General features: G+C 41.3%; 5 protein-coding genes across 8 annotated transcripts; 3 read left to right on the top strand and 2 right to left on the bottom strand.

Moving 5' to 3' along the window:
- Positions 1-40,420: 40,420 nt before the first annotated feature.
- Positions 40,421-41,572, bottom strand: LOC108144970. Of its 2 annotated transcripts, XM_017270118.2 has the most exons (5): positions 41,276-41,529; positions 41,089-41,183; positions 40,873-41,026; positions 40,693-40,808; positions 40,421-40,637 (listed from the first exon to the last, which is right to left on the bottom strand). In XM_017270118.2, exons 1-4 carry the CDS (start codon positions 41,373-41,375, stop codon positions 40,723-40,725), a joined length of 435 nt encoding a protein of 144 aa, XP_017125607.1. In that variant the 5' UTR covers positions 41,376-41,529; the 3' UTR covers positions 40,421-40,637; positions 40,693-40,722. The 2 variants fall into 2 exon arrangements, 1 of the variants encoding a protein (XP_017125607.1); XR_001774381.2 differs by lacking the exons at positions 40,421-40,637; positions 40,693-40,808; positions 40,873-41,026 and having other exon boundaries at positions 41,095-41,183; positions 41,276-41,401; positions 41,469-41,572.
- A 246-nt stretch (positions 41,573-41,818) lies between these two features.
- Positions 41,819-43,113, bottom strand: LOC108144958. 2 transcript variants are annotated; one of them, XM_041707410.1, is made up of 4 exons: positions 42,963-43,113; positions 42,747-42,841; positions 42,535-42,691; positions 41,819-42,476 (listed from the first exon to the last, which is right to left on the bottom strand). In XM_041707410.1, the coding sequence occupies exons 1-4, from the start codon at positions 43,111-43,113 to the stop codon at positions 42,400-42,402; spliced, it is 480 nt and encodes a 159-aa protein (XP_041563344.1). In that variant the 3' UTR covers positions 41,819-42,399. The 2 variants fall into 2 exon arrangements, with proteins under 2 accessions (XP_041563344.1, XP_041563343.1); XM_041707409.1 differs by having other exon boundaries at positions 41,819-42,691.
- Positions 43,114-47,307: 4,194 nt separating this feature from the next.
- On the top strand, positions 47,308-47,928 carry LOC108144966 (dynein light chain roadblock-type 1). The gene is made up of 2 exons (XM_017270113.1): positions 47,308-47,417; positions 47,473-47,928. Exons 1-2 carry the CDS (start codon positions 47,397-47,399, stop codon positions 47,794-47,796), a joined length of 345 nt encoding a protein of 114 aa, XP_017125602.1. The 5' UTR covers positions 47,308-47,396; the 3' UTR covers positions 47,797-47,928.
- Positions 47,929-50,472: 2,544 nt separating this feature from the next.
- Positions 50,473-50,914, top strand: LOC108144965. The gene is given in 3 exon segments (XM_017270112.2): positions 50,473-50,561; positions 50,610-50,701; positions 50,753-50,914. Coding segments are annotated over 3 exon segments (339 nt in total). The 5' UTR covers positions 50,473-50,476.
- A 2,229-nt stretch (positions 50,915-53,143) lies between these two features.
- Positions 53,144-53,934, top strand: LOC108144963. 2 transcript variants are annotated; one of them, XM_017270110.2, is made up of 4 exons: positions 53,144-53,281; positions 53,347-53,432; positions 53,486-53,639; positions 53,697-53,929. In XM_017270110.2, exons 1-4 carry the CDS (start codon positions 53,176-53,178, stop codon positions 53,822-53,824), a joined length of 474 nt encoding a protein of 157 aa, XP_017125599.1. In that variant the 5' UTR covers positions 53,144-53,175; the 3' UTR covers positions 53,825-53,929. The 2 variants fall into 2 exon arrangements, with proteins under 2 accessions (XP_017125599.1, XP_017125600.1); XM_017270111.2 differs by having other exon boundaries at positions 53,159-53,221; positions 53,697-53,934.
- Positions 53,935-70,958: the final 17,024 nt, after the last annotated feature.

Here is a 70,958-nt window from a genome sequence, read left to right as displayed (position 1 = left end):
ATGCGACTATTGCATCCCAGCTGGCTGGCTGGGCGAAATATTGATTTTTATAAATGCTGCCCATATGCAAAGTTGGCAGTTTGTTAAAGCGAGCCGAGAATTTCCCGAGGCTTTCTCCTCTCGATTGGCGAATGGGGGGAAAAGCACTTCCTTTATGTTCGTGAGATTTTTTCCCATTTATGTTAAAGTATACCTGAAGCAGGTCGTTTTAAAGTACACATTTATGAATACATTTAAGGAAAAATATTTTCCTTTTTCTATAATTTGTTAAGGCATGTTTATTTTTAATTTCATCAGCTTACACATGGTAATTATAATTTCTGCCTATCATAATGTTTTCATCTGCCGATATTTGCTGAGCTCCGGGGTAAATTACTTGACAGCCGTAAATCAATTAAAAGGTCTATGCGAATTGCAAGCCATCTCATCTCGTCTCATCTCCCCACTCCAATTGACTAACAGTCTAGGCATTTTAATTGAAATTAATTAGGTGGGTTATTCGAATGGAACCCAAGGAATGACAACGAGGGGCTGCTTCCACTTCACGCCAATTGTTGACAGTCAGTCAGCGAATGGCAAGTTTGCGGTAGATATGAATTGCAGCCGATATTCCACCAGCAATTGCAGAAGTTGCTAAAGGCCGGAGGAGAAGTCGCGTACTGGCATTCAGCATTCGCATTCGCATTCGTTGTGTGTCAATCAACGGGGGCCAACATGTGAATCTTTTCCACATGGGCATTAAAGGCGCTCGGGTGAAACTGCGGAGCAAGAGGCACTGGCACTGGTACTGCATTTGCCATTTATGACAGTTGAAATGTCAAAAGAACAGCGAACAGAAGGCATTTGCAAGTGTTTAGCACTCCTTTTGTAGGCGAGTGTCGCCATCCCCGATGGGCGCAGCTGTTTTTGATCTGCCACGGACACGCCGCTCCACTGCCCCCGAAAAAGGGGTGAATGGGGCTGGGCATCCCCTCGTTTGTGCCGCCCCCATAAATCAAGTTAACGGTCGCGTCAAGAGCATGATGATTGCACTATCGAGTTGATTTTCTACCCCGAACGAAACAAGTAAACACCATGGCCGGAAAACAATAATAATAAAATAGATCAAAACAGGAACCAGTTCTCAAATATCAAATAATATCATATTTGTTTATCAAACAAAATTATTTTGATAACTTAAAATTAAGTAACAATAATAACTATTATTAAATTGGATTAAGAATTAACCGAGGCTGCCTAAGAAATTTATTATAAATACATCATCACCAAACAGAACATTTATTAAACAAAATAAGACATAAGATTTTAATACAATTTCTAAAACTCTTAGAATATTATGTAATGTAATATTATTTTTAAAATAGAACAAACTCCTCGTATAATTAAAAAAAAAAAGAATCTTTATTCATCGCAATGTTATGCCTTACACAAAAACCCTAAGATAGTTGCATATATTTCTTTGGGTCACAGGCAGAGCACTAGTAATTCGACTTTCCGCCTTATGGTTTCTTTTACACTTGCTCGTGCATATAAATTTAAATTTTGTGAAGCTTTTTAGCATTTTAATTGTGCACAGTGCGGACAGATTTGTTGAAATGCTTGTTAAGGGGCACTTTTATGTCAAAAGGAAATAGTCGCTGCTTCGCTCCGCATTATACCGAATGTGTTATTTGAGCTATGGGCAAAGGCGTAAAAATCTGCGTAATTAAATTTTATTTTCGGGCGGCGGCAGCTGTTGCCCAGGGATTTTTGGGTGACGAGTGTTGAGGGATTGCCGCTGCTGGTGGCACATGGTCCGTCGGCTAATTAGCTCTGCTCGAGACTCGAGTCTTTCGGCTCAAACATCAAAGCCTGGGGCACGCGACCCAAACCAAAGAGCACCTTTCGCAGAGTCACCAGTTTTGCCAGCCAAACCGAAGGCAAGACAAATCCATTGACGGCTGTCAAATTAGCAACGCAAATTGCAAATACGCACACGGTATATATCTGCATAATTTGTGCAAAAGTAAAAGAGTCATATTTATATGCTCCTCCGCCCCAGCCAACAGCATCCACTTATTTAGGCTTGTTCCCCGGCCCTCGAGTGCCACTTGTTTTGTTTCCCTTTTTTGCGATTCAATGGCATGGCGGCAGTGCGCTTTCATCTCAACTCATCTCCACGCTCCCATCCTCCAGATACTTATGTGGCCATATGGTGGCAGCACCACCACATCATCCTCATCCTCATCCGCATCTCGTCCACATTCAAGTTCCCAGTTCCCCAGTTCCATTCCCTTCCCCGTCAACGTCTTACACTCAATAACAACGCGCAGAGCCAGTCATGATGTGCGATATTAAAATTAAGTGTTACATTTGTCAGCGATGATGCGCGTCAAAGAGCAAACAAGATCTGATATAGAACCGATTCGATTCGACTCGACTTGTGACGAGACGATCCAGAAGTGCAGCAGTAGTGGGTGGCGAATAATCAAAGATGAACGCCATTATGAATCATTTTCCCATTTCGTCAGACTGCTACGATTGATCAACAGATGGTTCGCGAAGCTGATGTTCCAATGCAGAGAAATTGATGCAGGCGAACCTCAATGGGGTCAATAGGCTTACAAATTAAGGCACATTAGAGATACTATTTTATTGAATATTAGTTTACATATTTACGAGGTTTTTTAAGCAAATCTTAATATTTTACCACTGGACAAACAAAACATGCTTATAATCCTTTTCTAATAAATCAGAGACTATGTTAGATTGTGAAGATAATTTGACTTGGACAAATAACTAAAACAAGGATAAAAAGTAAATCTAAGGCCACAATTTGGGTCACTTTTCATGCTAATCTTAAGCTTTATAAAATTTGAAAATCTTAACATTTCGGTTAGTCCAATTGGTAAATGCAATCAATGAAAATGATCAGAAAATGATTTTAATCGCTTTCCGGTCTAAGCACTGCCTGCACTATCAAGTCTATTGTATGTGCTCCCCTTTTAATTAAAGAATAATTACAATTTTCAATTGTTCTTCGGGCAATTGTCTTGAATTTATGTTACTCAAATGACTCACGAGTGTTTTGTGGTGCGCCTTTTATCTGGCCATAAACAATCTCCGCCTGCGATGACACTTTAAAAGGGGTCAGCCGGGGGTCAGGGCACTTCAAAGTTAAGTTTAACGTTGACATGTGCGACTCGAGAGAACCAAATCCAAACCCAAAACCCAGACCCAGACCCAAAGCCAAACACTTTTTGTTGGCAAGTGAAAGTGTAACTGTAATGCCATCTAACTGTAATTATATACAGTCTGGCGTCCAAGTTTATCTAACGCCGGGCTGCAAGTGTCGCTCAAACGCCGCTGCCACTCCTCCATCTGTCTGACTACGAGTATTTCGCTCTGTTCTGGCTGGTCGGGTTGTTTGTCTGTCTGGCTGTCTGACTGTCATAAAATATAAAACTTTGGCCCAAAAATACCGCCCGTCCACGCAAATATACGTACGTATACGTCTGGGTAATCCGGAGCGAAGTCTGGTTGGGCGGCTGTCGACTTCGTGTGCCGGCCCAAAAAGTTTGCAGTTTTTGTTACCAGCGCTGCCGCTGCCGACCTCTTCTCTGATTTCAGTTAGTTGCGTGGGTGTAACTGGAAGCGCCATTGGCCCAATTACACTAAACGAGTGTTTCGCAGATCCCAGCAGGAGCATCACCCCCCAAACCCCCCCCCACCCCATCAGGCATCCATTGCCAGCAGGCAATCGCCGGCTGTTTGCCAAGATAAACGACGAAGGATTCGACTAGGATTCAACGCGAGGACTCCACACAGTGTCTCTGTTCTGTAATTTTGGGCGTTATAATGGAGCTTAATGCACAAAACTCGTTATCAGCAGGAGCGTTGAAAAGTTTCCCGTCGAAGCCAATGGAACAAATAAAACTCAAGCCAGCGAGCGTTTGATTAAATGCATGTAATTTGGCTTGAAAGGAGCTCAATGCCCCGAGAGCCATCAATCGTGATTGTCTGTCTGTCAAATTATGCGGAATGAAAATGGCATACAGAACTTAAGCCAACTCCACTCGAAAACACTCTTGGCTAGACAATGACCCCTTTTGAGAGCCCCCCAAAAAGCCAAAAGGTAAACAATTGTGGATCCGAAGTGGGGAGGGGATTTTTAGCATCCCATTGTAAAGTCCACGCCATTGGGCTGGCATTTATGACACCTCCACCAGTCCACCAGTGCACATACGTATGATGTGAGAAATGCAATTTTATTGCTTGTGAAACATGTTAAGTTCTGACGAGAATGTGCCAACAACAGAACATTGGGGGGCTGCGAGATTCACCAATTTAATGCCGCCGGATTTGGAAGAATTTATATGGCACAGGGCGTGGCACCTACCTACCAGGCACATTTTTATGTCTTCTCTGGTGTCTCTGATCTGCAGCTCGAGCTCGAGAGTCCCTGACTCGGGCATAAAAATCGTCAGCATTTTGAATTCCTCATAAACGTGATGGGACGGCCACTCACTCGTTAGGCTGCCTTAGAATCGCGCCTTTATATATAGTAGTATCTCTCATTTCTGAGTATGGTATATTTTATGGAAATTGTTAATGCTCTACGGGTGTTTACGATGCCGACATCTTTTGGCCTGTCCTGTTCAAGGGGGGCGTGGCCAACACGCATTGTTTTTTTTTTTTTTGGCTACATTTGCTTAGTCAGTAACATTTTTACGATGAGCTGGACGAGAGGAGAAACAAATAAACAAATGGGCGATTTCCTTCAGTGACACCACTTCAAGTTGCAAGTGTGGCGGGGAAAGTTCTCTGGCCAAAGGAATGCTCCACTTTCTCATAATTCTCGGCTCCTTTGTTCGCACCGTAAGCCGATTTACCTTTAATCCCCTGTCCAAAGTCAAAGTTAACGATCTGACCCAGTCGTAATTGCACTTGCTTCTCTTTCAGTCGGCCATACGGAATAAACTTTCACTTTTGAGCCGGAGTCTTTTGAAAAGAATGGTTCTGGTCCACTTTCTTTGTCATAAATTCGCAATGAACATAAGTTATAGTTTTTTTTTAAGCCCTGAGAACTGAGTGCGGGGCATTTAAATTAGTTCGCCATGGCTTTGTTTCGTGCTGCCTGCATATTGCACACATTTTATGCATGCTGCAGTTGGCCATTTTTAGTTTTGGCTCTGTTCAAGGACAATTTAATTATTCAGCCTTGTTTTCGCAGACTTTTTGCACACAGCTTGCACTTCCGCTTCCGCTTCCGTTTCCGGCTTGCTCCCGGCCATTGTTGTCCTTGTCTTTGGCACAGAGAGTGCTGCACTAGAAAAGTTTTTCCATTTCCTCGTCTCGCTTCTCTTACTGCAAGCTGGGAAAAGCTTGCCGCAAACTTCGCTGGCGCTCTAATGGAACTTTAAGCTAGATTAATTTTTTAATTAGTTCTTTTGTTGCTGCGCAGTGAAGTGCCGCCCTGCCAGCGGCATCTTCTCGGGCGGATCCTCCTTGGGGCCAGTGCCCCGCATCGACTGCAAATGGAAATGGAAATGGCAGTGGCAGTGGCAATAGCAGCCATCGCATGTAAACTAATATATATATATATATATATACTTATATTAAATGAACATGCACAGGCACAGCTGCTGGGAGAAATCGCTAAAGGATCCTGCCGCAAACCTTAAAGCTGCTGTTTTATTGAAAAAAGCCTTAATTAAATTTCCGTTTCAATGTGTCAAAGTGTGAACAACACAATAATTTGGTTCTTTATTAACTGCCGCTGCTGCAGGGGCGTGGCAACATGAGCAACCAAGGCAATAGCAACAGCAGCTGCAGCACGGAATCCTTAATAAAGTTAAGCAACGCGGATGTGTGGGGGCCTGTGTGCGAGTGTTGGCTATATCCTGCCACCGGAGGTGTCAATTTAAAGCCAATTTAATTTCGCGGCAGCAGCAACAGCGGCAGCAGCAACCACAGCAACATAAAGAACAGCCCGAGGAACTTGCCCCAGCGGCAATTTTAAAGCCGCTCGAAAAAAGCTGCAAGAAGTCGTGGTGGCAGGGAAATGGAAATTACAATTTTTAACTGGGCCTTCTGCCGCTCTGGATATGCCGCTTTCAATTAAAAGCCATTGGCCAACCGACATTGGCCACGCCAGGAACATGCACTTGGTCCCAGAAAGGGGTTCCGAATGGGATTGGGATTGCGAATGCGAATGCGAATGCGAATGTGAACGGGAATGGGGAGTCCTGCCACATATGTGCTGGCTTTGTTGCCGTCGTGTTCAGCAGTTTGCGAAAATTGCCAGCGAATTCCTACCGAATGTGACAACAATGACGGCAGCAACATCAACAACTGCAGCAACTTCAGCGACCTAATTCGCAGCTGCAGATGGTCAACAGATTGAAAAACACTAAAAGAGGGTAGAACATTTGCAACTTTACGCCATTTCGTATCGACAAAATATGCTTTTTAAATGTGAAAATAAGATTACATGGGTCGGTCGTGAAATTATTATAATCTAACGTTAAAAAGTTAAAGTTACATTAATATATCTGACAACATAAGTTGACTCAAAAGTTCTTTGTATACGTAAATATGCCACATATTTTTGTTTTACTTAAGCCAAAATAATCGGCGTCAATAATGAATTAGAGTCGTGTAATAAGATTACAGCTACGCCCTGTATATAAGCACCATGTCTTGAACACATCTTCATTAGAATCAGTACTAAGTCGCTTTAAAATGAAGTTATATTTGGGAATCGTGGCTCTTCTACTTCTATCCCTATCGGGAACACAAGCCAATCTCAAAAAGGAGGAAATTGATCCGGTTTTGGAAGCAAGAATAAAGGAAATTTTTAATTTGTAATCAACAGTCACCAGACTAGAGATGAAGCAAGCTTCTATGAGCCAAGTGTATATATACAGTCTCTCAGTTATTACACAAGTGTATTAGTAAATGCATATATTCCACCAGTTCCTGTTTAAAAATTGTATAATACTCTTTTTAATGTTTCAAAGTTTCTTTATTAAATCAGATTCGATTAGAGAGATAAATATCTACTTGTTCTTTTAATAAAAAAGGTTTTTTAATAAAAACTTATTTTTATAGCTGCTTATATAAAGTGACCAATTTTTCCCATGACAGACCAAGCAAGCTTATGATATGAAGGATTAAACACGAGAAGTTCCTTATTTTACACTTCTTTCACGATTAAAATATTCTTCATTTTATAAGGTTTTTGGTAATAAATACATATCTTATAACTAAATCACCTACGACTAACACCTGTATATAATCAAAATTTTTCGAAATGCTTAATTGGAATAAGTAGATCTATTTGGAAATCGTGGCTCTACTAATTGTGATCCTTGTGGTAACCCAAACATTACTTATTTGGGGCAAAGAATAATAATAATGTAAGGATTGTAACAGATCTAAAAAATCCCTAACGAATTCGAAGACAAAAAGCCAAATGTAACTACTTATCCGCCGTAGCAACTGCAAGACCCTTAACCCCAGACGACTTACTCGCTTGTCATGTAAAACACGAGGCTTGCAGTTGCTGGTGCTGCTGCTGCTACTGTTGCACACGCAAGTGGCGACAGGATTTGTACTTCCTTTGCTGCTCCTGATCCAGGTGCTCCCCTTGTGAACTTTTTGGGGGACAAAGCCGAAGACAAACTGCCTTGTATTACATTTTTGTCAAAGACAAAATGCCTCCTCACGGCGCGATACGCGAGTGGAGGATCTGCAGGAATTGGCTTTCTGTTCGGAAACGGTTCGTTGGGTGCCAAAGCAAAAGGCGCTGCAACAGGAGCCGGGCTTTAGCTGTAAGCCCGGTCATAATGCAGCCATCCTTAGCCAGGATGCCAGCCAAGGTGGCAGGTTCTGGAAAAGGGGATAAGGAAGTTCCTGCCTAGTGCCTAGTGACACAGTTTCCCGGCCAAAGGACAACGCAGTGGCTTATATTAAAATTTCTGGACAGTTTTATTTTTGCCCTTCTCCTTCTCTTGTTTTCTCTTGGATACATTTTAGTTTTTCTCAGGCTTTCAGGGGAATGCAAAAATCCCTGTCTTTTTCCTTGGTCATTCCTCCTCTTGAGAAGGGAAAACACGGGGGCGGGTCTGCGGCTAACAAAAGTTGTGCGCAGTCAGTTGACATAAATTTTGTTAGCCTACTTCCAGGCGAAATTGCTTACAGGCAATGCCCAGGCGCTATTATTACTATTTTTGCGGAAAAGCTGCGCAGTGTTGGCTGCCAAAAAACTTGATTAAATGCGTTAAATGGTGTCATTTCACTTTGTATGCTCTAAAAACGAATACATTTTTGGTTATATACAGCTATGGTTTTAAAAGTTTCAATGCGATATAAGAAAATTTATATATATATATATATACAGCTATGGTTTTAAAAGTTTCAATGCGATATAAGAAAATTTATTTATATATATATATACAGCTATGGTTTTAAAAGTTTCAATGCGATATAAGAAAATTTATTTATATATATATATATATATATATATATATATATGCAAATATCATAACTATAATAACTTTAAAAACACTAAGGTCTTATATTTGACTTTAAATATTTGTTTTATATTGTACTTAACTTAAATTAACTTAATTTTAAATTCTTCTTAATGCTTATCCGTATTTATTTTTCCCAAAAACATACTACGGGTAATGCCCAGTCGAGTTACTTTTCACCCAATTCAATGGCTGAAAACAAAAGTAATTTTAATTAAAATATTACGACTGCTTTATGCCGAGTACCAGTTACAGGGGATGGCATGCAACTAAAAAATAAATTTAATTATGCAAAAAGTGCGCTGCACTCGACTAAGGAGGGCGGCCACGCCCCTTATCCGCTGGGGCAGTTGCAGGGGGCACACGGAAATTATTTCAATTGTATGCACTTCAGGAGAAAGCGAACAAAAAGTTGGCAGAAACGGGGGAAGAAAGAACATTTCGAGAAGACGTTTGGTGGGGCAGGAGGGCAAGAGTTTTGTGGCAGAGTGGTGCACTTAGGACACAACCCGTGGAACCGAAGAACCGTAGAACCATAGAACCACCGCGGACTTTGAGACCACGGACAGACGTCGGGGGCCATTTGAATGAGGTGCTGACTGACGGACCGGCATTTCGGCCAGGTTAAAAAGCCCAGCGACACCGACATCAGCAGACCGAAAAGTTTGCTCCAAGCCAGCCTGAAGTGGTCGACTCGATGGAATGATGGCCCGGTGGTTAGGCTACCTGGCTACCTACCTACCAACTACCAGCTGAGTGCCTCTTTTCGGAAATTCAAATTTCCGATTCTTGATGATTTTATTTAAATTTGCGTATTCGAGTGTTTGTTGGAGCCCCTTCAAGTGCCGACTGCCGACTGCCGACTGCCGACTGCTGACTGTTTTTGTGTTTTTCTTGTTTTTGGCGAAAATTGTTTAAATTGGCAGGAATTTCTGCGTCCAAATTGGTCCTCTCTCTGTCTCTCTCTCTGATTCGGACTCTCTGGCCAGCCCTTTGGGCCAATTAACATAGTGGGGCTTTACCATGATTTATTTCGGCGGGATACTTTTGCGAGAGGATGTCCTAGCCCTCATTATCATATCAGTCTTAAGTACAGGCGGCAGCTGCTACTGCTGCTGCAGGGCATTTCGTGTGCGGATCTGTGGGAGGAGGTGTAAACATGGCAAACATGGCCGAAAAACTTGGCGAAGGTCATGCGGCCACGCCCCCTTTTTTTGGTAACTGCAGTGGCTAGATAAGAGCTGCAGGCAGACGACACGTGTGGTGGATGCTGAACACTCGCATTATGCATCCGCAGCTGCCCAAGCATTTTCGGTGGTAATTTATTGCCCTTCGGACAGAACGGCGATCTCAGATTGTCTAGGGTTTCAACCGCCCCCCCTCGACTGGTGGTCATAATTTGTAGCCACGTTTTGTTTAATCTTTTGTTTAATTCTGTTAGTTGATTTCCGATCTGAGGAAGTCACAAAGTTACCCTCTCATTGAGGTTGGAGTATTTTGTTCGCGATGCTATCGTTGCGAAGTTAAGAATGGGATGACTTTCATGGGCGTGGGAAGAGTTTATGGCCGTGCTGAAGGGGAATTAGTCAAATTCCCAGAGATTGCATTCCTAAGACCTCAGATCTACGCCGTGTGTCCATTTAAGCCGCCTGTCGAGCAGTTATCTCCCCGAAATCTTGGCAAAATCACGCATTCCCCATCATCAGCAGCAGCAACATGCTGCTGTTGCAACTGCAACTGCAATTGCATTGCCAATTGCACCCAAATGCAGTTGGAACTGTGTTACTTGGACACATTGCGGGTTAGTTATGCCACGAAATGCCCAATCAGAGCCACGGCCCACTAACTAACCCACTCATTTGACCGGCAGGCAGGCACCAGAAACTGCAGAGACACCAAACGCCTCTGGACGCCTTTACCAAGTGCCCACACGTTTAATTGCGCGGACCGCGAACTTTTGGCTCAGTGTATCTCCTGAGTGCATGTGTGTATGTGCGACATAATATAGCAGCCCAAATTATACCACTTATGGCCGAAACCCCACACTCCGCTTCGTTTCACAGTTAACAAGAACGAACCAAACCAAAGCGAAACCAAATGGACAGGCCGCCAAATGAGCGACAGGCAAACGAGTGCAGCTTAACCAGGCCGGATCGTTCTGGCCGCTTTTGTTGCAGCCTTTGCTCTGGCCTGGCTCTTTTCGGCACTTCTCGTTGTCAGCATAGTTAGCCTTGCGGATCGGGCCGGTCCAGATCCAGATCCCCAAGATAAGTTCTGTCGGGCACAGCTGCGCCGAAAATTGTTTGGCATTTCGCGCATGCGTCGCGGCAAACGCGATCTTAAGAGGCCAACAACGGATAGCGGCAAGACAGGGCCAAGATACAGTGGTTTTGGAAGACGACTGTATGGTTTTTTAGGGATTATTATTTATCCAAGTTAAATACCTCAATCTGCTGTCTAAACTCTATTTCCCTGCGAGGATTTGAATTTGACCTAAGAATAGACAGAATAATTCGTAATTGCTAATCAAAATTTGTTTCGATTGAGTTGCCATAATTAAAGTATTTGTTTATTTAAATGATACCTTGACTAAATAACAAAATGACCTAAAAACTGCTTAAACTTTATTTATAAAGACCTATTGGACTGCGCAGTTGGTGGCGTTTTAAAATAATACATTTCTTATTCGGATTACAGCATTTATACATTTAAGTGTCATAAGGTAGTGACCTTAGATTAAATTGTATTTAAGCTAGTCCGTTTTATGTATTGGTAATCATGAAGCTAAGTTCTAAAAATAGCTTAAATACAATATATTGTTATTAAAGTTAAGCTATGCTATGCTGAACCCACTGTGCTTCTGCTGCAGTCGTTAAAAAATTTTGTTTTGCTTTTCTCAAGATCCCAGGAAGAGTTTCAGCACCTCTCACGAGGGAGCAGCTGAGGGGTAACCAGAACACAAAGTGTTGTTAGGGAATGTGCTGCAGAATTAGCTGAAATAGTTGTAGGTACAAATTTAAGACGCTCTTTTGGCTGTTGTTGCTATGGCTTAGTTTGTATTGCTGGTTGCCAGTTGCCAGTAGTGTGTTGCTGGTTGCTGGGCCTGCTGTCGCTGTGTGCGTGATGCCAGAAACCGTTAGAAGGCCAACAGCGTTGGCGCTTGTAAGTGTCAATGGGTCTAGACGGGTTTTTGGGCCAGCAGTTGTTCGCAGCGCCTGTTACAGTTGTTCGAGACGGAACCGAAAAAATAAAAAACAAGAAATAAACAAAGTAGGCAAATTTCGCATTGCACATAATTTATTTGACTTTAATTACAATTAATTACGGTAATTATGTTGTTTTTAGAGACCAATGCCAACTCAATTATTTTAGCACACACATTCGCGGGTGTGCAAAAAGCTCCAGCTCTTTCGAGTTGCCGTTTTTGCTACATGAAAAGTTTGCGGTTGGGAAGTCCCAACTTCCGTTTCCGTTTTCCCCTCTCGCTCCCTCTTGCCACCGCTATCTCTTTCCCACCAGCACTATCCTTAAGGGGCAAAAACAGCTACGAAAATAACATTTGTGCTTGGCGGCAAAACTTTTTCACGTTGTGGCAAAACTTCTATGTATGTGTGTGGGTTGAAATACAGCCGTGTTCAACAAAATAATTATGTCTTTCAGTAAAAAGCATTGCAGACACTTATTAGCTATTTATTTAAATTCAACGGCATACTAAAATTCCAAAGTATAACGGATGTGAATAATTATTTAAAGACACCTGGCTGACCTTCAAAATTTTTAAGTATTTCAATTTATATTACTGTGATTATGCTAAGATGAGGCCATAAATATAAAAAGCTGTTATATTCCAAAATGATATATATATATTAGATGTATTTAAAAAACTTCGAAAATTGAATTGAATTAATTTAATATAATATAAAAGTATATCAGGTTTGATTTATCCTACCTTACCTTAATGTATTACCTCTAATTATTCTTGAGAGATATTTTCCCCAGCTTAGCAGTATTATTATTTTGCACACTGCTGTCTATGTGAGTGGGCGGAGGACATTGCAGCCATCTAACACCGGGCGTTGCCCAACACACACACTCTCGACATTTCCCCTGGTCCAACATTTCCAGGAACGGACGAAAAATTGCAACAAAAACTTATGACATAGTGTGTGGGTGTGTACGCCGTGTCTGTGTTTATGTCTGTTCTGCGAGTGTGAGTGAGGCAACCGCAATCAAAAGGGATATTTAATTGCGCCTAATTAGCCAATTTATGCTGTTGTGTGCCACGAGCAGCAGGCCGAACTCTAAGCATATTAACTTTCTTTTCCCGGTCTTATGCAAAATGACACCGCAAGACGGCACTGGTGGTGCGAGTCTTTTGGTGGGGCATTCGATGAAGTGGGTGGCTGCCAACCCTACAGGTATGCAGTGGGCACTCTGTGATGTAACATGATTTCCCAAATGGCCACAAAGTGCATGCGGAACATTTCAATATGACTTCAATAGTCGATGTAAAGATATTGCGGTTGCACGCCATGGAAAACTCTACCTAAAAATACACCTTTAGTTCTTTGAACTTTAGTTTTATGCGTAAAAATACAAATCAAACCAATAGTACTAAGTGCCTAATATCAACAAAATTCAATGAAATGAATGAATGAATGAAATTGAAAGTCAGAAATTTGGACAATAATATATTTATCAAAAAATCGCAAAAAACACATTAAACACATTAGCTTTAAAACTGAGAAACTAGTTTGCATAGAAAAGGACGGACAGACGGATAGACGCACGGACGGAAGAACAGACGGACATGGCTAGATCGACTCTCCTAGTGATGCTGATCAAGAATATATATACTTTATTGGGTCGGAGATGTCTCCTTCACTGCTTTGCAAATTTCTGACTGAAATTATAATACCCTCTACAAGGGTATAAAAAAATGTGATATAATTTGTTGTACATATATAAGTATATATTTACAAATGATTTCCACATTTGCATTTTCCATTTGCATTGCGATATTCCTTTGCCAGAAGTTCTTTTCCGCCAGATTCCTTTTATGCATATAAGTGTCCCTAATTCCAATCCCATTAGAGTCCTTGGGATTAAGTCGAGAGACGGCGTGTAGGCCGCGGCTTGTTCAGTGAGTAGTTGAGGATGCATTGAATATTTTGCAAATTGTTTATCGACGGCAATTGATTTGCCCCACCGCCGACAGTTGCATGTCAACGGGGCTCCAAATGAGCCCGCGACTGGGACAAGGACATCGCTGCTGGCTCATCCATCCGCCGGTGACCCAGTTCCATGGCTGTCTCCAAAGTCAAACAGAGTGAACGGCTGTCACGGGCAACAAGCCGGGCCCAAAGACCCAACACACCAGCAACAATGGCTGAGGCAACAATGCCTAGGCGGGCACAGTAATGACAGGCATTGGGTGGGCGGTATGAAGTCGGTTTTGCATAAATCGATAGAGCGATGAGCAGGTTTATTTGAGCAGTACTTCGCTTTAAGGTCCTTGTTGCCTAATGCGTTTAATTTTTCTTCTGCAACAATTTGCCAGCTCCTCGGCTGGCACGTCTTCAGCGCATTTTTTTGCCCGACATTAAATTTTATTTCGCGCTCCTGCATTTGCATAGAAAATTCATTAATTTTCCAAGAGGACACAAGGACACAGAGGGAGGAGCAGAATTGTAAGACAAATTCTTGCGGCTGTTGAACCATAAATATAAAATTCATTGAGACTCGGGGCCCAATAGTTCAGGTTGTAGAAAGCGAGCGGGGCTAAGCTGGGCAAATTCGCTTATCATTGCTTTTCTTTTTCTTTCTGGCCAGGCTTTCGACTTGTCATTGCCCGTTGGCCATTTCCTAGACAGGCACATATGGACACTTCAAGCTGTCAGTCGGACGCATTGTAATCGGCGTCTGACCCGCATTAATTATACCTCCACTGACATGCGATATTCACACTCCGCTCCCCGCCATCTCCCATCGAATCTGTTGCAGAGCACTTAAGCTGTACACAGCAAACAAAAAAGAAAACTATTTTTTTTTTTCATAGAAAACTCAAGCGATATTGCCACATGTTTTTAATGAAAGTTAAACACAAATTGGTTGAAGTAATGGCAAATCGTTCTATGTTGTAAGCAACCAGAAAGTTTAACTATTTTTCTTTCGTAGGACTCATGGCTTATTTACACAGTAATATTACTTATTTCAAATGTCATTAAAATAAAGCTTTGAAACTATGTGAACTATGAATTTTCATTTGGCATTTAGTCTCGTCTGAGAAATCAGACTGTGCAATGAAGCCTTTGATTTTTCTTTCTATTTGAATATCCTAAAATAGTTAAAATGTATATACCAAATACAGCTTAACTTTCTCTCAGTGCCCAGAAGATGTTGATGGCTCCAAATGGAGTTCCATCTTCGGCTCGTTAATCGATATTGCTATAAGTGTCTGTAGCTGGCTGCCAACTCTTTCCGTGTGTCTGAAATTGAGCCGCGTCCAGACCATTGACCATTCCATCTCCAACGCGGCCCTTTTCCATTTACTTGGGTCTTACTCATTTCAATTGTTGTTTACTTAGCTGTGGAAATCGAAAGTTTCTTCACACCTTCGGTTAGCAGATGCAGGGGGCATCTTATTTTGGAGCAACGTATCTGCTATGTGGGTTAAGATCAAAAACCAAACACTCGAAACATTGCTCCAAAGTATCTATTGCCTTGTGGCAACTCCATCGTCGACTCCAAACTGTTTGTTCTCTAATGGACGGCGCTTCACTTTCTATTGTCTGAGGCAAAGAGCATTTGACACACATATTTCCGCTTTCATTCTTCTGGAAGTCAGACTATGTGAACGCGCTTAAAGAAGTATGAGTGCCATTCTAAGGAAAGTATGGTCTGGGCATCGCAACAATGGAATTGAATGAGTTCATTGCAAATGAAAAATGTCTTGGGAACGAGTATTTAATAGAGCTTTTAGCTACTAATGTAATTAAAAAGGGAGTGGTAGAAGCTGTAATATAATGCGAAAGCAGTTTAAACGAAGTACCTATTGAATATCTGTGTTTTAATAGAAATGGCATTATATATCTGTTTGAATTTGATTGAATTTTAGTGAAATTTATTCCGGTAACTCACTAGAATAGCAATTACGGAAAATTCAATACACTGGCTGTTGAAATTTCAATCTGCATATAATGCACTCTTCAGTTCATTGAATTCAGCTTAATGCGTCCAGTAGCCAATCAAAATTTCGGTATCTCCAGTTTATTGGGAAGTGGCCTATTAATTTTCAATCGGAGTGCAGCAAACTTTCATCCACTACCCATTCAAGAATTTGAGCAAAATCAGAAACCCATTAAACGACTTACCGATTCGATTTCGTTGTGGCCCCCTTCCTGAGCGATGCCGCCGCTAATCTCAGCTCAAATGCAATGCAAAACTGATAAGCGCTGCTGGGGAAAATGCAGGCAGACGAGAGGAAATGTACATGGGGGAAAAACAAAAAGGAAAACAGCTAAAAATGTGCTTCCTGCTGCGCTGCTCAGGTTGCTGCTACTGGGGCTCTGCTCCTGGAATTCGATCGAACCTTCAACTCTCGAGCATTTGCCAAGCAATTTTCCAGCATTTTCCGCTGACTACTAAAGTCATTATATTGGCAGGCGAACGTCGGCACAGAGCGAGCTGCCATCTACACATCTATTTCCATCTATACATCTATATCTATCGGGATGGAGGAGCAGGACGACTTCTTGCTTTCTGGGCACTACGTTTTGTCGTTCAGTAGGTAAGTAATCTCATTATAATAATGGGAACAATTGATTTCTGTCTGCCAGCCAGCTTGTTGGGGCATGCGAAGCTCTTGCCAGCACAGGTTCCAAGGACGAGGACGAGGACGATGAGTCCTGCTCCTGCCAGTCAATAAGTTGGCAAAGGCGCATCCTGCCCCCACCACTCAATCATTGCAACCACATCGCGAGCAGCAGAGTGGTGCGGAGTGGTGCAGAGTGGAGTGGAGTGAATGGCTGTCTTCGGCGTACCTTCGATGATTCTTTAGTGTTGCCGCTGATGAAATTATAATCAGGGGAATATATAATTCCTTTCACCTGGCTGGCTTGCCAGACGGACGGCAAAACACAAACAGAGGCTTCAAAAGAGTTGCTAACTTGGCATTTGTCTAGCCAAATGTTGGCCATCTTCAATGGCGGGAATGCAAGTTGTTTAAAGATGGGACTATTGGTAATCTAAAAAAATTGTATATTTTAAGAATTCAAGCAGAAACAGCACAGCTATGAAATTACTTTTCCTGATTGAAGTTAATGGACAATAGAAAAAAATTACCAGAGAAAAAACATGTCAGCTCAAAATATTTTTACTTTGAAATAAACATTTTCGGTTTTGATTCTGAATGCTGAACTTAGATTTAAAATCAAAATGACTTAAAATCTAAAATTTTTCTATTGGATAATTTATAATATTATGAATATTTAAATTATCATAATATTAGTATATTTTAGGTAAGTTTATAAACATGGTTATATTTAAACATTTAAATGTTTAGTTTTACTATGCCGTTTTTCTCTGGGTTTATATATATATATATATTGTAACATTGCTCATCAATGTTACTGCCTGGCAGCTCCTGTGGGTCCTTCAACTTTCGATGATATGATAATTTGCTTTTGTTTCGCCTCCTCCCCCAAGAAAAGTAAAACTTTTCGCCAGCGGCTTTGATGTCGGTTCAATCTTGCTCCATCTTGTTTGGCAATTTCCATGCTCAAAAATGCCATTCAAATGCAAACCCCAAATCGACCGCATAATGTGCCACAATTAAATTACAATAAATCATACTCAAAGGCAACTCTGGCAACTCTTGAGCGTAATTAATCATTTCTCCTAGTTGTGTGTGTGTTGTGTTCGTCTCTTCAGTAATTCACTGTATTCGAGTCTCTATCGCCCAGCGACCCGCCCTTTTTCCATTTGGGGTTTTCTTTCCTCTGCGTATTTCTTTTTTTATGGTGCCCCACAGTAGTTCGATGCTAATTAATACTTCATTTACCATTAACATTCGTTTGTGCTCTTTGAACCAGAACTTGAATTCTGTGGTATCCGAAATGTGGTTTGGTGATTTGATTTCTATTACAGCTGCTGGAGTGCGTACTTTACTCAAGGGAAAGTCGAAAGAAAAAAATAGAGGAATGAACTTCAATGAAAAAATAATGAACTTTTTTAATTTTTAACTAATTCGAATTATTTTCTTGCGTTGGCTTGACTTAGCCTTTTGATTTCAATTTTCTAAGTTCGAGCACCAATACCTGAGTATTTAAATTACAGAAAAATAAAAATAACCTCTTATCGATCACATTCGTCTTTTAAAATTCTTTTTGATAATAAAATATGTTTGTATTTATTGTTTAAATTACCACCTAAAAGACTTGGTTCATTAACAAATATTCTGGTGGTTTTGAGAGTGCGCAAACATCATAAATTTTAAAGAAGCAACTAAAAAACAACGCAGTTTACCCGGGTTTGTCTGTCTTTTGTCTGTTCGAAAACGTCTTATAAGTTACCATCGGAGTAACCCTCGGAGTTCACCAGCCGACCGACCGACTCCCCTAACTCAATTCTGGTTCCAGCATCATTGTTTCTTTAAGTTTCATTCGTTTGTGTTTGCTCGCTTGTTTACTTCCCCCGATTTTTACAATACCGAAGGAGCGAAATAAAACGACTATTCTGCTGGCAGCGGGATTCGGCTCAACAGCCGCCGCGTCATTAAAATTTTATATTTCAATCAAAGTTCGGGGCTTGAAGTGTTTTGCCAGACGGGCGGGTAAGTTGCCAATTGTAGTGGTTCCGCGAGCTCGAAAGGGGTAGCAAATTGGGCAAACAAACGCCCGGCGCCTTCGGCCATCTTCAACTTGTTTTCCCGGAGTTGGGCGTCCGTGAAGGCGGCCAAAGTTGCACTGCGTAATCCGAGCTATCATAACTACACACAAGTTTGGTAATTATGCCGCAAAAACTGTAACAGAGACAACGGCACACGTGTACCGAGTTTTCCGAGAGACATCCGCTTCTGCAATGCCCTCCATTTGCCCATTTTCCCAGCTCCCGTCGAGTTAGAAAATTTGTTACGCTCGCAGCGAGGCGGGCGTAAGTAGTTTATAATTAAGAAATAACTGAATTAGCGTTGATAATGTCTATTATATAATGGCAAGACACACAAGCCAGCGGTAAGCTGAAGCCCTGCATCCGCCTTTCCCGCTCGCTAACGAACGGCACTTACTTTTCGAGCACAATTTCACAATTTAGCCCTTTTAATTTTTGTTAATTATAATAAATACGCATTCCAGTCCCCAAAGCGCTTGGCTGGCTGGTCCAAAAGGCTCGTTGTCATTGTGATCTGGCTAACTTGGGTTTATTGTGTTGCATATGTGCCAGACGAGAATGGTTGCTCATTAAAAGCGAGAACTTTGCAGTGAACGGAAACCGAAACCGTGATTAAAAAGATGAATTCCGTTTTTTTCCCAGGAGTAAACAGGAAAACTTAATTTAATTTTGTAAAAGGAACCCTATTCCTTTACAAAGTCGAATTGTTTGTGCAGCGCGCATACGCCATGTAAGCCAATGGCAAAACCAACATAAATAAGCTAGATATTAAAGGTTGCCAGTTCTGGACTTGAAAATACCCTAGATGTAGGTACAAATATTGGTATTCCTTTTTAAAGGAGTGCAAAAACTACAGCAGAGAGCACAAATAGCAAACAGCTAGCCATTCTGGAATTCTCGATGGGTTTAAAAATTAATACTCGGTCACGTGCCGTTGATTAATGAAATATACGACCAGAAGTGGTGGAACGGTACGAAAGATGAAAGGTAAATAAATGAAAATCCGAATGCGATGAGCGGAAACCCAAGTAAACACTTCCTTTCAGCAGCGACAGCGCAGTAGTAGCGAAATCAAGGCTCCAGGACAAACACTTTAAGAAACGCTTATGACACGCATACGCCGTGTGGTGCGAATTGAAAAGAAACTTGCGCATACAAATTGACAAATATTTGGAAAGGATTGCGAGGTGCAGAGGGGCAGAATGGAGGGGACACTGTGAGGCGGCAGCGACAATGACATTAAATGAGCCAGTGTATGGAGTGCGCGTAGCAAAAGTCAAACAAGAGATAAAAGCAAGGATTAGTACGTTAAAACGCAGACGACGACGGGGACGAAGCAGGGTAGCAGGGTAGCAGGGGGAGGAGCCACGAACAGGATCTGGGGATGAGTCCTGCAACGTTAAGTAGACAGATGAACATAAAACACGCTCGTGGCTGCGGTAATGTCTACGGCACTGTAGACGTCGCACAACCACCCACTGAACTCCACCCCCCAAACACCAACGCTTTTTCATCTTAGTGTGCGTGCGTCTTATCGTTAAGGCTGGCTCTAGTCCCCCTATGTGTGTGTGTGAGCCAGGATACCCGGAAAGCAAAGCAAAAAAAAAAATAAGGAAAACTCCTTGAAAAAGCATGTTGAAAGTAAATTGAAGCAGGAATTTCTGCAAGTGAACAAAGAACAGGGTGGAGCAGTGGCAAAAAGTTGCCAAGGAGCAGAACTTTGCCAACTGCTTACAAGTTAAAGGAACTTCCCACACAAACTATTTGGGGCAGCTTTAAGCTTCAAAGCGAGGAGCGGTACTAACTTTAAATAAAAACCAACTGTGATTGGGGACCGGGGAACTCAAGAACTTAGAATGCCGCCCTCGTTACCTGCTCACTTATTCATTTGACTGGGTAAATTTGTCTTCAGCAATTTGATGGCTTAATGAATGTCCGCCCCAGCAAATGGCTCAATCCAGAATGGCAACCAAAAAGCCAACCACTTCCCATTGCCCTCCCGCGACCATACACCCTGGCCATAATCCCCGCCTGGCCGGCTGACAGTGAGTGAATGAATGAATGAACGAATGACTGACTGACTGACTGCCTGCTCATCCGCTCCGTTGCTGATAAATTAACTTCATAATCGGCACAGTTATAAGCGCTGATGTTCGGCATTACTCTTCCATATTTTTGGGAGCACACCTGCCCGAGAAACCCCCAGAAAACAAAGCTTTGCCGAGGGTCAGCAACAAAAGCTACATTTCGGGGGTGGCGAACTGTACGCAACGTTAATGGCAACCCAACAGGCAACGGGAATAACTTTTCACCTTTCGCCCGGGGATGTTGGCCAACTTTGGGCTGCGAAAAATTGCTCACAAAATATAATTGAATGTGTTTAATTTCGCTTTTAATTTTTTGCCATTGTGTTTGTCTTGCCTTTCACCTTCCCCTTAATATAATGAGGCGAGTAATGAGCCCTTTGCCAAAAAATAACGTGGAACTGGGTACTTAAGTTAAATGAGACAGCCGGCTGATCCTTTGTCAACGCTGGTGAAAGCTTAATGGATGATAACCCTAATGTCACAACAGATCCTTGAGTGGGATAATTAACGGGATGGAAAAAAGATTAATAAATCGGAATTTTATTTCAGGCAATATATGGCGACTATGATTGTTATGCATTCTATTTAAAAAATCTTAATTGTATTATTTTGTTTTTAAGTAACATGACGCAGAGATGAAATTTAGCCAATTTAAATTTAAATTTGATACATCTCTCAAGGAAAAATTTACAACAAGAAGAAATAATACTTTTTAACATAATAATATTTTCCTATCTGAATATAATTTGGTTTTAGGTGGCGTCATCTGCCGGAAAATTTTCAATAATGCTATATGCTTATAAAATAATGGTCCGATTTAAAAAATGTTAGTATGAGTCTATAAGGCATATTAAAATATCCCCAATGACTTGAATCGTAGTAAATAAAAATCGAAAATATTTTCCTTAGAAAAACATTTCTGGGAAACGGCGCTGGGCGAAATTCGAGACTGTTCAAACGGCAATCCCCAAGAATCTAGTTATGGCAAATGCCGACGATTAAAATCTTGAATGTCAAGCGGAAAATTGTCAAACGAAACGATGGCGATGGTGATGACGATGTTGTTCCTGATGTTGGCGCTGGGACAAAGATAGCAAACAAATAAAAACGCATCTGATGCGAGGAGAACACACAGCCAAGGCAAGAAGAACTTGACAAACTGAAATCCGAAACACAAGGGAAACGAGGGAAACCGCGGCAAAGCAGCCGAAAATCAAAGTCCTTGGCTGCAACCTGCAATTATGCGACAGCAGCCAGGACAACTGCCTGCCGGATCCGTTTTGGGAAAGGGGAAATGGAATGGGAATGGGAATGGGCGAGGGAAAGGGTGCTCTTCATGAAATCCGAGGCAATATCAAAAAGCATCAGAGTGTTTTAGGGGCTGACTCCGGATGGCTCACACTCAAGGCCCTATGCAAAGGAAGTGCCTGGGGAGGAGTTGGTAGTGTCCCAGCTCTACCACAATACGGTACAGATACCTACAGGAATAATCGCACGAATAACTCTCGACGAGCGACACTCCAGTGGAGGGGGTGCAAGTAGGACGCCATCGAATCGAGAGGAAAAAAAAACCAACCGAATCCTTTGCAAACCGAATTCCGCACAACTCTACGGTTTCAATTATCAAAGCCGGGCGACGACGGTGACAAAGCGAAAAGGTCGCCTTTGTTTGCTGTTGTTGCCCGTATACCGAAATAAAGGCGATTAGCATTTCTAAGCCCTAGATTACCTGAAGTAGTTTATACAGCCCCGATGCCTCCGCCGCCATCGTCTTCGATAACAAGATTGCCCGGCTTTGTTTGCTTGTTTGTGACGATTTTGGCAGCGTTCGCAACCCTCCCGAAGATTTCATCTAACGCCTGACTGCACTTCCCTCGCAGCCATCCGTAATTCATGCCTCAGTTGCGTTCTGTTTGGAACCGCAAATTCCCAAGCTCGATTGATCCGAAGCCAACTCGCTGCCTGCCGAGGAATGTGCAGTTGTCCTTCCGGCAGGACCTCCACTTACATAACTCAGCGCAGCCCATTGCCCCTCAATGCATATATGCGGCTTGGTCGAAGCTAAATCTCGTCACTTATTCGATGATTTATTCAAACGAAAGTCCATAATTGCATTTCGTTTAATGTACTGTTCCGGTTTCTTTCGGTTAATGTGAAATTGAAGTGGATTATTTTATGTAGGGGAATCAAAACTATACAAGCGGCCTGTATATCTTTTAACGGACTTATCGTTTGATCGTGCAATTGATATTTCAGTTTCTCACGAAAAAAGTGGAAGGTTTATTGTACACATTGGTCATACAAACAAAACAAATGAATCTGTAAATCGCCCTGCCCATTGCATGCTGATTTTTTTTTGATATTTTTCAACTGATTAACTTTCAAGCAAATGTTTAAGTGTCAAATAATAAAATAATTCTTCTTAAGCTTTAACGAAGCTTGAAAGATATAAAATACTTATCTTGCGGAGATAAAGGCATCTTATTTTTTATGTTAGAAGAAGGAAATTAATTTAAAAAAAATCTCCTTTGAAGTTTTCCCTTTATCATTGCCAAATCAAGTACAGCGGCCGACATGAGTGATAGTCCCACCTCGAATTAGGCCCTTCTCCCTCGATTCGCTTTGGCTTAAGAAGTTGCCAAACTGCAGGCATAATTCTGTCGGTAATTTCACACGTCCACTCTCCCTGTGAATCTTCCTGGGTCCGCAGCCGTAAGCCAACTGGTGGCTACGTCCTAATTTACACGAGACTCCTCCTTCGATTCCTCCGACATCCGACAAGGAGGCTTTATTCGCAGGAAAAAATTAACGCAGACACAAATTATATCTGGCGCTGATTAATCACTTAACAAGCCTTGTACTCCGCGGATATTACCCACACACACACACACACACACACACACACACACACACACTCGAATTCGCACTCGATCCGGCCCACGTTCGGCTTGACCTCCGCCAGAAAAGTGGAGCAGGTTCAGCGGTGAGGGGGGAGCTAAATAAAATGCCACGTCAATTTCATGCAAAGGTGCGCAGTCGTAAATTCAACTGGACGCGTAAATCCTGCGCGCAAATGTTTCAAGTTCGCGCCGACGACGTGATCGCCCATTCAAATCACACAGGAAACAAATTTGTTCTGTTAAACAAAAATGAGGGTCGTGCACTATTGCGTTTTTATGATAACAATTTAAACAAAATTTATTATTTTATGTTACTACATAGCTGCTCTTATATTATTTTATTTATCAGGTATTATGGTATTTCGTTTTAATTTTGAGTGATAATTTTTACATTATAATGTGTAATATTTTAATAATAATATAATTTTTATGAAAACTATATGGTGTGTTTAAATTAAAATAAAACATCTTACATAATAAAATAAGGAAATCAGAAAGAGTTTTGTGGCTTACAAGTATTGCTTTCTTGCTCTCTGCACGACTTTTAGTTTTAAATTTTCTTTTATATATTTGTAACTAAATCTAATATGTAAGAAATTTTGTTTTGAGTGCAACTCGCTTCAGCTGAGCTCGGCTCATTTCGTACCGATCCAGTCCGGACCATTGCTGTCCAATTGTATTTATTTAGGGCCCGCTCAACTGCCTTTTGCCAGGCATTCTGGCTTGTCAGCTCGGCTGGCCGCGCTAAAATTTAAATTCATACACGATCGTTGGCCCCAAAAAGACTAATGAGCACAATTATGCATTATTGCAGCTCGTTGCATCGAAAATGAACTTTAACAAGCCTCGGCGAACACTTGATGCGCTCTGAGCCGGGCCAGGAGTTGAGTTGCGGGCACAAGAGGAGTCGTGTCTGGCAGTTCGAGTTGGGTAAGTCGCAGAAAACTAGTTTTTCGCGGTTGTCGGTTCGTGTTGTGTTTTTTGGAAAGCCTGGGATTGGCTTAGGTTGTTAGCACTGCTCGAACAGAGGGGCTCCTCTGCATTTTTCAAAGCTCAGAAGACTGCCGAAGTCGGAGGAAGTCCGCGATAAGGTCAGCAGACAAGGAGACAATTGCACATGACACTTGCCGGGGCACTAATCCGATTAAGAGCCAAGAATAATGCCTAAATTTGTGCTTCGGTGAGTACTTTGGGTAAATGGATTGGTATAAGCGACTTGAGGGAAAGGAAAGTTGCAGCCTAACGTTTCCACTCTAAGCTGCAAAATGTTTAACAACAGTTGTTTTATTATGTAATCAGTTATAACGAAAATATGATTATTGAAACTTAGATTTAGGGACGCAATTTAAAGATAAAGAAACATTTTTCGCAAAAATTAAAAAAAATATTTTACGACTTGTCATTCTTATAATTTTAAAATATTTTATTAAAACAAATTTGAAGCTAATTTAAGAAAATATGCATCAATAAGCAATTACACAATTATGATTTCTGAAATTTATAATAAAGTGGATCAGTAAAGCACCTTTTACAACATGTGTTTATTAAATGCATTCACCTTAACCGAATACACAATTGTTTGGAATTTGGAGGTAATCAAGGAGCTAATGGGCACATCGAATGTGTAATTGTTGTTTTACTATTTTGGTATTTGTTGCAAATTGAACTCCTAATTGGCAAAATCTGCCCTTTGATTAAAGCTTATGATGACTCAAATTATCCGCACTGTTGCGGTTGAGTCATGACTCTTGTCGAATTGTCATTCAACCCAGCGATTTCCCTCCTTCGCCCACTTCAGTGTTCAACTCCGGCCAGTTGCCAAAACTGTAGCAGTCAAAACAGATCGCCGGGATTGGCAACACACTACACACAACAGGCAACATGGCCTGCGTCTGGGCTGACAAATAAGGCTGTGAGGCGGCCAGGAAATTCGCTTTTTTGCTTTTTCGCTTTTTCCTGGTCGCCTCTTGCGTGCGCATAAAATTCAAATCAATGACAAGACGTCGAGAACGACGACGACAACGACGACAACTTCGCCGGACACATTTGCGTTTCATTGCCAAAACGCCAATTTGGCCAAAAGAGACGAGGAAGAGGAGTAAGTTTGCCAGCGGAATGCTGTTGCGGTGCTGTCCTGGCTTTTTATGGCTTATAGATATTGTCTCAAGATGTCTGCGGCGGATAATCTTGTTATCGCGTCTCGTTGCATTTAATTGAGGCAACTCCAAGCTCCAAACTCCAAACGAAAACGAAGAAAACTGCCGAAGCCAAAGTTTTTCGAGTTTGCTTCCCAGCGAGAATAAAAAAGAATTAATTGGTATATCAAAGCATTTGAATTTTAATGTGTTTTGCGTGGTCAGCGGTTCGAGTTGGCTGGTCCCCTCATTTTTTTTTTGTTTTTATTATTTTGCCTAGTACGGCCCGCCCCCTTCGAGGAAAGAGGCGTGGCCCTCATTTCCATTCAATTGCACTTGAGCGTCCGTTCCATTTCCGCCTTTTCCATTTAATTTGTTTTCCTTTTCATCCCGCGCTCCTTGGGAAAAGGGACAGGTTGGCAGAGGGAAGAACGCAGCTGCCGTTGACATTTGGCATATCCATTCGAACCGAATTCTAAGCATATCAAAATGTTATTCAATACTTTTGCCCTGCATTCCTTGAATGCTTTGTAGTAGTAGGCTCCCTCCTTGGCCGTATTCTAATTTACCTCCGCAAAGGAACCCCGGGCACAGGCAGAAAAAATGTCGCATAAAATTACAAAAGACAAAAGGTCGATTGTCCGTCTGAAACGCTTTAATAGAAATCTACGCCCGTATTTTCGCTTAACAGAATTTGCAGCCATTTGGGCCTGTTCTTTGGCTCGGATACACGCTTTTTGCACTTCGCTCTATTTTCGGGCCGGGTTTCTTTTGTCTAGCTCTTTGTGATTCCATTTGCCAGTGCCCCATCGAGATACCCCGAGCAGTTCCATATGCAGATTGAATTACACCGCAGGCCGCCATCGTCTCTCTAATTGTCAGTTCAAAATGGGAAATGAACCAGTTAGAATAATTTGCAGTTGTTCTGGATTAATGCTCTCAGGGGCGGAACATCGGCGGTTGGGGGGATCCACGCCCCCGGCTAGAAATATCATTCTTTCCAGATGGGCGGGGTCTTGGTCTTGTTCAACCTCGATTGGGGTTGTTTAGGCCTGGTATATAGGAAGTTAAGCTCGAGAGAGAGACGAGTATATCAATAGAGCTAAGCTACAGCCATCCCTTTTCAGCCCAAAGTACCTTAGTGTCTGCAAAGGGACTGGAAAAACTACTCAGCCCACTCTAAATACAAAACGGAATTATCCAATTGCCCGGGGCCATCAACAGCTAAACGATCTTTTATTACTTAAAATTTCTGCTGCAGCCATGTCGTCGCTGCAATCTCGTTTCAAGAGCCCCGCCAAAAAGCCACCAAAACTTAATAATATTAAAAGAATCTGCAAATGACGCGCAAATGTTTCAACACTCTCGGCATCAGCTCCGAACCACCATCTCCTGCTGCAAACCGCCGCAATGCCAAAGCAAGAAAAATGTAATAATAATAAAAAAGAAAATTATTGCACTTCACATTCACAGTCATCGGACAGTGCCATCTTTTGCCCAGGGCCATTCCATCCCATCCTCTCCTGCGCTTCGCATTGCGCAACAGCCAGCCCAAGAAGACCCGTCGATCGTGGATGAGGCTTCAGGTTCCTGGTTCCAGCTTCGAGGACTGAGGATCGAGGATCGACAGCCGGCTGGTCCGCCACTCGTTCTAACAAGAAGGTGATATAAGTGGTTCGATTGCCGCAGCCATGGCACACTGGACAAGACCTTTAATTTTCAGTTCCTGCCCATTAGTTGCAGTATTTGTATAGTTTTCAAGTTCAATTCTGTAACAAAAATTAAAGAAATCTTCGTTGTAAACATTCTCAACTTTGGTTGAGACATAATAACATTTTAAGATTTAAGAACTAAGCTCGATGCAGTTTGAAAGGCAAACCAAAAAACACAAGCAGCGACAAAGTTTAAGTCTCTGTTTAAGCTTAGCCTCTGTCCAAAAACATATACAAAAATTTAATTAAAGTTAAACTTAAGTTTAATTTGAGTCTGGACTCTAAACTCTTTTAGGTGACCAAAATGTATACGAAATATTTTGGATAAGGTTTATATGAACATTTCATATTGTAATATAAACCAAGAAATAACAGATAGCACATAGATTTGTCGTTTCTGACTACTTTATATTAACTCGTAACTTCGCTTTGCTCTAAGGTCTTTACTTTTAATAAATATCCAAACAAATTTAAAATAGTTTTTGACGGTCCAGAGTTACAATTTAAGATTCTTAAAGAATCAACAAAAAACGCTAGAATATTAGAAAAACAATTAAAAACAGCAGAATTTAACGATCCTTTGAACCTTATAAATGTATAAATATATTTTAGATTTTGACAGATCTTTTCTATGGGGACTAGTGGTATAGTTATCTGATTTTTGAAACCTGTCTTCCACATTTAAATGAGGATGAATTTAAGGTATATTCAAAACCATCCTATAACCATTAGCTCCACTGTGCCAGTGCCTCGGATCTCGGCGCATAGTCGGCGGCGGCGGCGCGTTAGCGCTAATAAGCAATTGCCAAATTACATTCGCGTGAGTAATCTCGCGCCCCGATGCCATCCAACGGGCTAAGGCGGTTAAGGCGGCTAAGACGGTTAAGACGGCTGCAGCTGGTGGGCGGAGCCTGGTGGGCACCGCGAGCGCAGATACTTAAGTGATGCCCCGTCCGCCGGAGTCCGCTGTCCGCCGTCCGCCGTCCGCAGTCCGCTGCACGTCGTCCATGGCCATCCGCAGGGGCATGCCAGTCACTCACTCACTCTCCGGCCCGCTCACTCACTCAGTTAGTCAGTCAGGCAGTCAGTCAGTTGGCCCGGTCACTCATTCATGCCTTCCTTTGTGCACAGAAAAAAAAATAGTTAATATAATTTATATTTAATTGTTAAGTTTATTGTTTTATTACTTTAGACAGTTTTTTACGCTACAAGGGGGCAATATATATATAAGGGAATATCTCTAAACTAAAAATTGAAGGTGTCCCAAACAATTAAATCAGTATTGAAATTTAATGGCTGAATTTATAATTTTATTACTTTAGATAACATGGGAAAGGTTTTATTATTTTTTAAACATACACCATGTTAAGCATTTACCGTAAAACTTCTTTAACTCAAAGTTTATAATAACATCGTTTTTTTGGATATGGTAAGTATAATTTAATTTAAGGACGTTCGACAGTACTCTAATTGTTGAAGTATACAATTTTATTAAATTATTATAAGCATTGATGTGCACAATTATGTCAATAACATAAGCTCCATGTATTTTATTAACCTTCCATGGAACTCTAATTTTTCTAATTTGCATTTGAAACAGATTTTTACTACACCAATTAAGCATATAAAGGGTTATTAAGTTAATCAACTTTTTTTTGTGTGTTGAAGGAAGCAGTTGTGAGCTCCCCGACTTCGCAGACATTTCGAATCGAAGACAAGGCCTGTAATTTAATTTTTTTTTGCCCGTTCGGCTGCTTCTGCTGCTCTTGTTGCTGCATTTTGTGGCCCAAAGTAGTCAGTTAGTTAGCGCTGCGATCGCCATTTCTTCATTTCTCTCTCGCTCGGATTGGCAATTTCTTCCCTTTAACACATTTTGGCATGCAATTTGTTGAAATTAACTTCAATTGCAATTTCTGTTTTGTTCTCGCTCCTCCTCGCCAAAGTCTTTTGTCATTCCCATTGGGTTATCGCTGCCGCATCTTTTTGGGCCAACTGACATGTGCATACAGGCATGGATATGGCCATTAGAGCGGCAATCTGGCTGTCAGAGCGAGGGGAGATCGGTTGGCAATTCGACGGCCGCTTTGCTGTGAAATAATGCCCCCCAGGCGGCATAACTGTTAATGGCAAATGAAAAGAGCCTTGCGATTAATTTAACGGGCACCTTGAGATGGGGATTACGCTGCGGATTATGGCACAAGTTCCTAGCAAAAGGGATTCCTGCTCCTTTCTGGATTCTTACTGCTCACTTTCTGCCAACTCTACTTCTTACCTTTTTCGATTGCAATCCTGCCATTAATATGCCAGTTCTGTATTCGTAGTGTTCGTATGTCCCCCGGCTTAAAGTCAGCTCTTCACTGAGAAAAAGCAAATAGAAATGAACTCACTTGTAAGTTATACTTACAGAAATTTTTTGAAGATCAGAAAATGCTTGTTAAAAATACACTGAGTTACTACATCATTTTACATTAATCCAAGAATACTTTCAAATGTGATGTTTTCTTTGAGCAGCTATAAATATTTAAATTGTAAGATAATAAAAAATGCAAAAGCTAATATTTAGGTTGCACTTGGTTATATGGCCTAGATTCGTAATCTGCAAGACGAATTCTATGACAACAAAATTTATTTTGTAAATACAATATATGTACAATTTATGGTCATGTAAAAGTCTGGAATAAAGGTATACTAAATTTATCTCTAATACCTAAAACTATACAGATGTTTTTATAGTGAGGTGAAATAAGATAATCCCAGCCATAAAATATTTATTTCTGTGCAATCCCCGTTGAGTTTTTCATCGTCCAGCCCCGGCCTAATATGAAGCAACACCATTAACAGCATGCAAATTAAAAGTACTCAACAACATATCAACTGGCCAGCTACCAGGCTGCCATCTCCATCTCTAGACTTGAGTCCAGTTCCAGCTGCTCCGGCAGATTCAGATTCAGACTCAGCCCAGCTCCGACTGCGAGGTGGAGTGCATCCTGCTGGTTTCGCTGTCGGCTAGGGCACCAAATGCTGTCGAAACAAAGACTAAATGCCTGGAACCTAGCGCACAGCAGAGCAGAGCAGAGCAGAGGAGATCGGGGCGGCTCGGCACGAAGTGGCCAGCAAGAAGCTATCAAAGCTGGCGATGGTAATTGCAGGTTTCGCTGCAAACATTTTGCACCAAAACGACGGCGCTGCATTTCAAGGAGCTGCCTCATCTCCATCTCCATCCACTTCATTTTTAGCTCCGAACTTCGACTACAATGTCGGCGATGGCTGCCCTCGACGCGCATGCGCATGCGCAACAGCCATGTAGATCCGACAGGCAATGGCCATCAGTCAACCGCCCGACTTTTCGACTTCTCGACTGCCTGACTGCTCGACTTAATGACAGACTAGTCACTAGTGAGTGGAAAACACACTCAGAGGCGAGTACTTGCTCACAGACCAAGGGCAACTGCGATGGGCGCTTTTGGACTTTACAACTAGGAATTTAACGATATTGATCAGCCATTATGTTTGGAATACTTAAGCACTTATTTACTCATTTGTTAATTACATTAACACATTATGGTTTTAAAGTTAGGTTTTAGCATTAAAAAGCCACCGCTTTAAATTGGAATGATAAATGGATAATTTGATAATTTTCCCAATATAATTAGACTACCAATCTTGACAGTTTATTTTTGAAAATATTTAGCATGAGAATCATACATTTAATATAAATTTAAATATAAATTGATGTTTTCAAGTGTCTTCAATGTTCAGTTCTTTCAAAACTGACATTTGCGACTGCTAACTGAGTTTTTATTGGATAAAAATTCCAAAAATATATATATACCTCACCTATCCTGTAAGATCGGCCCTTTCAAATGTGACTTTTGGTCGGGACGAACGACTCAGCTCCGCCTAAGCCCGAATCGAGGCATATCGGGCATTTAGGGCCCATTGTGGCCGACTCCCTCTGGCTACCTGCCGCCTGTTTGTCTTTGCCATTAGAGCCACCGCACAATTTCCCAAATGACAAACATGCCAAAACGGCTACAGCCCTAGACAATGGATGCTAAGGAGCGCAGGGGCAGAAGGAGCTAAGGGAACAGCAGGAGCAGCAGGATGGCCAACAAAGGCAGTGGATGGAACAGCAGCAGCAGCAGCAGCAGCATCAGCACATTAATCACAATGCTCCAAAACGGCTTGACAGGCATCTACGTGGAATTGTCCCTGGTAGTCTGGTAGCCTGGACTGAGTGTGTGGTATCCTTGGCATAATTCTTATTCAATCGCTAAGGACAATGGCTCGTTGTAGTTTCAATTTGCGGTGGGCTTGAGATTTGTGCCAAGACAATTGCCAAGACAGGAAGCCAACGACTCCGGTCATCAATTTAAAAAATGAAAAATTTCCTTCTGCCTTGGCAGTGGCCGGAAAATGGAAAATTAAATTAACCTTTGCTGGCTGCTGTTGTCTTTTCTGTTTCCATTTCCTTTTCCCTTTCCCTTTGCGTTTGTCTTTGCCAGTTTCTGTGTTTTGTTCTCTGGCCAAAACAAATGCAAGTCCGGAGTCCGAAGTGCGATAGCATCTACTGCCGAAATATGTTAATTTTCAATTTAGTAGTTGGACGCTCTGGAAAAATTGTGTTTTTATATATATACCCCCCCGCCCTGTAATTTTTCATTTATTTTCGGGCCTGGTCTGGTACCTTATTGAAGGTACTCGAGCGGAACGGAAAGCGAAGTTTCCAGGGGAGCAGCGCGTCGAACGAATTATCACGTCCACTAATCTGCTGCATATAATTTTCGGAGGCGTAGTTAGACCTGAAACCCGCCTTCTTTGACATGAAGAGGAAGTGTTGCCATGTTAGTTCGTCGCTCGCCGACTTCATAAACAATTTGTTGGGCCTGCTTTCGGACTGAAAGACTGAAGAAATAATTAAGACATTATAAATTATTTGGGCCGGGGGTGTTGAGTATCCGACTTTGTCTGCAACATTTTCGTTCTTAATGAGCATAACAAAATATTTCATTTGATATGTATCTGCGCTCTTTTCATCATACTCGTTGATAGTTTGAGTTATGAGATGCGGCCCGTTAACCTTCCGTTCAGGGGATTGTTGTGGGAACTACTCTTGATAGCACAACTCAGATTTAAATGATCCATTTCGGGGCGGTCATTCAAAGAGATTTCTCGCCCTTTGACCAATTCATTAAATTAAGAGTCTCTTACTTATAGCTTCATTAAAAATATTAAAAGTCTAATAAAGATAAGGAATGCATTGCTTTTAATTAATAGAATATAATCTATAATCTGTAATATTTACATTTTTTTTTTAAGGCAATAATTTTTAACCAAAATAGAAAAGGGTTAATGGTATTGCAAATATTGCATGCACTACATATTTTAATCAATGAAATGTGAATTAAATGAAAGTTGCTTAGGACTTTAACGTAAGAGTTGCTAAGAACTAGCTACGAAATCAAATTACTTTGGGGTTTTTTCCACTCCTATTTTTAAGATAGTTTTTGCCATTCAAAATAGCTTCTAAAATTACATTTCATATTAACAAATGCAGTTGGCAGGTGAATGCGCTCCTCAAAAGCCAATTGAAAAAAAAACGCAGACCGAAACACATTCATTTCGTGGGGCTTTCAATTAAGCTGAAAAGTTTTTAAATCAAAACTGTTAAACGTCGAAAAGCTTCACCGATTTGAGGGGCACTGGCACTCACAGCCAGTTAGTTAACTGAATGGATCAGTCAGCGAAGCGCCTGCCAGAGATGCAATCTCAGCCGGGATCTGAATCTGAATCCGAATCCGAGTCAGAGTCGGAATCGAAATCGGAATCGAAATCAGCGCAGCAAAAACGATTTTTAAATCAATTTCTCAATCAATGTCAGGGCGAATACAAAACACACGCCGGACGAGAGTGGCTTTGCTGGTTGGCTTTCGATTGCAGTCGCGCGATTCCTGGAAATCGGCAAAAGCCTGGAAATCGTGTGCTCGCATACTGGTACCGAAAAGTAAAAGGTTCAAATTGTGTCCAAAATGTCAAAAGCGGGCTCAATATGATCGCCGCCGCCTCTCCGCAACAGAAGCCCTGGAAATTTGATCGCATGCAGATAGCGCTGGGCCTGGGACTTTGACTCGACTTGGCCAAGGTTCTGGGCCTTCAGCCTTAACTTGGCCTGTTCTGGGGCTCTCGGCTCTTGCCTCTGAGCTTGGGCATGCAACTGTTTTGTCGTTTTTGGCGTGCGATAACCCAAGTCAATGACTGCCACTGCGGTCGGAGATCCCCATGCCATCGCATCCCATCCAATCCGCAACCCCACCCTCCGTCTTATCCCCTTATCCGGCATGAAAAGTGAACTTGACTGCAGTCGGCACTCGAGTGCACTGCCAACTTACGGGAGCCATGGGCCAAGGCGGCTTTGGCCAGGCTCAAACTGCACTCCCAGCCGCAGTCTCATCCTCATCCTCAGCCTCATCCTCATCAGCATCATCATCGCTGCATACAATCGCCGATAATCTCACGCTTGGCATCGGCAATATCGGTGCAGACAGCGTATCCGCACTGCAAAAAAATTGTGTGGTTCTCCAAAAATATATTAAAACGGGACACAATTTATTTCATAATATTTACTATTCCTGGCCTACTTATAAACGACTTCAGTCTTCCATAAACCTTATTATCATGATTTGGGGGCAATAAGTTCATGTATAAAATGGGGCCAAACTATTTAACTGTAGACAAAATAACAATGAAATAATTATAGCTAATTTAGAGCTCCCTTTCATAATTGAACAAAATTGTGAAATCAGTTATTACAAGTTTGAAAAACTTTTTGACCCGACTTTATTTAATTATTTATTTATTTATTTAATAATACAAATTTGCAGCCGTATTTTCCTTGTTCAACGACCGATTTAGCATTTTTAAATCAGTATGATGTAAACTGAGCTTGATAATTAACAACCTCGTCAAACTTTGATTAAAATCCCTTTATTTTTCTCACTGTAAAGACAGCTCCGACCTGTGCTGGGAGTTCGGCTTAGTTCGCTTTAGTTTAGTTTGGCCCCTGGTCGGGCAGTTGTTGTGACTTGGCATTCAATTGAATTTCGTTAAATTACATGAATGTATAACCATTTTAATTTTCTTTTCGGCTGCTGCTCGGAATCGTCTGGGATCTGGTTTGGGCCCTGTTTTGGGCCGGGACTCCGATTCCTGCGCCGCGGCTTCGGGATGCGATCTCGGCGCGCTTGTAGTCGATGCCTTTTGAATGATGACCCTACAAATCACGTTTCGCAATGGCTCTGGTTCCTGCTCCGATCATCAAGATGCTTGGCCGCCGATAGTCGCACCAGGAGGCATTCCCATAATGACGATGATGATGGGGAAGTGCCAGCGGCGACGGCTCCCAGGAAAATCGGTTTTCGAAGGTGTTGCCACCGGGCTTCTACATTTTCGGTCGGAGGTTTTTCCGCAGCGGTACAGTGCGCGCCGAGTTCGGTAGTCGTTTTCTGTGCATTGCACTATTAGTTAATGGATTTCCAGTTGATTGACGTAGCCAATATTCATTGTGTCATGTGGGCTTCTCCAGTCCTCTGTTGTTCTTGCCTTTTCGACAGTATTTGTTGTGTAACAAATCCCATTTCGTGACTGTCAAAGACCCAACCACTCTTGTTTACTTAGGTTCCCAGAGACCTTCGGCAGGGCCATTTGCACAGGCTGAAAGCCATAACGATTCTGCGACCTACTATCAACCTCCCACCCAGAATTTCGCACTGCACAAATCATGTTCATTACCCCAGCCAACCGCTGCTCTGTCAGTTAATTTCAATTTCGAACATGATACGCCCCAAAAAGGATAACTCGTGTGACAAAAAACAATTAAGTTCCGGTGTGACACGAAACGTGAATGTCCCGTTGCATAGAAAACAGGGAGTGGGTCGGATTCGCATTCGTTTTCGGCTTGGGAGTCGACAATGCAAAGCCCAAAGTAATGCTCGTTCACAGTTCCCATACCGCCAGATATGCACTTCCAAATACTACCTGCACATGCACGGTGAAAGCGTGAAAACGAAATGAAAAATCACGGATTGAGATGGAGGGTGATGGTGAGGGGGATGGGCAGGGGCAGGGCCTGGACGCCGAGGCATGCACAATTGGGCGTTGTAATTGAATTAGTCACACCCACAGATTGCACACATGAATGACTTGCCGAAGACAAAAAGACACAGAAAGAAGTAGTCCTGGGGGAGGGACGTGGATCGCAGGGACGTCGGCCAAGGCACGAAAAAACTGCGATTTATTTATTAAACTAGGTTACCAGGCAACGGCGCACGAGGGCGGTGCGGGGCGGGGCGGTGCGGGGTGGTTCGGGGATGAATGAATTTTCCCAAGAATGGGCTGGCGAACGATTAATGAAATGCATTTAAGCAGCGCTTAGGACAGATTACACAAAAGGATCTGCCACTCGATGTGCCCTACCAGAAACCCAAACAAGAGTGAAAATGTCGAATTAATATGGCATTTTTTTTAGTCCTTTATTTACAATTAAATATTTGATAAAGAATGCTATTTACCGAACACCGAAAAAACTATCAAAGATGAAATGTTTCATGAACTATTTGGAATGGAAAATTTCTCAAAATATTAATAAAGTATAAGAAAAACTTATGTGGCTTAAAAATAAGACCACAGAACACAGTTTTAGATTGCTCGGTATAGAAGTAAAAATTAAAAGTATAATTGTTATTTTAATTAGTACTGATATAATTCTTATACTTTAACATTGTCTGTAGTTTATTTTCAAGACACACTTTTTTTAATTCATTACAAAAGTGAATACAAAATGTTTTAAAACAATGCCAATTTAACTTAAACATACTACAAATCAGATAATTTCTCTGAATTTGACAGTCACAGTGTTGAACAAACTGGTTTCCAATATCACTTTTGCAACTCTTCTAAATTTTTATACCCTTGCAGAGGGAATTATAATTTCAGTCAGAAGTTTGCAACGCAGTGAAGGAGACATCTCCGACCCTATAAAGTATATATATTCTTGATCAGCATCACTAGGCGAGTCGATCTAGCCATGTCCGTCTGTCCGTCTGTCCGTCTGTCCGTCCGTTTATATGCAAACTAGTCTCTCAGTTTTAAAGCTATCTGCATGAAACTTTCCCAAAAGTTGTCTTTCTATTGCAGATAGTATATAAGTCGGAACGAGCCGGATCGGACGACTATAGCATATAGCTCCCATAGGAACAATCGGAAAAATAAATGAAAAAAAATTATAACTTTGCTGTTTTTTAATTTTTTGTTTAGCTCTTCGACGTATAGCAATGGTTAAATAATTCAGAATTATGGTTTAAATTTCATCAAAATCGGACGACTATAGCATATAGCTCCCATAGGAACAATCGGAAAAATAAATGAAAAAAAATTATAACTTTGCTGTTTTTTAATTTTTTGTTTAGTTCTTCGACGTATAGCAATGGTTAAATAATTCAGAATTATGGTTTAAATTTCATCAAAATCGGACGACTATAGCATATAGCTCCCATAGGAACAATCGGAAAAATAATTGAAAAAAAATTATAACTTTGCTGTTTTTTAATTTTTTGTTTTGTTCTTCGACATAAAGCAATGGTTAAATATTTCAGAATTATGGTAAAAATTTCATCAAAATCGGACGACTATAGCATATAGCTCCCATAGGAACAATCGGAAAAATAAATGAAAAAAAATTATAACTTTTCTGTTTTTTAATTTTTTGTTTAGTTATTCAACATTTAGTAATGGTTAAATATTTTCGATTTACGGTTTAAATTTCATCAAAGTCGGACGACTATATCATATAGCTCCCATAGGAACAATCGGAGAAATAAATGAAAAAAAATTATAACTTTTCTGTTTTTTAATTTTTTGTTTAGTTCTTCGACATTTAGTAATGGTTAAATATTTCCAATTTACGGTTTAAGTTTCATCAAAGTCGGACGACTATATCATATAGCTCCCATAGGAACAATAAAAATTTATAAAGTAACTATCAAATAATTGAGCTGCAAATCATCATAGCTTCAATGTTTTTAAACTTATACGCAAGTAAATTATAATTTTAATGTTTTCCAAAATGTTTAATTCTTGCAATAGCTGCAAGGGTATATGAACTTCGGCTTGCCGAAGTTTGCTTTCTTTCTTGTTTTAAATAATAAGCAAAAAATATGCAAACATTGTAATATGCACATATATAATAATAGATTAACAAAACAATTTATAACAAAAGGCATTTGAGGGCATTTATTAAAGGTTACTTTAAATGTCTTTACTAGTTAATTAAATTTTTAACTTAATTTAAATGGTTAATTTCCGTGAAGGGCACTCCATGTAGGTAAATAAGTTCTGGTCCTAAGCTTTCTAAAGGAGCCGCTCTAGCTTCCACACACCAATAACGACAAAGTCCTCCGATTTGGCCGCCTGGGAGCTCTGACCTGGTGTGTACGTGTGTGTGACTGAGTTTCGCTGTTTGGGTGGGTTGGTGGTTGATAGGATGAGTGGGTGGTTAGTGTGTCTCAAGGACCGCTGTGGCACCGCTCAAGTATTTGCCGACATGTGCAAACACTGCGAGGCCAATTTGCATTATAATCGGGAGCAGTGCTAACCGAGTGCTGACTTGACCTTGTCCCATACACACACGCACATACACACACGGCACAGTCACACAGATACTTACTTACTCACACAGGCGCAGCCAAGCTACAGCCCGTTTTTCTACTACACTTTCTCGAGCACTTTTTTCAGCGCCGCCCGAAAGTATGCTTTGAGATTGTGCAGCTCGTAATTAAACATGTAACCAAAGCGAAAGGGCGACCCGGCACTACATTAAGGTTATTTATCGTCGAGTGTCTAGTGTCGAGTGCCCTCCAGCCTCCAGCTGCTGCTTCTTCTTGCTACTTGCCACTTGCCACTCTGCTATTTAAAATGATAAAATGCATGTTGACCTCAACGTAGCAGCAGTAGCAGCAGCATCAGCAGACGAGAGTGAGAAGCACTCAACGAACGCGTCCTGGCACAGGATCTGTAATAAAATCCAAAAATGTGTTGCCACAAAAATGTTATTTCCTAAATAAAGCCAGGAATGGGGCTCAGGTGGCACAGGTGAACCCAAACCAACCAGGTGGTGCTCCACTTTCACGTGCAACCATCTCATCGCATCTCAGCTCGCCGGATAACGACAGTCTGCTCTGCTCTGCTCTGCTCTCATCTCGGGCTGAAGTTACTCATGCGGTTTTTACTGGTAATTAAATTAAATTTATTTAAGTTGAGTTAGCTTACGCTGCCTGCTGCCTGGGTGGATGTGGATGCTGGGCTGCTGGGCTGCTGGGATGCTGGAACCCTAGGATGCCTGCCCCTGCTCGACTTGGGTTACGCTGGTTTCGGGCAACAATGTTGCGGTGGGGCAACCACAGCAGCTCTCTCAGGTGTCCATCCACTCCTGAGGCCGCTCCCTGTTCTTCCGCTGCTTTTAAAGTGACACTTTTGTTGCTTAAAGTGTGTAATCGGAGCTGATAAAAGCTTTTGCCATTTAGACGTACTGAATGCCTGGGGCCACAAGCAGAAATCTCTACTGTATCGGAGCAACTCAAGTTTTAGTTTCACGAGCTCATTGTAAGCGAGCATTTATGTATAGAATTTTTGAGGTTCTTGAAGGAGCCCCAAAACTTTTCCGGATAAAATCAAAGCAAAGTACCGACTAAAAACAATTCATTTCCATAAAGTTACCAAAGAGTGCAAACCCCACTTATATACTTGCTAACCTTGCAATTTTGTTGCCCACTTAAAAGCAGCTTACAAGCCGAAAAGCTGGTAAGGTCAAGGGTCAGTCAGTCGGAAAATCGGGAGTAGGATAGAAAAGAAAAGGGATACAAAACCAATTGAAAATCTGACTCTTTGCGGTAGTTATATTCATATTATTATTTTTTTTTTATTGCACAATTCACGCTGTTTGCCATTTCTGAGCCCAGTTGTTTGGCTGCCAACTTTATTTATAGGTCACTCGTTGTGAAACTAGGTGGTGGGGGAATTCACAGCGCCGCAATAACAATGGCTTATGCCCAAGTATGCAAGTATTGTGCACAATATATTATTTTATTTTTCACAATTTTCCAATTGCAGCAGCGGAGCCCATTTTGTGTTTGTTCCATTGCTGGAAATGCTTTCAAAGTATTTACAAACGTTTTCGTTGCAACGCTAGAGACACGAACTACCCCTCACAAAAAAAAATACAGGAAATGCCCAGACCAAAGCTAAAAAACTAATATATTGAATTTGTTATACACTTTGGCAACTTTTAATTTTTTATGAGGATAAATTTTCTTATCTAAATACTATATATATATACTACATAAACAAAATAAACATAAAATTCTGTAATATTATAAAAGATTTATTTTTTTTATTTAAAGTCTTGAGTTTACTATTTGGTTAAAAAGTTTTGTAGCTGGTATTTGAAGACCAAAGTCAATTAATAATAAAATTTATTGATTACCCAGATAAAAACACATAACAAAACATTAATTATTATTCTAATTATTATTGTTATTTCCTATACCTATATTTTACCCTGAAGATAACGTAAGTAATGTTGGAAATACCCCAAAAAAAGCTAGTCTCGTTGGCCCAGCATCAGACCAAAGAGTGTTGGCACTGCCAAAAGCATTTCAATTTCAATTTTTATGCTGAGGCCTTGCCACCGTGTTGCTGCTGCTGTGCTGCAGTTGCTGCCGTGCAGTTGCTGTTGCTGTTGCTGTTGCTGCTGTGATGTTGCTGTTGCTTGCAGGCAGCGACTGAAATCGTGCCGTTAATCGCTTTAAATATGCGACAGGTTGTTGCCAGGTCGGTGGCGTCTCCGCGGCAGCTCGCGCTCGTGTTTTCGGCTGGATTTGTAGCCTGTGAGCGAAGGATTTCATAATCCCCTGCATTTGTCTCACCGATTATGCAATTTGAGCAGCCAGCAGTTGGGCTGGTACCCGCTGCACACAATTCAGGAAGTCATTTGCCAAATGTATTAAAGCCTTTGTACAAATAAATGTTTATTTAAATTAGACGCCCGACAAATAAACACAAAAGACCTGGAAAAGCGGCCAGAAAATGCTGAAAATGCGAAAGCACAGAAATAAACGGTAGCGTTTTGTGTTTGATTTTCACTTTCTATTTGCGGTTGGTTTACCATTCGCATTTGATTTGTTGTCACCCATTGTTATTGCTTCTGTTATTTTATGCAAATTCGGATCTCCTGGTCACTGCCGGCTATTTGTTTATTAAAAAATGAAGTCATGAAATGGAGTCGGAATGGATGTTGAATTTAAGGCAGACATGGCTGATTTGACTCGAGCTGAACACAGTCATACAACTAAGGGTTTGGATTTTATTAGTTCGATTTAAGGAAAAACTTGCAAACATTTTACTGAGTATTCCGAATTCCCAATGCCCTATCTCTACGCATTGCTGATGTGTGCGAACCGTTCTAGTTTTATGTCACGCATATATGCATAGGGGTAGTAGGACCAAATAAAGACCAATACTGAAATGTAAGAGTTGAATTGACATTAGAATGTTGCTTGAAAGAATATTTTCAATTGACTGACATAAAAAGAATATATTGATCATGGCACGTAGAATGTCTGCATTTACACCTTTCCTCAAATGGGAAGATATCAGCAAGCGAGTTCTAATAATAATCAGAGAAATTCCGCACCCCAGTCCAACTATTATCCAGATCAGCAGCAGAAGTGGCATTCTCTAAAGTCAATGGTTGTGATTGGAAGTTGTAAATTGATTTTATTTAGTTACCAAGTACTTGCCTTTAATGACCCCACAATCAGAAGTATTGCGGCAATGACAATCAGCGACCAGGCTGCCACTGATGCTATTAACCAATAATTTATCTCAAACTGGACTTTAAATATTTTCATTATTAACAATCGATTTTATAACAATTTAATAATAGTTGGTAAGTGAGATTACATATCTTTCTAATGACATATTTACCTAGCAAGTAGCTGTTGTATGATATCTCCACAACTCCAAATGTAATCGCCGTAATTCCTAAAAGGACGCAACAAGGCTTTTGGTACCTATCCAAGCACATTTTTATATTGTTCCAAATTTATATTTCTGTTTGCAAAGGTGGGGAGAATGGAATATTTAATTTTGCTGTTGGTAACTGATGGAAAGCAAATACCGTTTCTAGTCGCATTTGCTTTCTACAGCCAAACATTTAAATTATATATACTTTTGGATATTAAAATATCTTTTGTTTAGATTTACACACTCCTTTGACATTTAATTTCAAGTCACTTTGGTTTCCATTTAATGCAAGAGTTGGTACTCACCATTTTACATATTGTATATATAATGTTGCTTTTTAATAAAAAGATTTTATAATTACGAGGCAATAATAAATTAGTATTAATGGTCTGTTTACTCAACTTCTTGGGCTAAATGCTGACTTGAATTGTGCATTTGCAAATAATTTTTTTATTAGAAAATTTTAAGAATCGTGCTTAGTAAGTCCCGTGCCCTTGTTTTTTCAATCTAAAATTATTCGAAGTTCGTTTGGATATTTCTGTCTAAACAGTTTCTTGTTAAGTAAAATTTAACATTCAATTCCTTTAAAAAAAGCTAGTGCTTCAAAATTAGCCGCAACAACTTATTTTTCTAAACTATTTCAAAAGCCGTGTCTGGTAGTTTACAGTTTCCACGTTCTAAATCGTCTCACACAGCGGAACTTGATTTAAAGGCCTCAAGACTCTCAAGGCATTTACGCTGCACTCGGTGACCAAATATCCGGAGCAAAACAAGTAGAAAACTTATCAAAATTTATCAACGTTCCGCGAATGGAGCCTTTCAAGACAATGGATCTGCCACAGATCGGCTGCACGGAACAGCTTCTCCAGAATTATTTGGTTATCAAGCCACTAAGACGCACATTAAACTTTCCAGAGTCCACACCAGAATAATGTAAACAGCAATTACACATTCGACCCGATAAAAACCTTTGAGCGTACACTATAGTACTTCAAGTAAAGTTTATACATGTTAATCCGAGTTCAACTTCAATGATCTTACAAAAAATATAAGGTTTTTCTTTTAGTACAAGCAAATGGATGGCCTTATTGATTTTGTTCGTCTTGCTCCTTCAGCTCATGGATATATGCATAGGGGTAGTAGGCGAAAAGAGAGAACAATACTGAAAAGCAAAAGCTTCATTAGATTGCAGCGATAAATAATATTTTGGGTTGACTGACATATATCGAAGATAAGGAAACTACTTCTCACAATACGGCTCATCGGAGGGACGTTGTCATAAAAAAAGCACAAAAATATTACAATCTTTATAAGAACCTGAGAAACTCCGAGCACAATTGAACTTATTACCCAAATCAGCAAAAGACTGATGTTTTTCTGAAATACGGGAAATATGGTAGAGATTGAATTTATTTATTTGAAAAGTACTTGCCTTTTTTGCGCCTACAATCAGTATAACAGCGGCAATTATCACCAATATCCAGTTGACAGCTGATGCCACTATCCAAACATTCAGTTTCAATGTGGCTATAAATATATACCAGGTGTTTTTCGTTCGTTAATTATCTGTGATGTTTCGCTAACGCTATTATGATTTTAAAAGAAAAATAAACTTTTTGGTGAGTCCATTAACTACTGTTTATTTTACCTAACTGGTAGTATTTGTATCCCAGATCTATAAGTGCTGTCATAATCGCCAAACCTGCCACAAGGAAGCAACTGTTCTGGTGGCTTGGACATCTGCACATTTTAATAACTTCCAAGCAATTTTCCATATAAACTAAACTGAGTAAACACATAGAATTTAAAGAGAACACGATGGGTTCTCTGTGCTCAGACTTCAAAATGATTCACCCTTAAAGCTATTTGCACTTCACAAATTAAACCAGCAACCGTTTTGTATTTAATATACAACATTTGTCATTATTTACAGATTGCTTTGACGTTAAGTTCCAAGTAACATTGGTTTCAATCGGAAGCAAGCATTTGTATTCACAACAATATAATTGATACTACAAAGAAGTGACCCCATTCGCTGTCCAATTTTAATCAAACCAATTCGTAATTGAATCAACAGCTTGTGACTGCATTTCGGGTGGCAGCCTGGATTCCCCCCATTCTGCCAGGATATCCTTTCCAATTCCAATGAGTGTGTGCATTGAAATGATATTTTTACGAGTAGAGGGCACGAAAATACCAGCGTTTTAATTAAATTTTTCAAGCAATTCAAGCAAAGTTGCCAAAGGTTGACAGTGGGCGAGCGGGGGCGTGGCAGTTGCACTTTTTTGTTGACTGCACACGATGGGAAGCGGCAACAAATGTGCAGAAAGTTTTCGCAAAGCTCCAGAGCTCCGGGGCTATTGGCATTGGCACTGGTAGTGGCACTGGTAGTGGCAGTGGGTGAGGGCAGGGCAGGCCATTAATTAACTAGAAATGCCATTTTCCACAATTATACGTTCGCCGACTATATAGAAATGTAAAAACTAATTACATTGCAATTTGCCAGCGTAATAGCCCGGGCCAGGCTCGTGTCGCTCTGTCTCCCTCCGTTTGGCAAACTGCATGCAAAGCAAATTATGTGTGGGCGGAGAAAGGGGTGGGCGTGGGGGGTGAAAGGTGAAAGGATGGGCGGATGGCGGACTAACAAGTTTCCGCGCTACTTCCTTGGAAATTCAAAATCAATGCAGAAAACGAAGGACACATCCTGGTGGCTCGGCTCGGCAGTTTGTCCAGGCCCTGTTTCATACCAACTGTGGCAGTCCTGAGTAAGGAATCAGGTGTCCTTTTCAAACATGTGTGGGTGTGTTTGTGTGTGCTGGGAAGGGCGGGGGGCGTGGCACATTATTATATTCTGCATGCAAGCCAATTGCAGGCCCACTAAACTGGGAACATTGGTTTTAAATGCAATGCATTTTGGATTCAGTATTTAATTACCTGTAACAAGAATTTTATTTTTGATAAATTAAAAGCAAAAATTATATGAAAAACCACCGACTTACAGAGTTGGAGGTTAGCTGCAAACAAACTTAAAAATTCAAACTAATAATGGTTCGGTTAGGAAGAACATTTAGTTATACTATCTGCAGAGTTCAAACCTCTAATCCCCTCGATTCATTTGTTTCAAGGTAAGGAAACCAGAGACCGACCTTGATTGACTTGGCCGATTAATGGACAATATAATTTGCATGTGCTGAGCGCCATTGTGCATAGCGGTTACTTAAGCCGGGTTTAATTTGCCCGTCGTGCACCCGCAATACACACACAAAGCTATTGTTGATACATTAGTTGTTGATATGCAGGTTGTTGTTGTTGGGGCAACGGGCAATTTGATTGATGTGGGATTTGCGGCAGTTGCCGGCTCAAACGGAGGAGGTCTTCCTAATCGGTCAATCTGCTCATGGATTTGAGTTACACTTTGCTCAAGCGCCAATATTGTTGGTTAAATGCAATTATTGCGCAATTAAACAATAACATATGTGTGAATATTTTGCAAGATTTAAGTTACTTCTTCTCTTTTTGATATTAATTAAAAACAACCTTAGGCAAATTTAACAATTTGTGCTATATCTAGGAATTACTTTTAAAATAAGTCATTTTTCATGCAACATTTTAGAGGAATTAATGAAACACGATTTAAAAAAATAAAAATTGAATATTAAAAGCTCAGTTAAATGGTGTTTATCTATCCTGCCAAACCCCCGAATCAACATTTTTGCCATACCCACTAAAATGTCTTAGACACTGGAAGCTTTCTCATATTTGTGCAACTTCTTAATAGTCATCTATTACTCCGATCGAATGACGTCGTAATGGGGGGAGTTCAAGACCAGTTAACCTCTCCACAATTCCGTCCGCCAAAACGAGGTGCATTCGAGCCATCACAGTCCCGATTGTCCGACTGACGGCAGCGCGAGAAGAAGTTATGACTACAATTTGCGCTAAACCAAAGCAAACCAAACAATTTGTGGTCGCCTCTAATGCACTCACATATAACCCATGCCCGGTTTGAGATCCCAACTCCGACTCCGGATCGACTCCGGCTCCTGGCCAATAATTACGCAGAGGAGCGGAGGATGGGACGTAAATTATGTGTGCAAGTTGTGCGTAAAGTTCGGGCAATGCTTAAACTTTAGCGCCGTGCTTGAGGACTGCTAAAGGGAATGGGCTTGGAGTCGGGAGCGGAATGGGAATCGGGTTGGGGTAACCAGCGGATGGCCGCTGACAAAGTGGCTGCACTTCCACATTCACTTCCCCCTTCGATGTCATAAAGTTTATCAGAGGAAGCCGCTCCTCGGCAGCCAGAAAGCCAAACAGCCAGAAAGCCAAACAGCCAGCCGTTTTTGGACCCCATGTGCACTGAGCACCGAGCACCGAGCAACTCCATTGTGCTCCATTGAGCTCTGCCGGCTCCTTTCTATACTTTATGGCATATTATTGGCATAAACATGGCGACGTGCAGTTGGTGGAAGCGACTCAGGCGACTCAGACCTCAGGAAGACCTCCTTCGACTGGCTTGCAAGGTGCAAGCTGGAAATCGTGTGATTTATTCGATGTGTCAGACAAAGCGTTCAATTAGCGACTTAAATTGCGAGCCATGAAGGCATGAAGGCCTAGACAACAACAAAAATTGCGGGGCGAGATTTGCAGTCGACTCAAGCCTCTGCTCTGACCCAGTTCTCCGGTTGACAGTCGAATTATATAAAATGTGGACACGGACCCCTTACGATGGCCACATAAATATATTTCATGTGCGTGTGCGTGTGCGTGTGCTTAGGGCCTGCTGAATGCTGGACGCCGAATGTCGAATGCCGAAACATTTAGCACAATTTGCGCCACATTGGTACCCATAACAATGCCTCATCTTCAGTCGGTCTGATCCGCATCGAGACAGACGGACGGACGGTCCATTATTGATGATACCGAATGCCTCTAAATTATCAATTGACCATAAATTTGCTCATTACATTCGCTTCTCCGGCTGGGGTATTTTCATTCAAGTTTCCATCCTCGACTCCTTGAGCGCGTCTAAGTTTTTGCGCGTCTGCCGAAACGCTTAGCGTTTAACCTGAAACGACTTGGACTCAAACTCAAACTCAAACTCGGACGTCTCATCATCATTTGCCATTGTTGGATTGGATTGGCTTCGTCTTCGTTTTCGACTTGGACTTGGACGTGGAGTCCAGCCGAGTGGCTGGCTGGGCTTTTAAATAACTTTTTTATAAGCTCTCTGGCCCGGCGAGTTATTGGCATTTGGTCTGAGATGCGATGCGATGCGATGCGGTTATGGCCGCCCGGCAAATTGTTGTTTACAGCTGTCGGGTGTTGGTATTTCATGGCCCTGTTCCTCGCTGCACCGCTATAATTGCACTTTATGCTCTGGGAGCGCACCTCGAAAGTGGGCCGTCCATGCTTGGCAGCTAAAAGTTAAGAGCCGATTAGACCTGGCCGGCGAGTTAGAGCCCGCTTTGGCAAATAACTCTAGCCTAATTTGGCCCTGCTCACCATCGGGCTAAATCATCAAATGCCCGTGATTATGACGTCACAGGGATGATACCCGCGGAATTTATCATTGTTTGTCCTTCTTATGGATACTAATAACAGTGCGGAAATATTTCTACATCGGTTTATTGCGATTAACACTGGTGCCGTAAAAGCTTATATTTCTTTCTTTTCGATTCGTAAACGTCAACGATGGAATATTAAAATATTGATACTATTTCATACTTTAACAATAGTGTTACATCAGTTTTAAGACTCTTCGGTATAGAAATGGAACTAAATACAATAGTATAGGGTTTAATATTATTTTGCATTGAATACTTATACTTTACTGTTTGAACTTCAAACTTTGAAGTTTATTTTATGTCACACATATTAAAACAAAAGCTTCAGTTTTTCTTTTTGTGTGCATTTAATTTCTGAGTAAAATTAAGTTTTAAGGTAAGAATATTAAAAGTCTTTTAATATATATACAACAATGCTGAATTAAATAGCAGCGTTTAAAACGGATTCTTTAATTAAATCAAATCAAAGCAGCCCAGGAAATTATTGATTTAGATAACTTTTCAACATTATAAGCAAAATGCAGGTAGCAGAGGTTGATGTATGTATAATAAAGTAATTATTACTTTGCATTAATTAACATTCAAATCCCGCAGCCTGTTCGCACCAAGAGGTATGTGGATGAAGTATTTCGTCTTGTGCAGGAAAAACCTGGCGTCGAGGACATCCTGATCATGAATCACTCGGGTGTACCGGTTAAAACATCCATGGAACGACAGGAGAGCCTGCAGTACGCCTGTCTGTATGACAACTTGCGTGAAAAGTGCCAGGCATTCCTATCCAAAATGGAGCCAGCTCAAACATTGACTTTCTTAAGGGTTCGCACTAAATATCACGAGGTGCTCATCACCCCAGATGCAAAGATCACTGTTTTGGTGGTCCAAAATGCCAAGGATTCTTTCATTAACATGAAGGGATAGCATATACTCCCATTTAAAATATGTTTCCTCTTACCTCTTTCAAAACACAAATGTTACAAGAATAAAGACTTGAGTTGGACTATTAACTGTCGACAGTTGTTCAACTAACAAGCCTTTAAGAGCATCAAAAAACAACACTTGAAGTTTAATTTTTCTAAAGTTTAAATTATTTTTGTTTTAGGGATTTGGTTAGGGCTTCTGTGTAGGAAATATGAAAGCCCCATATACAAAGTAGTGAATTTATTGAGTAGTTGTTACTAAAATCCTTACCTTACTGAATATTCTATGGGTACGCCTTATTAAATATATCCTCGCGTAGTAGTTCAAATATTAAATTATGAGACCAATATCTTGTAGTTACACTTACAAATTGAAAATAACATTTATAATTTTCTTTCTTAATGCACATAAAAGGAGGCATCTCTTGTGAGGTTTCTGCATTCCAACTAATGGCGACCCAACAAGTGTTTTTCTGTCTGCCAAACATCCGCATCCCAAGCGCTCCACGTTTTGGCCTGCAAGATTAACATATCACGTCGCCACAACATTTCACAAGCTCCCCCGCAACCCGCTGATCCTCGAAACCCCTCCCACTCCAAGCCAACCTCCTGCTCTTGAGTGGCAGCTGCAAATCAGCGCGAAACCTTTTCCCCTTTTCAGCAAGGGGGCGCTTGTAATATTTAACACCGTCTGAATTTTAATGCGCTTTCGACTGCCGCTCACAGCTGACAATGGTGTGCGCCTAATGGCCAACTAATATGCGCAGAATCACTTGGCAGCCGAGTCGCGAACTCGACTCGCAGTTCCAGTTGGGTTTTATGTTTGGGTTTGCGCTTGGGTCTGCTGCCCAGATCGTGCAACTTTGGGGCAGGCACCGGGGCTCAGGCTCAGGCACAGGCACAGGCACACCATAGACCATGTTGCAACACCTTCTTGCGGAGGAGCTGCGCACCGATCGAGTCACGAGTTGCCAAGAGGAGAGAGGAGAGAGAAGGGAAGGTGTCAATAACTTTCAAATGCCTGCCCAGGATATGCATTATATTATTATAATGCCGCAGTTCGCTCCATTCGTCTCCGGCAAATTTATGCATTTTTGAAGTTTTAATAATGTAGCTCGTTAGCCACGGTTTGTTAAACTTTGTTTTCATTTTCACTTGGCTTCACATCAAGGCACTCGTCGAGGAGTTGGGTGGCTGGGTGTTTGGGTGTTTGGATTGTTGGGGCAGCTGCACCCGCTCCACATCGAGGCCCCAACATCCATCCAGCCATGCATCCATGTAGCCACACCGTTAACACAATCCCAATATACCCCATCACGTGTGCCTGTCTTCACTCTCCGACTCACTCTGACTGCAGTTTTTGCTTTCAATATGCGGTGCGAGTCGTGAATTCGCCCCGGGTCCTTTCCTGGTTTTCAGCTGTATCCAGCGCCATTGCTGTTGTTACTGTTGTTACTGTCAGCTATTTGTTGCCGTTGGTCATATTGCAGTTGGAGTCGGACCATGGCGCCCTGCCAACAAACCGACAAACTGGCAAACGAAACCCAACGAAACCAACAAAACCAGCCAGCCAGTCAGCCAGCCAGTCAGCCCGACACCCGTTTGATAAACGAACAAAAGTGAAAACACATTTTGCATTCGGCAGCTCCTGCTTTGCATAACTCTCAAGGATGTTCGAGGGCTTGCATTCGAATTAGCATGGCGTCAGTGGAATGTTGCGGGTTGATGGCGCATTAATATCATAAATACACAAACAAATCTAAGGTGTCGATAATATCGGTAATGGCTAATTTAAAGATGAAAAATTGAAAACATTTGTTCGACAAGTTAATGAACAATAAATGTTTAACACTTTCGTATAGATGAGATTTAGATTTGATTTTTAAGAAAGTAATTATAAGAAAAGCGAGACTATCTCTTTCAAATACATTTATTAAAACAACATTTGTTTGTATTTTTTCCAATTACTCTTATAAAACATTTGGAAAATGATATTCAACGGCGAGAAAATTGAACTTGCATGACCAAGTTCAATTTCAATTTTTCGAACAATTTAAAAATTATTAAAAACTCATATTTTTTAACATTTAAAAATTATGTGATAAAATCAGCATACCTAACAGCTTAATTACTAAAAATATAATACTTCCAATAGACATTAGGAATGATTTATAAACATACACCCATATATATTTTTTTGTGTAGAAGGTATTATTCGGAGGTTACTTTTGCTTTGAAATCTGCATTTCTGAGAAGGGAAATTCTTCACCGTAAACTTGCAGTTTGGTTCAAATCCCTCTCGTTTTACCTATTTGGTAACCTGAGTTCCCCCAGCACATATTTGATTGAGTTATCCAATAAAACGCCATTCCGTACGCCACAAAGGGAAAAGCAGGCAGACGCAGTTAGCCCAATCACAGCCCCCAGCATCGGTTTCAGTATGGCTATATATCTGGTCATTAGGCGAAATGGACAAGTCGTGAGTTGGTGTTAAGTGCCAGACAACTAAAATTAGTTTTCATTTGTTTGCCAGAATTATGGATGGAAATCGTTAGGTGAAACCATTTGGTGGATATTTTATAGTTAGGAATACAGGTTGAGATACCCTATGAATGCTTATGAAGGGAGTTACTTCAGAGTTCAGTGTCAACTAAGAATTGTAAGCTTTAAATTGTTCTTAAATGTGTGAAAAATGTAAGGCAATTCATGCTTGGATTATAGTGGGTATTGTGGGCGTAACTCTTCTTATTGGACTCCTGCGACATGGTATCTTTTTTAAAATATTTATATCATCAGTTTTTATTGTTATTTAAGTTTTTAGCCTCAGTACAATTGACATTATTTTACTTTCCCCCGTCGTCATGGTTATTGGATTTGCTTACACAATAAAACTAATGGCCGATATGGTAATAAGCTGAAAACAATGATTAATCCCATAAAATCTTTATTTTTTTTAGGAATTTATACATTTTGCGCTGTTAGCAATATTTGCTATACCAATTTGCTGTATATATGCGTTTGTGGTGAGGATAAGAATTCTACTAGAGCTTTGGAGCTCTTAGAAAATATTTTGGAAAATGGGTAACATTTTTCTTCTGACGTTTCTAGCTGGTAAGTAATCCAGTCTTTTTCATAAAGAACTTACTAATTGGCTTAGTGTATCCTTGCTTTTGGCTATTATTTATTCTCTACTTTTATTACAACGTGTACAAAAAACCTTGAAGCGAAAGTCATTCGAATTCCCTGAAGTGTGTCTGGTAATGGTGGAAAACATTTGAAGAATGGCCGACCCAACAATTATGGCGAAAAACTGTTGCTAAAGTTCCTATTCATAAACGTGATTAGCTGTAAATTTGATGCCGAACTTCTAATGAATGAAAATCATTGGAAAGTTTGCCGCTGGCAAGCTCCGCTAATAAGACACATTGTCTAGCCAAAGGATCTGGTCGAAGCGACAGGTAAGTTCCCAAAATACAAACAGCCGGGAAAGGGATCCTGTTGCTCCTTCGCGACGCTTGTTTGCCTTTGTTATTGTTGTCGTAAGTTTGGCAACTTGCTCGCTTCCTTGGGCTAACCGAAGCACATTACAACTAATACACTCAGACGATGTACCCAAAAGTTTGCTTGCGTCGCACAAAGAGCATAATTACCAACAACATGGAAAAATCGGCAAAATTCGCAGAAAAGGGGAAAGCGGCAACTTTTCCCACAAAATTATTTGCGGTCGCAAGGATTGAGAGGATGGGGAAAGAGGGCAGGGCAAAACTTTGACATAAAGAAAAGTTTGCGCAAACCGACTTAAAGAAAATTATAATTACACGCACAGTCAGCCAAATAGTCCAAGTTTTGGGCTCTGGCTTTCCTTTCTCTCGGCATCTCGTACTCGACTTTGGTTTCGGTTTCGGAAAATTCTGTAATTGCCGTTAGTTTTCGAAGTTTTCAATTCGCAATTTGTGCACCAGGACAACTGGCAGACGAACAAGAACAGCAAATTATGGTAAAATATGCATCAGAAATACAGCACAGAGCAGAGAACACAAGCTCACGGGAACCATGAAAATTGGAGAGTATAATTAGACCACCTGGCCGCCCCTCAAGGTAAACCCACACAGAACCCGACAAAGAGCCCGGAAAAACTGAGCTGCCCAGATTGAATTACATGCGGTGCCTATCGACGGGCTTTTGGATTTTTCTTAGCTTTTGGGCTAGTTGGAATTTTCTGCCGAACTTTATAATTGGCCAAGCCAATTAAAACGTACTTGAGGAAGAGGTAAGTAACTGCAAGTAACTGAATTCGTTTAGTCGTGGCATATGATTTATACTGCTTTGGCGTAATATTTGTCTTCCTTTAATATATTAAATCATTCATTTAATGTTTAATAAAGTAAAAACAAACAACATGTACTCAAAATTTTATAATATATAACATAAAAAAGTTTTAACATGCGACGGTAGGTTTTCCTTTTATTTTATTTACCCTTTCCTAAAAGTTATTCGTTTGAAAGTGAAGTGTGCTTTTATTTTTTTTACACTCATCTCTACAAATTCCCCGCCTTTTACTCCTATTCCCATTTTAATTTGCACATGGACCGAGGTTATTCCTGGTCCGACCCTTGGCCATTCTGCCTGTCCGCCCGGGTGACTGGAGTTTCATTTATTTAATGCATGCACAATTTCCTAGACACTTTAACGGCGACTTTTGATTTCCATTCCCAAATCGCTGGGCGGGGGCTTAATGTGGCGGCAGGCTTTGCACAAAGCCAGCTGGTCGGCTTTATAGAGCGACAAAGGAAATAAATATAGACGGTCCCGCCTGCAGACGAAAATAAAAACAGTCTAACAAAGGGATTTTCGCGATTTTCTTTCGAATAACTGAACCAGGGGGATGGTTTGGCTTTACGGTTAAGATTGCACTTTTCCGGCTGCTAGGATTCATTAAAGTTCAGGTTTAAAACAATTCAGCTGAAAAATTTATTTCCATTCTTTTGAATAATATAAAATATTAAAGTTTTCGATTACTTTTTAAAAGCTTTAATCAAATAAATTAACATGTGGATTTAACACGCGTTGACATTAAATCTTAATTGTAGAAGTATTTAAAGTTTGAGTTTTAGCTATTTTCAGTGAACATTTAAATAAAACTTTAGTTAGAGTTAGCAAGAAAACCCGTTTAGTTAAATTTCAAGGTAAATGCAAAAACAAAGTTTAACATTCAATAACTTGATTTCCAGTAAATCTTCAATTTTCTTTCAGCTAATGTAAATCAAATTATTGGAATTCAAATCAGTTTCGTTTTAAAAGGGATCATCTTAGAGTTTTCTGTTTAATTTGAAAGCCAAACGTCAACATACCAGTCAGTAAAACTCATGGGAAAAAAACAATGTGTAAATTATGCGGCGTAGGGTTATCTCGTCGATTGGAATGCGGTATATGGGCCGTTTTTGCCATAATATTGTTTATCGCACTTATAGTATATTTGTCCAGCCGTAAATATACAAATTAATATGCCAGATTTAATAGAGAACCTTTACAATTATTCGTTTTTCTACAGGTCACACCCTGTACGATCGAATTGAATTGGGTGCAATAAGTTTTGGACTTTTAGGCGCATGTCTTCTTTTGTTAGGCGTAATCATGGTATAACTATTTTTTTCTTCCTCACTCTTTATACTGACAATTTTAATTTCCAGCTAAATTATGTTCTAGTGTGGATCTGGATTGGGATAATTCTTTCTGTGATTGTGACAGTCGTTATTGTTGAATCTATGAAGCTAAGCAGAAATTGGAATTTCTACAGTGATGAATGGAAAGCGTACATCATTTTAGTCTTAATAGCCGTAACAGGTGTGTTAATCGAGTTCCGAACTAGGGTATAAATTATAATTAACTTAATTTTTTTAGGCTGCTTGTTGTATACTATTTACCAGACTCATTTGTATGCATTGAAACTGGGGAGAAGGGAAGAGCGACCGCATGGATGTCAATTAGTTTTCAGGGGTTTCCGACTGCACACCCACAACGTGTGTTAATATATTTTTGAAATCTGTCTGTGTATTTTTCGGTACGTATTTAAAAGTAATACAATTTCGTCTGTTGATTGATAAAACAAACAATCCCTTACATTGGATATGAATTTTCGTCTGAGTTGCTGGGTGGGGCCCATGGAACCACAGCCTTGGTCTGCAAGCGAAATCAATGACAGAAATATGAAATGAAAATATAATTGGTAATTTATTGTGTCTACAGATCGTTGCTGCAAAATGCGAGCAAGCCAAGTAAAATAATAAATGCACATATTCGTTTGTGCCCGCCTGGATATGCATGCCCAGTGCAGTTGTATTTACAGCCGCCTCCTGCGATTCCCTCTTAAAAAAAGTAAAGTGGTGCGGGTGGTGCGTCGCGTCATGGGCCTGCAACTGCTCCACTCCAGCGAAATCCACTCGAGTGCGCACCAATAAAAATAATAAAAATTGTGCCATAATAAAAAGCGCAGCGCACAAAGAGCAAAAACACCCGAGCCGCCCAAATAAATCACACAACTTTGCAGACAAGGGATCCCCCAAGAGTCGCTTGGTTCGATGCACAGGGGAAAATCGTTTTGAGTTTCATGTCAAGGAAAACAAATTTAATATAAACATTTTCCTATCTGTCTGTCTATGTGCATGGTTATCCTGAATGCTTTTCTTAAAGTATTCAATCCTAGCTGAATATCTTAATTTTTTTAAGTGTAGCTCGGCAGCAGAGGCGCCAGTTCTGAGTAAGAGAGACTGAAATTAATGGCATGGGCTTTAGCATTGGGTCTTTACAGTTGAGTTACCATTTAAAACCAATAAAAAGGGTCATGAAGGAGGAGAAATTATAAGCATAATTATATAGTCGAAAGTGGTTTTGATTAAGCTAGACAAGAAATGAAGATTGACACAAATACAATATGGATAACTAAAAGGCATATCCTTCAAACATTGAAAGAAAAATCAAGTAAGCCGGATCAAAATCATTAATTATTCACCCTGCACTATGTTATTCAAGAGTCATGATCAAACAGCAGACTGCGTTGTCTTGCCATTTGTTTGGCATAGTTTGGCATAGCTCAGCGCAGTTTTGCAGCCACGATAACGACCTTAACAATGGCCAGCAGACAGCGATTTGATTTCTATAAATCAACGCTTGCTACGCAAACTGTCAAGGCAGCGCGGAAAACTTTCCATTTTCCGGCGGCGGCTGCTTTTGTTCGAAAACGCAACACACTTGGCTATAAATCAAAGCCCAGATCGCCTGGCAGATCAAACAGCGATCCGCAAAGCCATGGACATCGAACTACAAGGTATTCAAACTATTTCGCAGCAAACAATATTGTCAAAGCTTACGACCTGTTCGCCCAACTAACGAACTGCGCGCTGTTCGTTCATTAACGCCATTAAACCAGTTTTGACATTTTAATTAAGAATGTGCAACATTGCGTATGCGCATTCTGAGCTGCCGTCCAAGGTCAGGATCATAGATCATAGGCGAGCGCTTATCGCCGTCTACATGCGGCGGTAGCAGCAACAGCAACAGCAACATCTGCAACAGCAACATCAACCCGCTAACAGCAGCAACATCACCGGCTTATCGGGCATATCGGTCGCCAGCATCTGCATTTGGCCATGTCCTGCAGCGAGCAGTGCGACAAGGCCAAGAAATTTGCATTTACCAGACTGTCGCCCACTTAATTACGCAGCAACGCAACAGTTGCAGTTGCTGTTGCTATTGCTATTGCTGTTGCAGTGGCCGCTACAGTCGCCGGCGTTGCAACAGCATGTTGCACACTAACAAGCTTGCCTCCAACCAGAGCTCTTCGGCAGGAACACCCGACAAAGGAACTCTAATGAACAACGAAATAATGGTAGCACTCTATACTACCTATATTATTTAATTTTCCAACACAGTTTCTATGCTTAGTTTATATAGCTCTGGTTTTTAAGGTGCCCAATAATTGTCCACTTTTTATGCTTAGTATAAATATGTATATGTAAATATGTATTTAAAATTAAAAAAATGTGTTATAAATTAGCTGGCTAAAACCGACACAACATTTGATATTTTAAGAACCAACAATGAAGAAGTTATTAATCTAAAAATTGACGATTTTGTGGGGTGCACGCGAATCGCCGACATTGTGTATCTAGAAATATTTCGCAACAAATTATTCAACACTTTGCATGCACACCAAATGGCTGTGAGGATGGAGGCGACTTGGCGATGAACATGGACAACATGAGGCGATGGCGACGGCGACGACCCTCTGCCCCCGACGCAAATGCTTGATGGCCACTCCGGAATCCGGATCGAATCGGCTTGGATCGCCCAGCTCCCATCTCCAATCTCCCATCTCCTATTCCCAAAGTCCCAGCTTCCAACTCCAAACCCATTCCCTTTGGCCCTGTCATCGTCTTGTCTCCGCAGCGCACTGCTGTTTGTCATTTCCTTTGGCTGCGGCTTGTTAAGTGCTGTTGGAATTTGCCATATTACCGCAGTTGCAACCATCGGACGACATGGATATCTGCTAGTCGGTAGCCAGCCGGGGCAAACGTAAATCATGCCAATTTAAATGAGTGCAACCTGCGTTTTGACACTTGTCATTGTCATGGACCCCAAATGTGGCCTCCGTTTGATTGCCACTCCGTGATCCGCAGACTGCATGCCGTCGTCTTCATTGCCGGCAACTTCAGCACCACTCCCCAATCTGCACAGAAAAATATTTTTGAATTTCAAATATATCAATTTTACAAGCTATTATAAGTCCTAAACAGTTGCTAGTACTTGCAAGACATATACATTTTTATAATTGTTAAAATAGTAATAAACAAGTCTTATGTTAATTAACACATTCTTAACAGAGCATCTGATACCGAACAACGACTTTAATAATGTCCTACATTTTAGCTTAATAATCTACATTTCTTTTAACAGAACAAATCTTCCATCTTAAACTTTTACCTTTGAACTACTTGTAGCTCATTATAATTCAAGAAAAATGGAATAAAAGTATCAAGTAGAAAGGGAACCGATTTCTCTCAGTGCACAAGCAAGTCCCCATCATTGTCACCGGAAATGTTGCACTTGTCGTCGGCCTGGCGGCTGCATTAATCAGCTAGCATTTATGGCCTGCTGATTGAGTAATGCCCGGGACCGGGATCGGGACCCCACTCCTCCGACACCCACGATCTCGGCAATAACCAAGGGGATCTGACTTCTAGCCATTAAAACGTTATCGCTTATTTATCTGTTGGCCAGGAGTGGTCGGCTTGGCCCAGACCTTGGTTCTTAGTTTGGCTAAGCACACTTATGCAACTATGTTGACGGTGTACGTATGTAAGTCTGCTGCAAAATAAGCTCTTATTGCACTTTAAGGGAGTGCCTATACGAAATAAAAATACAACTTTGAAATGCGTTTATAATTGCTATTTTCATGACCTTAAAATATATATATATAAGTTGAACAGTGCTTTTCTTTGATAAACCACTTCAATCTCAAAATTCAATGCAAATCATGCGTTTATTGCTCCATTTCTCCTCCCAAAATCCCTCTCAAGGCATCCAAACTCCAGTGGACAATGTTGGCTATCCAATTGCATCTCGAGTGGATTTCGCAGTTCATCTGATTGGTGGCCCGCTGAATGCTAAGTTGACGCTTTGATCTTGTCTTGGGCGTAAATCTGGTGATGCGCTTTTGAGATTAAATGCCATTCGTGCGGCGATGTTTGTCTCCGATGTCGCAGATCCCAGTGCACTCTACACTTGGCGAAATTAAGCAGGGAATGGGATACAATTCCAGCAAACACAACCACGCTGGGGCACCTGTTCATTAAACGAGGGGGAAATTATAGTGCGCCGAGTGCAGTAAACAAATGTAATCGACATCCTGTGTAGGCCACAAAGGATGCCGCCTGCCATCGCTGGGTGTGGAAGGCAGGGCGGGGGGCTCGGCAGGAGGATGGGAAAGGGCGCCTTCTTGGCTAACAAAAGGAAAAGACAACTCACACACAAGCGCCGCTCCGCTGAAATGAACTGGAATGCAAAGACAAACAGGAAAAGCGTTCTGCGACCGAGAACTCAGCTCAGCACAGCACAGCATAGCACAGCACACAAAACAAATAATAAACACAAGCATTTTTGATTTAGCATGAAATTTAAATGACCCACCGCACAAACACACAAACACACAAATACGAAAATACAAAAATACAAAAATATTGTGGAGGCAGATGGTGGAACTGCAGCTCAAGACTTCACTTTGCGTTTTATTGTCAGGGCGCGCAAATATTGTCAAAAGACTTTCGAGCAGACTCATTCCCTTTCCACTCCGTTCAACACTGAGAAAAAAATATATAGAGAGGAAGAACATTTTATAAATTAGTATATAATAGTTTTCTTATATGATAGCTTATATAAAAATAAATAGAAAATCATAAATTGAAATGTAATAGGTTAAAAAGATAAGAAATGTATTTTTTTGTCCCAAAATTGTTTTATTCTTTTAGCAGGTAACTAGAGTGAAACTTTAAATAGTGCAGATTTAGCTCTTTTCGCTTAAAACTCCATTAAACTTTTTATTTCTGTGGATTTCAACCTGTTTCAGACACGATGTTTTTCCCAGTGTGTTTGGCCAGACATAACCATTTGCATCTCTCGTTGCAGCGACGGAAGCGCCAGCGAAGAGTAAAAGATGCCGACAAATAAAGAAGAGATGGGTCCAAGGGTCTGGTCTTTGGTCCCTGGTTCGGTCCCTGGTTCCCCTATCCCTGTCCCTATTCCAGTCCCAATCCCTATCCGAATGGCAAGTCCCAAGTCCCTTCGGCCTGGTCCTGTTTTGTTTGTCCCGGCGCTTCGAGTGTCCCCTAGACGGCGCAGAGAGCACTTGTTTGGATTTATATTTCGGTTTGCTTAGGTCCAAGAGCAGCCGGCTAAAGTGCCAGGCAATCAAAAACAAATTATGAGTGCTACAATTTGCCCGGGGAATGCGGATCGTAATGGGATCGGAATGGGAGTGGATAGGTATGCCCCTTATCGCCGCTTATCAATGTTTATGAGGCCAACTAATGCACTTGGCGTGCAGTTTGCCTTTGCCTTTGCTGTTGCTGTTGCCATTGGCATCGCGTTGGCATTGAACTTTCGCCGGGGCGGAGAATAGGCCCGAAACAATGGCCCGATCGGGCCACACTCCACTGACCCACTTGGCCGGGGAGGAGGCGACCTAATCACGGCTGCAAATCCTATATCAATAATTGACTTGAAAGCAAACAATTTATGATGACCTAAGCCCGAACAAAGAGCGCAAAAGGGTGCGGTAATCAAAGGAATTGCCAAGGAGGATTGGGCCAAGCGGATAAGGCCGACTCAGCGCCATGGCCCAAAAGCAATGCGATGTGATGACGGGAAAGAAGATGATGACGATGCCGAGATGCTGAGATGCCGAGCCGATAATATAAACGATGAACGATAGAGCACGTCGACCCACACAAACTAATGTGAAAGTTGTGGCAGGAGGGGCATCAGCATTCTCGATGACTGACAAAGGATGGATGAAGTCGGAACTGTTGCTGTGCTGTTGTTGGTGCAGCGGATGACCTTTGGAGAACCCAACCCGTCATCCAGCTCCCAAGTGAAAACATCTCAAGAGCAATAAATGGCAGACGAAGCAGCGGAAAAATTGGAAATTCCAAATGGAAAAGCAAAGCAAATAAATATCTTATGGGCAAACATTATTGGTGGGGGCTAAAACAAAGGCCAACTGGGTCAGCAAGTCAAGGACCAGTCAGTCAGTCATCCAGTCAGTCAGTGTGCCAGTATGGCAATCCCTGGGGAAATGGCCAAACCCGATTCGGTTCGAAAAAATTGAGCTGAAATCACGGACAGTAGCAAATAAGTGCATGCATTTTTGAACTGCAAATCAACGTAATGATGACTCCGCAGTTGCCCCATCCCCACCCTCATCCTTCCACTTCCATCGACTTACTGACAACGCAGCTCTAGACGTCTAACCAACTTGTGCTCGTGTTCCATCATCGTTTGGTAGTCGAGATGGAGCTGGTTTCCTTTTCAGCTGACTCACTTATGTAATAGCTAAATTGGCATCGACATATATATTATGAGGGGAAAATGGGTGAGGATTTGGGTTTCGGGGCCAGGCCGACTGCTAATATGATTACTCCTTAACCGGGAATATCTCAAGAATATCAGCAGGCGTTGCAAAAATGCATGGTCATTACTATTAGCACAAGGCTCAAGAGGTTGTTAGGAAAGTGGAGAATAAGCCAAATCTAGCCAACGGAAAATAAACATCTACATTATTCCGGATGGCGTGGAGACTATATTAAATTATTTTTGTACCCCATATAAGCTAGCTATTGATGGTCATTATAAAATCGAAATTCACATTGAAGTAAACGACCAATCAAATTTATATAATAAATTGTGACAAATATAAATCAAGTATTTAAAACAACGTTTTTTCTTTTAAACAAAAAATTCTATTGAATTTAAGTTAAAATTTTAAAGTTCAAGTTAATTTGAAGAGGAACTTTATGGCTGCAAAACCCAAAGCCAAGGACTCGAACTCATTACCCGATCCGACACGGCTTCCTCCCGCAACACCACCCGAGCAGTCTGGCCAATATCTTTTGTTATCCGAGTGCCAAACTGCTAAGTCCACATTAATTACGTGTATCTTCAAACAATATACGAGATGCGGTGCCAAGACACAGGCCCCGAGCCCCAAAGGGGCCAACTGGGCTAATCAGGTCCGTGGCTGCCTGGCATTGTTCACTGTACCGTTCGCCAGTTCGGTCTGACATCATTAAGACCACATATCCAAGTATCTACGACGGATCCACTCGACGCAGTGCCAGTGGCCAACTAATAACCGCCGACGATGAGAATGCGAATGAGAGCGGGGAGGGGTGCACTGGAAACAATTTGAACTGATTCTTTCAATTTGTGAATCTTAACAGTCTTGATATAACTAGGTCTAAATTTAAAATGTTTGGAATACAAACTATTAACCTTCAAACTAGATTGCTTCCCTTTGTATTTAAGGGAAAAAGCGACACAAACTTATAACATAACTTGACAGGCCAGAAATCTCAAATTGAATATTAATAAAATCAAACATTAATTGGATAGAACATAGTGAGTTACAGATTTTAAAAGATTAAGTATCTTATTTACTTTATTGGAATATTCATCTGTCTTGAAGTTTAGTTATTCATATTTAAGTTTATAATTACGATTTTAAGACATTGCGTTTTATAAAAGAAATGGTTTGGAAAAATAAAAAATTTCCTTCAATAAAATTAGTCTAATAAATTCTTTTTGCTGGAAGTATTGTAGTTTTCTCTCCGTGCAGCAGGTCGATGAGACGTCCGACGCATAGCGCCACTTAAGCGAAGACGCTGTGCGTCAAGCAGCGCCGCAAAGTCCGGCGGGAGAGCCAAAAGCCGACGGACATTGAGCCTGCGGTCGGCAAACGGCGCACATGGACTTTGGGCAGGGGGCTGGAGGGCATGGTCCAGGGGCAGGGACGGGGAACAAGAGGGGGTCTCTCGGCTCTGGTTGCTTGTAACCTGTCAAACTCGGAAATTTGCAATGACAGCAAACATTGCCAGAGCGCAGATAAGCGGCGAAATGAACGCTGCACAAACTAAAAACTCATTGTCAGGCGCTGTCTGTTTGCCAGCCGACCGACCAACCGACCGACGGACCGACGTACCGATCCAAACCGCTTTGGGGGTGCGTTGCTGCATAATAAACTGCTGGCCAGGAGGCGGCAATCCTGGATCAGGACACAAAAGGGGCAAAACGGGGGCCACAGGGAACAATAGGGCGCCAGCAGAGCTGCTGCTTTTCTGCTGCTTTGGCGGCAAGAGACTGCAAAGAAACAATAAACACACGAAAATAATGTAATGAGTTGCAGCGAATGGAGGACAAGTGCAGCTTGGATGGGGTTACAGTGGGAGCGGAATGGTTGAAAATGTTTCTTAGGGAAGAAAATTCCTTACTTACTATGATATATTTTACGGATATTGAATTAAGTTATATTATAATAAAATAGATAATTCAATAACATGTTCGATTTATTTCTAGAGACTTGAAACTTAATTAAATTCTAAGTTAGGATTATGAAAAGATTGCATATTTGGAAATCTAGAATATTGCTTTAACTGAAACAAACTTATTTTTTAAAAAGTCAGTTCAAGTCATGTTTTTGATTTTACATATAGCTTGCAAATTATACAAGCATTCTTGGACTAAATTAACAATTAGATCCAGAAGCTTATGCCCTAGATCCGAATGTTTGGTTTTTAATGGACAGTAGTAACAGCTAAAACTAATTTTGTTTGTTTTAGAAACATTCTGGTTCTTATAAGGACTCCTCAGTGTGGCATAGTATCAGAATATATTACTTTTTAGACCACTGTTTCCCGCTGAAACCGTAGCTTCTTCGCTTGAACTGAAGAGCATATTAAATTCATTTTTAAGCGAGTCCCGTGAGAAATTCGCCAAGTGGGCGCGTCTCCAGTGGGCAGTGGGATTCGGGTGGAGATGATGGGGCCGCTTCCATAATTGATGCACCATGCATTACTAGACAAAACTGGCTGCCGCAGAGGTAGAAGAAGAGTGACATCAAAAGGGTTTTGCCCCTTCTCTGGACGTGGTTCGGTCATCTTTTGTGGCCATCGGCACTGCCCGCATCTTTGCTTCTGATTAATTAAGAATTATTTTAATTAACGTAATAAATTTTGCGGCCAGCAGGCAGCAAAAATGTGCGGCCATATAACTCTTTCCCCTTTTTTCACTCTGTTTTTTTTTTGCTTTTGGCCTGCCGGCTGATTTCTGGTTGCATGTGCTTGTCGAACGCAGCCCGAAAATGTGCGAAAATTTATGTTGCTTGCGATTTTGGCGACGACTTGTTTGCAACTTGTTGGCCGTGTCCGATGCGCGATTCCATTCGGCTTTTGGCCAAGCCTTCAAGCCTGCAAGCCTCCAAACCTCCGATGCAATGCGATGCGATGCGTGTTTGTCTGGCAAGTGGGTCAGAGTCAGAGACAGAGCCAAAGTCAAAGTCAGAGCCAAAGTCGGAGCCAAATTCACAGGGAGAGTCGCAGAGTGCAGGCCCCTGCCGAATTTCAATTAAATGCACATAAATTAAAAATTAGTAATAACTCGGGAACGCGGACCCCAAACAAAACGATGCCAGGCACGCAAAGCCATAAAAAGGAGGAGCACACTTAAAGAAAATGTGATCTACATGTAGTCTGACCTTGCGGTAGGGGTTTCTAAAGATTTTTCATTGGTTTGTAAATGCTGTAGTTACTAAAGAACCACTCTTTAAATACTATGAGCTACATTACGAATTTTCATACAATTTTCATGTTGCACAAGTCTGAACTTGGGTTAAGGTACAATAATTCAATTCAATTCAAGAAAATTTATTTCGACGACTATGTATTTTAACAATATCTTTTATGCTAAAAAACACTATCTGAGTAATATGTTTGGAAACATCTTTATGTGTGTAAAATATATTTGAAAGATACATAAAATTATTAAATTAATATTGCAGAAAATAAAAAATTAAGAATTATTGGCGCCCAAAGGAAAACAATCCACCTGGATTGTAGGTCTTGAATAAAAACTGAATCTACCTCTTCAAAATTTGTTCCTGTGGAGCAGCAGCTGTCGCCCGCATAGTTTGCGATGCGGATACGGATGCGTTTACGGCCCAGGACGTGACCCGTTACCCGTTCTTTGTGCCCCGATCCCTGTTCCCGATTCCCCTTGAAACCTGTCGTTAAAAATCTGTGGGCCAGCCAGGCAGTCTCGGACAGCCAGGCAGCCTATTAATTAGCCAAACTCAACACCTGCTGTGCGGCAGGCAAATTAACTTGACAGCTGGGAGGAGTGGCATCGGAACTGGGAAACTGGGATTCAAATTGGGCGAACTCCGGCAGATCCGGATGCTTGGGCCCGATTGGGCTGTGAATTGGAAAATAATTGTGCGACGACCATTAAATTACAATGCCTGGATGGATTGGGCCCACGTTCCGGCAATTAAGACATTATAAATAAACAAAGAGCAAATAGTTATTAACTAATAACTGGCACGCGCCGGTGGGCCGATGTGTTGGCCATAAAACTTTTACCTTTTCCCGTTGATAGAGCGAGCCAATGAAATATTAATGTGCCAACCAACTTTCAGGGGTCAAGGTTGTCACAGGGAACCAAAAGGCGAATCAATGAACTCAGAACAGCTGAATGTAATTGCTAGATTGTTTGATGGCCGAGGAAAATGACCAAAAAGGCTTCGAAAATTTATGAACTATTTATAGGGTCCAGATTTCACATTTGTATGCTAGTCGCTTGCCAAAGCGATTAGAATTTATTAATTGTAACATGGGTGAATCGGAAAACAGATTAAGGGGGAGTCGACAACCTCAAAGGGTACATTATGCTAGAGAATTAAATGAAAAGTAATTGTCTAAACAACGGGCTGGGATTTAATGAGAATGGTTCAGTGCACCCATCGAACCTTTGCCGTTCATTAGGCCCAACCCCCTGGAAAAGGCAACCCTCCGTCGATCTGCCGTGCCTTTTGACACACACCTGTGCGCATTCTCAGCCCCAATCCACGAGGCTTAATGTTCAAACAGACAGCCGCATAACAACAGTGGCACAACACCTTTGCCGACACACACACTCGGGCCGGGCGCCAACAACTTCCACACCATTTACAGTTCATTGAATTTGCCCGATAAATACGCATAATTTGTATACATTTTATGCGAAACATAGAGGCTCGAGACCCCGTGATTTGCTGCATTCTGCTCCGCTGAGTTGGCAACGCGACTGCGAGCAGGACCCTTTGCCAGTCGACTGACACTGACACCCACCGATGCGTCGGGCGAAGGATGAGCGGAAGAGCGGGCCATAATTACAATTCGCAATAAGCAGACAGTTAACCAACACACACAGGTCCCGACAAAGAAGGCCCCTTCACGTAGCCGCCATCATCAACCCACGGTGAAACATCAAAAACTTTTGTACATTAAATCAAGCATCCTTCGCCATTTGTTGCTATTAACGTTAGCTACAGTGGTACTTCGGGCAGATTTATAAGAAAAACGCAGGTTTTTCATATTTGACAACTTTCTTTCTTTTTAAATACTTTTATTTTTGGTATTCTTTTTATTACGGCATATGAAGAGGATGATAAATGTGCGACATGGTAGAGTCCAGTTATTAAGCGGTATGTATTTGTTCGGTCAATATCTATCTACACAAAAAAAATATTCCAAATCGAACTATTATTTTGGGAGTTATTGGGTAAGTTTTAAAAATATTTTAGAGAGCGGAGCGGTGTGACTCTGCAGTTCTTAAGAACGTTTATTTAATATTTGGCGCACTCGAAAATAACATTCCTGGTAGTTTTATTTAAAAACTTTGTGTACTTTTGTAGCTATGTATATATATATTTCAGATAAGGTTAGCAAAGTTCTACTGTAGCTTCCGCCCACATTTCGCTGTCTTTGTACGCTGCTGCTGATTTTCCGTTAATTTCCGCAGCGCGGCAATCGTTGACTTTTCAACGGGAGCATCAGACTCACGGGAGGGCCATTAGCAGTCGCCGAGGGGGTGGGCGGGTGTCTGAGTGGGCGGCCTTTGCAAGGGCTCACATGCTAATTCGCACACCCACTCATATCCGATGGGGAGTTCGAGAGTTTAGCCCCCATTGTTATCCCTCCGTCGAAGTCGTTGATTTTTCGCATTTCAGCCTTCTACACGCTTCCTCTTCCTCATGTACTCGCTGTGCATTTCCCCATTTTCCCATTTTCCCTTTTCCCTCGAGAATGCGCGTGAGTGAGTAATTTTTGTTTACACTTTTGTAAATAAAGATTTATGTCGCACGGGGTCGCCACTGAGCTCGGCACGTGGCACCTTGTCGATAATAAACCGTGAGCAGTTTATTTACGCAAATTGATTAGTTCGATTATGTTCGACAAGCCGGCGCAGATAGAAATGGCTTAAGAGCCTAGGCCCCCAAAAAACATTAAAAACGTTGTCGCAAGCGGCGATAAGAGCAAAATAATGCGAAGCGGGGTAAGTGATAAGGCTTAAAAATGGAAAAACTGGGTCGAATTTACAAAGACTGACGCTTTAAGGAAATTTTTATTAAGGACATTACTGCCGTTTTTCCAACAAAATGTCAAGAATGCAGTTATAACAATTCATTTTATAATAGCATTAACTATTAGGTGACGAACGTTGTGCGCAAAGTTCCTGTATCCATAGCCATTTATCATAAATAAGAAATTAATAGATACAAAATATATACAGATTGTCAAAATAAAAAATCTTTAAAATAAAATAAAATCAGTCCCATTAAGCTGTGAAGGAAATCCCATTCAGCTTCTTCTACTATGAAGATACTATTTTGGATCCGGTTTGGTATCGTATCCACGGCCTCTCGGATCATTAAAAGTTTTCGCTGAGCAAATGCAATACACAGTTTTCCACGGCATTGTTGCTGCTGGTCTGTGTCCTCTGTGCCACTTGGCAGGCGAGTGGAAAACTTCGCCACCAACTACAACAACTGACTAAGGTTAAAGGTCGGTGGAAAGGATGACGGCGGCGCGAAGCGGGGAAAAGCGAAGAGATGGAGCAAGTGTAAAAGAAATAAACGGACTTAAAATAGGAAAAGTCAACATGAGCTGGGCCATTGCGTGTCCGGGGACAGGACGTTTGCCCAGGACTAACTTATTTTATGCCGGTCCGGGGCGTGGACAATGATAATGCGAGCAAGCGAGACGCAGGAGGTGTGAGCGAGAGGGGCACAGGGACAGGCCAAACACAAAGATGAGATTTGTTCTTCTCTGGGGGCACAAAAGCGGAACGGCGCTCAAAATGACTGACACGGCTAGCTGGTCACATGGTCAAGAGTGTGAAGCGAGCCATGGCTATAAAGCACACACACATAAGGCCAGGACAAGAGGGAGAAATAGGGAATCGGTCTAACACAGACAAAAATTAAACTGCACTTTTGCAGAAATCACTGGAAAATCAAAAGTTTAATGCTAGGAAATTAAGTTAAGTTTATAAACATGTCGACAATAAACTCAAACTTTTCGCCAATAAAACCAAGATGCCTTGTTCATTAAATAATATTCTTAACATTTGGAACAACTAATTTAATTCCTTAAAAAAAATAAAATGAAGAAAACAATCCTTAATTTTTTAAAAATGTTGATAAAATAATATTTTTATATAAAGAATTGCCTGACAGCAAGCACTAGGTTTTTTCTCTGTACCCGTGCAAAATGAAATTCCGTAGAACATTTTGTATCTTGCTTAGTTGTTTTAAACTTTATTGTTTACGCTTGTGATCAGGACGATGGCTCCTCTTTTGGCCATCTTCGCCCGTCCGCTCCACTCATCTTGGCCCGGCCATTGTGTGGCTCTAAAACATAAACGGAAGCGATTTATGGCGCAAACACAATGAACGAGCCAGCAACAAAAAACATTGCAGAAGAAGACGACGACGCACAACAACACACACTTACACAAAGGACACGGGACCCGGTCACATCAACAAATTGGGTAGTGTTGACCAGCAAGGTCCTGCATCCTCGTGGCAGCTCATAAAAAAAAAAGAAGAAAAAAACACACACACCGGCCAACTCAAACAAACAGTCGGGCCAACTTAAGTTGGCGTCTACGAATTCCGCTAATCCAAACAAAAAGTTAAGCACAAAGGAGCCAAACAATAAACTTTACTGAAATATCAACAAATTAGAAAATGACCAGGACTTTCAAGCCGAAGTATTTTTTAATTTCTGGATATTTAAACACAAGAAAAAGATTTATTAATACATTGTCTATACACATAAAAGTCATATCAAGGTTTTGGGGACAAGTTTATATTATAACCTTTCAAGCATAATGATTTTCAAGCAAATTTAAAATATAAGGCAAGGAAACTAATCCTATTTTATCCTGATACAATTTTATAACAACTATATCGTGCTATTAAAATTTTCGTGAAAACTAGTTATTAAAAAGGATTTTTATTTAGTTATTTTTTTATATAAAAACTCTAAATCATAAATAAAGATTACAGAAAAGTTTAAGCGTGTACATAATTTTGTACCAAAAATCCGGTACGTTTTCAATTGAATGTCTAGCTAAAGTCCCCCAAATTTGCCGCTGAAAATCCTCTGAGTTCCCATCTCCATTCGTTTGGGGGTCCAAGCTACTATTCCATTGTCCGCTGGCCGCAACTAAAGTGCTTGTCACTGGTCACGGCCCGGAAGTATCTTTATTTCAGCATTGTTTGCACTTGCACACTCGCGAAGACACAGATACTTACACACACACACACACACACACACACACACACACTTGTGCAGCGAGGAAAGGAAGTCCAAGTGTTATTATCCTGCTTAGCCATAATACGTTGTTAAAATGTTGAGACTTTGTCATTTGCTGGGCCATACTAAAAATCACAAGAAATTGAAAAATGCCTGCGACCCGAGGGGAAGATATATTTGAAGGGATAGGGATGGGGAATGGGGAATGGAGGGAGGTCCGCAAATAAATGCCAAGACAAACGGGTGAGCTGGAGGGGAAGAAAAGAGGATCCTTGGCCAGATTCCTGTGGGAATCGTTGACAGGCGCGTGGCCATTTCGTCTTTGCGCCTCGAAGGGGACTTTATTAAATTTTCAGCACAGGAAATGCTTTGAGTATTTTGCCGCCGCCTTTGATTTTGATTCGCAGCCATTTTTTTTTGGAAGCCATTGTCATTTCCGCTCTTCCGCTTTGCATATTTTCCTTGTAAGCTATCGCCTGCAGGTGGGAAAGGTGAGTTCATGGGCGCCGCATAACAATTAAGTTCATTAAATTTCAATTAATTCCATTAATTGAAGCAGAAATATGCGTTTCATTTGATTTGTTTTGATAGGCCGTCGAGCACGCCTCATATTTTAGATGAATTTCTTTTCGTTTCGCCTTCCCTTACTTGCAATTAATTACGTCAGCCAAACCACAATTAAAATTAATTTGCCTGGCTAGAGCAAAGCGGCAGGGAGCGGTGAATCTTCGACCCAAAAGGCGTCCCGAAAGCTGGAAAAGCTGCTGGAAAAGTCCGAGCTTCGCATCCGCATGTCTGGCAATAAAAATTCTCGGCGTAATTAAAATCAAAGGATTTCGCATTTAACAATTTATGTACGCTATAATTTTTGGGGCGGCAGTAGACATCGCGCGCGCTCGTAAATTTCCTCCGCCCTCGTGCCACCCGCTGAAAATCGCTTTATGGTCGTTAATTTGTTGGCCATGGCAACGAGTGAGAGTTGTGGGGGATGGGAGGGGGGCGAGTCCTGGGCTCCACAGTGTGTGCAAATGATTTGTTTCCTTGGCGCCTGTTTGAAAACAAAGGCTGCCGACTGACCAGACAACGAAAGCGACAACGACAGCGGGACACTGGCCAAAATGCACGTGACTGCATGCCACACATGCCGCAAGGACATGTGCTGCCGCCCACTGCCACCCACTGCCGCCCTCTGAAAGACCACCGACAGCCACTGCATTTCATCGCTAATTTAAGTTAATGGTCATTGTTGTAAATTACATTAATTTTAATGCGATTTCGCACACACGCATGCACCGGAAGTGCTCCCAATATGGCAGGACTCCCTTTCCCCCTTTCCCTCCATTTCGCCCCATTTCCCCAAGGGGAAAGGCTTTTAAGTGTGTGATTGTTTGGCCATTGCACTTTTATGTAATTACCGCACTAACAAATTACATCAAGTGTCACAAATGAATGCATTTATGATGTGCATTTTAAAATCCCGCAGCCGCCGAAAAGACAAGCACCAGAGGGCAGGATAGTTAGAGTGCCGGCATCCAGGAGCAGTAAAAACTCGCCAAGTAGCCCTGTTAAGTATGCTAAAGTGCACTGCTCGCTGCGTGCGCGTAATTAAAATGCATTTTGCACGGCCACGCGATTAAATCATTGTTGGGCACTTTGCCATCGTGGCGAGCACTGTATCGCAGGCCGATGCACCCAAAAGCCATTGTCAGTGCTTATGCTAAACAGAAATGCTGAAATATGGTATTGGAAAAGCACGAAAGGGGAAAATAAATATGGTTTTATATAAGGATAGAAGATACATTAAGGAAACAAGATGTACAAGGCTGGAAATAAAGTCCAGCCCATCTAACACTTTGCTGCTAGCCACCAAAGTGTTATGCCTTACATCAAATATTCTAAGTCTGTTTTGATTTTCGTTTGTTGTTTGGCAAAAAGCGGGCTTTGGGACGCGGTAAAGCACATTACTATTTATTAAGTGAAGTAGTTGTGATTTATGACCCATCAACAACAAACAATAATTGTTGATACACAACATTTAATGATGGGAAATCAACAGATTGACTGAAAACAAAAAGTTTTGTTCAAGAAAATTACTAAACAAAAAGTTTACTTCTATGAGTTATACCAAAATATAGAAGTATACTCAAAATTTTGATTTTGATTAGTTCAACTTAGTATTTCTAGGCCACTTTTGTTTACTTTCCCAATACAATGTGTAACCAAAATAGAGGCACGTAACTCATTCGTTTCTGCCTCTTGTGTTTTGAGCAGCTTTAAGAGGTTCAAAGCAACCACTTCCTAAAAAATAACATTGGGCCTTGGCATTTGAACTGGATTCGTTGTTGCAAACGGCCGTGTAAGTAAGGTTTTTGCGACACAAAAACAAAAGGAGGTGGGGCCAGCACTAACGTATAGGGAAGCAGGGGCAAGAGTTCCGGTCGTTTACAATATTTGGGTGCATTTGCATAAAGTGCTACAGCAGCAGCTACAAAGCAAAGCAAGGGTAGCGCAAAAATGTCAGGTGCAAAATGGGCAGCCACAGCAAACGCGGCGTATACGCAATGCGGAGCCGAGCAGCAGCAGCGAAAACAAACTGAAGAGTAAACAAGGCTGTGAAGTTGCACACTCGGGCCCACAGTATGCAGTATGCAGCATGCACAGAATATAGAGGGGCTATCGGGCGGATCGGCGTTCGAGGGCTCCATAAACTGAACGACTGATTGAACAGCAAACATGTCCCCCAGTAGTTGAGCTCCAG

The sequence above is a fragment of the Drosophila elegans genome, unplaced genomic scaffold (genome assembly GCF_018152505.1).
Source record: "Drosophila elegans isolate 14027-0461.03 unplaced genomic scaffold, ASM1815250v1 contig_183, whole genome shotgun sequence".
Taxonomy (NCBI): Eukaryota; Metazoa; Arthropoda; class Insecta; order Diptera; family Drosophilidae; genus Drosophila; species Drosophila elegans.
This window is presented reverse-complemented; position numbering and strand designations above follow the sequence as displayed.

What these genes read in the sequence shown, in the direction of transcription:
- LOC108144970 (XM_017270118.2), bottom strand. Translation starts at nt 41,375, where the DNA reads ATGTGCTTGGATAGGTACCAAAAGCCTTGTTGCGTCCTTTTAGGAATT. An exon ending in TGATTGTGGGGTCATTAAAG is followed by an intron (nt 41,027 to 41,088) that starts GCAAGTACTTGG and finishes CATTGACTTTAG; the next exon opens with AGAATGCCACTTCTGCTGCT. An exon ending in GATCAATATATTCTTTTTAT is followed by an intron (nt 40,809 to 40,872) that starts GTCAGTCAATTG and finishes CTTACATTTCAG; the next exon opens with TATTGGTCTTTATTTGGTCC.
- LOC108144958 (XM_041707409.1), bottom strand. Translation starts at nt 43,113, where the DNA reads ATGTGTTTACTCAGTTTAGTTTATATGGAAAATTGCTTGGAAGTTATT. An exon ending in ATACAAATACTACCAGTTAG is followed by an intron (nt 42,842 to 42,962) that starts GTAAAATAAACA and finishes ATATATTTATAG; the next exon opens with CCACATTGAAACTGAATGTT. An exon ending in TGATTGTAGGCGCAAAAAAG is followed by an intron (nt 42,692 to 42,746) that starts GCAAGTACTTTT and finishes CCCGTATTTCAG; the next exon opens with AAAAACATCAGTCTTTTGCT.
- LOC108144966 (XM_017270113.1), top strand. Translation starts at nt 47,397, where the DNA reads ATGCAGGTAGCAGAGGTTGAT. An exon ending in TGCAGGTAGCAGAGGTTGAT is followed by an intron (nt 47,418 to 47,472) that starts GTATGTATAATA and finishes CAAATCCCGCAG; the next exon opens with CCTGTTCGCACCAAGAGGTA.
- LOC108144963 (XM_017270110.2), top strand. Translation starts at nt 53,176, where the DNA reads ATGTGTAAATTATGCGGCGTAGGGTTATCTCGTCGATTGGAATGCGGT. An exon ending in TTTTGTTAGGCGTAATCATG is followed by an intron (nt 53,433 to 53,485) that starts GTATAACTATTT and finishes TTTAATTTCCAG; the next exon opens with CTAAATTATGTTCTAGTGTG. An exon ending in AGTCTTAATAGCCGTAACAG is followed by an intron (nt 53,640 to 53,696) that starts GTGTGTTAATCG and finishes TAATTTTTTTAG; the next exon opens with GCTGCTTGTTGTATACTATT.